General features: G+C 45.1%; 1 protein-coding gene across 2 annotated transcripts; it reads left to right on the top strand.

Annotated features, from left to right (window-relative positions):
* Positions 1-25,131: 25,131 nt before the first annotated feature.
* On the top strand, positions 25,132-41,784 carry LOC104676074 (CEA cell adhesion molecule 6). Of its 2 annotated transcripts, XM_010380782.2 has the most exons (6): positions 25,132-25,413; positions 26,302-26,661; positions 30,953-31,231; positions 31,673-31,927; positions 35,903-36,019; positions 40,336-41,784. In XM_010380782.2, the coding sequence occupies exons 1-5, from the start codon at positions 25,350-25,352 to the stop codon at positions 35,977-35,979; spliced, it is 1,035 nt and encodes a 344-aa protein (XP_010379084.2). In that variant the 5' UTR covers positions 25,132-25,349; the 3' UTR covers positions 35,980-36,019; positions 40,336-41,784. The 2 variants fall into 2 exon arrangements, with proteins under 2 accessions (XP_010379084.2, XP_010379085.2); XM_010380783.2 differs by lacking the exon at positions 35,903-36,019.
* Positions 41,785-61,695: the final 19,911 nt, after the last annotated feature.

Genomic DNA, 61,695 nt, shown 5'->3' with positions numbered 1-61,695 from the left:
GAGATGTCTGGTTAAAACAAGTCCTTTTTATGTTCATGCAAAACCTATACATGTTTCCTCTTAATTTACACATACCAGTCCCAATTCTGCCCTGTTAATTTATACATGCACTTTCTTATTTCACTCTTCTTCAGTCTTTCTTTTAACACCTTATACATTTAGATAGTATAAAAATAACGAGCTGGTCCAAAAGAGGGGATTCCTTTAGCAAGATGAATGTTTTCCTTTAAAAAGATGAATGCTTTCTTTTGGCATAAAGAATGCTTATTTGCAGGGCACTCCTGAAACCTGTTTCTAGGTCTGGCTTTTGGAAAAATCATTTGAGCCTACAATGCATTTTTAGATGCTCCCCAACCAGGAGATAATAATTACCGCAGAAGCCACATTCACTCCGTGTATTCCTGCTGTTGGATAAATGTATTTTCACAGAATGTTGAGCATGAGTTACTCCTCCCCAGTCTTTCCCGAAAGTTAAACTTCCTCCTTAACCATCTTTGTCTCCAGGTGGACTGCCAGGACTCTGGCTGGAAAATACCTCCCACGCTGGATGGCTAGGGTGGCACCTTTGCCTATTCCCATAATTATAATAGCTCAGACTGATGCAGCACTCACTATGCACCAGGCACTATCCTAAGAGCTTTCCAGCTAGCTACAGTCCTCACAAAACATCCTGAGTGCCACCATCCCCATTTTTACAGATTTTTTAAACAGGCAGAGAAGTGAAGTAGAGTACCCATTGTCACCCAGCCCCATAATTTAACCTCATTCCCCTCCCCATCTGGGCAGAGGACACCCTAAGATTCCCAAGGTTTCCTGAATGACATCCACCTTCCAGAATGATTTTTGCCCCCTCTACTCTCAGGATTTGACAAACAGCCAGCATTTTGTTTTCTGTCTCACCCTTCACTTGTGCACCTGTTCCCTAACGCCACACTCACAACTGCGCAGTCCTGAATAAGAATTAGCTTTTATGAACCTCAGTTTCTTTGCAGAAAAAATAGGTCCAGGTTCCCAGTCATCATAAAGTCATTTTTACTCCACTGTCAACTATTTGCCCAGCCATTCCTGGCCATAAATGAGGTGTACTAGGAACAGTAAGTGTGATGAGAAGGAAGTAGGAAAAGCATAAGTCACTGGAATGGTCACAAAGAGGAGATTTCAAATCCAGAAACAGTCATAAAACACACCCAGAGTGTGAGGTCTTTAAGCAGTGACAGCCCCACCTGCCTCTTTCCATGGCTAGTGGCCTCTGACTTCCTTCTCAACCCGCCCCACCCAGCCTTGCTTTATTAAGTCAATACTATCAGCTTGGAAATGGGGCCAGATCAGTGCACACAACACTGAGTGGTGGGGTGGAGGAGTTGAAAAGGGAGAAGCGTGTTTGACTTACGGAGACCTGAGTCACCTTGGTACACGTCACCAGGGCAGGGAATGGTTTTTTGAAGGGCTGTGCAGAACTCATGGTGGTTATCCAAATTAAGTGACTGAGGCAAGCGTCTAAATGAATTGTTTACCGAGCCAGACCTTGAGGGTACGCCCTAGGAAAACACAAGTCACAGAAAACCTCTGTGGCTTGTGTTCTCTCTGAAGAGGTTTTCAGGAAGCCTTAAAGTGGGGAAGGCAGGTAGGAAGAGGTGGGTAGGTGGAAGAATGATTGTTCTTGTCTTTGCTCTGTGCCTAGAAAGATAAGCATTATCAGCCTGAAATCCTAAGGACTAAGACCGAAGCCTCAGGAACCAGACTTAGATTTCAGAACTGAAGATACAATCGACATGTCCTTGTTATATGGGAGGATATACATCTTGAAAGTTTTAAGGCCAGCAAAGAGCAATTTGTGGGGGCGGTCATCCAGAAATACCTAAGGCCTTTTGCCTTCCTATGGAGGTCTGGCTAATGCACAACATTTTTACAAAAGGTTTTGTAGTAACAGCGATCCATCTGGGGAAATGATGATGGTGTTTCACGACTCAGTCTCAAAGCTTAACTTTCCCTGTGACCTGAAGAGGGTCCTGAAGTTTTTCTTTTCCTTTACATTTACCCGCTACCTGATCTGCTATTCTCTTTTTTTTTTTTTTTTTTTGTTGAGACAGGGTCTCACTCTGTCACCCAGGCCAAAGTGCAGTGGTGCAATCATGGCTCACTGCAACCTCCACTTCCCAGGCTCAAGCAATCCTCCTACCTCAGCCTCCCAAGTAGAAACTGGGACTACAGGCCCATGCCACCACACCCAACTTATCTATCTACTTATTTCTTTATTTTATTTTATTTTATTTTATTTTATTTTATTTTATTTTATTTTATTTTGTAGAGACAGGGTTTCACCATGTTGCCCAGGCTGGTCTTGAACTCCTGAGCTCAAGTGATCCACCCACTGCAGCCTCCCAAAGTGCTAGGATTACAGGTGTGAGCCACTGCACCTGGCCAACCCCTCTTCCTCAAAATCTTTCAGAGAATGCATTATGGAAAATATGAGTTTGTGGTTGTATGTTTCATCTGATCCCACATCACTAGGAAGGCTCATTCCTAGGAAGTTGTGTCTCATGGAGAAGGGAGTGAAGTCGCCTCAGAAAAGGACCAAAGCCAAGTTACAGGAACAAAGGGAAAGTAATTGTGGAGCCCTATTAGGGCTACACAGCTGCCTCTTCGATTAAAGTAATTCTTTGAGCAATCATCACCCTAACCGTTTCAGTTGTATGTTGGCTCAATTGTAATATCTGGAGCAGTCTACAGACTAGTTTTTCTAGAGCCTCTGAAGTACCTTCAGATTGCAGTGGCAGGTTGCTCTGGATTGTAGTCTGAATGAGATGTCAAGTGAACCTTTTGAGTAATCCATATATCAGCAGGTACGAGGGTTCTTGCTATGTAAGTTGTAATTTCTCCTGAAATTCACTTAAGTTGTCTAGCTTCAGGTTGTATGGCTTTAGGAAAAAGCACAGTTTTAATTTCTAATGATTCCAAGTCAGAAAAATGGAAGAAAAATTTGAAAATGTTAGTTTCGGCCAGGCGTGGTGGCTCACGCATGTAATCCCAGCACTTTGGGAGGCCGAGGCGGGCGGGTCACAGGTCAGGAGATCGAGACCCTCCTGGCTAACACGGTGAAATCCCGTCTCTACTAAAAATACAAAAAATTAGCCGGGCGTGGTGGCGGGCGCCTGTAGTCCCAGCTACTCGGGAGGCTGAGGCAGGAGAATGGCGTGAACCCAGGAGGCGGAGCTTGCAGTGAGCCGAGATCATGCCGCTGCACTCCAGCCCGGGCGACAGAGCGAGACTCCGGCTCAAGAAAAAAAAAAAAAGAAAAAGGAAAAGAAAAAAGAAAATGTTAGTTTCAAGACTTGTAGCCAGGAAAGAACTCAGGATTCAGTACAAATTTTGAGGAAATAACAAAACTCAAAAACAATGAACAACACCAGAATTTAATAACAGCTGTACTGTAGTTTCTTCTGAAACATGTTTTCTCTCGCCAGTTCCCCATTTGTACCAAAGGCAAATTGTAGTAGGACCCAAATTATTTGCAAAATAAGTTTTAGTCTTATACTTGGCCTGAAATTTTGATTTTGGAAAGTTTGTCAAATATCAAAGGTTTAAGACACCTGTTCAAAATTGGTCATAGGTCACTGTAAAATAATAGTTATTAATTTAGCCAAAGTGATAGTTCAAAAATTTTAAGAGGGAAAAATCTTTATTTTATTTATTTATTTATTTATGTTTATTTTTTGAGACAGGGTCTCGCTCTGTCACCCAGGCTGGAGTGCAGTGGCACCATCGTACCTCACTGCAGCCTTGACCTTCAGGGCTTACGCAGTTCTCCCAACCCAGACACCTGAGTAGATAAGAATACAGGTGCATGCTACCACACCTTGCTAATTTTGTTATTGTTGTTGCTTTTTCTAGAGACAGAGTCTCTATTTGCGGCCCAGGCTGATCTTAAACTCCTGCACTCCAACCATCTCCTTGCCTTGGCCTCTCAAAGTCCTAGGGTTATAAGCATGAACCACCATGCCTGACCAGCAAAAACTTTCATTCTTTGAGGAAAATGTACTCTGACAGGAGATTTTATTTCCCAAATAATCATAAGGCTTAATAAAGACATCATAAGGCAAACTGAATCTGTCTCTGCCCCCACTTTTTTCTCAAAAGGTAAACAAAAAGAATTTACTATCTCCTATTAATGCTACATGAGAACCTTGTTCAAAAGAAAAAAACAAGTGTTACCTTTGTTTTAATGCATCATTAATGCTGAAGCTAATTTTTTTTTTTTTTTTTTTTTTTGAGACGGAGTCTCGCTCTGCCGCCCAGGCTGGAGTGCAATGGCCGGATCTCAGCTCACTGCAAGCTCTGCCTCCTGGGTTTACGCCATTCTCCTGCCTCAGCCTCCCGAGTAGCTGGGACTATAGGTGTCCGCCACCGTGCCTGGCTAATTTTTGTATTTTTAGTAGAGACGGGGTTTCACCGTGTTAGCCAGGATGGTCTCGATCTCCTGACCTCGTGATCCGCCCGTCTCGGCCTCCCAAAGTGCTGGGATTACAGGCTTGAGCCACCGTGCCCGGCCTGAAGCTAATTTTAATAAAACCTTATAAACAAGTCTATTTAATTTGTATCAGTTTTGACTACAATGTAAGATTTCCATAAGACATTTTATAACCTTTTATAATTTTGTTCATTCTCTTTCTTTCTCCAACTTTCTGACTCCATTCAGTATTACCCACCATTCTTTTTATTGCTTCAATTTAAAGTAATCCTTAAAAAGCTCTAAACTAGACAAAATTACTCTTCCTTTAACAAATATTATATTTTTATCACTTCTTGTACATTTTATTTGACCAAAAACACATCCTAACTTTCCTTATACACTGCTATAGAATTGTTTCTCTTATATCTAGCAGTCTTAAATACCTACATTACATTGTTAACTCTTAGACACCCTTATTTTCAGTGAAAAACATAGGAAGTAAGCAATCTTAATCATGTACCAGATGTAGAATGAATGCAGGGCAAACGTCAGAGCTGTGATGATCATGCCTGGAGGGTCTAATTTCTCTCAGCATGGGCAAGAGACACAGCTGGGAGACAGGCCCGGTATTGCCCGCAGGCCTCATCATGGTCCTTTGTATCTGAAGACATAAACTCACAGATAAATTAAGCAATTTATTATATAAATATGTAATATATATAACTGTTGCTTAATTTATATATAATTGTTGTTTTACATATATTTTGCTTTATGTATATAAGTATATAAACAGAAGCAACAATTTTATGACTTTAAAACATCTGTTAGAGAGAGTATAAGCCTGTCTGTCCAATAGACCCAGGCAAAAGTGTCTACATTAAATTCTGAAGACATTTCTACTTTCTTTTTACCAACAATCCTGAAAGAATTCTTGTTTACCAAAGATTGCTAAAATCGCATGAACTTGAAAAGCATTTGGTCTTGTTTAATTTATGAGTACTTATTTATCTTTCTATTAATTTGATACCATGTGTAGACAATGTATAAACGTATGTACAGACATATGCATATCTTGACACAACATTTAACATACACATACACACATAAAGATAGAGACAGACACAAAGACTTCAGAGTTTTGATTTTCTTTAGCCATGGGACCAGTAGAACTCACTAGTTCAAAAGAGCAGTGGAATTCAAATTGTACCTTTGGAAATGGAAATGGTTAACATTTATCTGGAGAAGTCCTCACCAAATTTTAAGATAAAATGGGTAACAAATGTACACCTCAAAGCACTGAGAGAGAATTTAAGCCTTTTCAAGGAATTAAGGTGTGTTAAAGGAACATTAAAAATAGATGCCACCTGTGTTAATTAGCTTAGGAAAAAATAGACACCAAGGTAATGCAAAATGATAGATATTTACCTTAGGATTTTAGGAGGAGATTTATTTTCTTTAGATAGGTGTGTGTTTTCCAGCTGGACCACTGAGCTCAGGATGGAGCCCATTAAGGGGCAGGGCCAAAAAAGTACTTGCAGTTTGTGGGGCCTAATAATTTAAATGTGGGAAAAGTGGGCACAGTTGGAAAGCAGAGCATTTAGATCTTTAAACATTAAGGATTCCACTGAATCCCAGGTCCCCCCAAAAAAAGTAAAATGCAAAAACGACCATGCTGTACAACGCTTCCACAGTGTACTTTGCTGCAAAGGCATTTTTCTAATTGTTTAAACCGTGTCTTTCTTATCTAAACATGCAAAGAAATGAGTAGCCCTCTGAAGTAATCGTATTTATTGTAACCACGGTCAGTCATCTCCAAAACTGTAGCTCTCACCCCTGACCCAGCAACCATCATACACACAAGGTCAAGTATTTTTACAGTATGAAGTAATCTCTGATGCCTCCAGAAGACAAAAAACATCAGATAACACAACAGAAAAGAGTAGAGTGTGAGATCTAACAGAAATCTATTTATTTAAAATTCCTGAGGCTCCATGAGGGAAAACAGAGGTTTCTCCCAAAACTAGGAGCCTGTGGCATCTTTCTGTTTTCCCTAAGGGGTCTCGGGTTGTTAGAAATTGTTTAGGTCCACTCATGTGGCATCCAGGGTAGCAACAAGAAGGAGGGGGACATAGAAATCAATGGAAGAACAATTTTTAAGAAAGGAAGCACAAAGAAAGATAAAACACATAATTCAAAATATTTCAGTCAACTGGAGACAGAATTTTTTAAAAGGACACAAAAAAGAAAAAGTGGGAAGGTCTTGAGTGTTGGTTTTTGATTAAGCTGACTTTTAACCATAGATCTCTCTTTTAAAAAAATTCCTTTAGGTTCCTTGTTATCAGATTTTAGCTGGGACAAACAACTGATATTTCTGAGTTTTTGAATTTTGTTTCACCAAAGCCACACTCCCAATTAAAACTAATAAGCCTGGCCGGGCGCGGTGGCTCAAGCCTGTAATCCCAGCACTTTGGGAGGCCGAGACGGGCGGATCACGAGGTCAGGAGATCGAGACCATCCTGGCTAACACGGTGAAACTCCGTCTCTACTAAAAAATACAAAAAAAATAGCCGGGCGAGGTGGTGGGCGCCTGTAGTCCCAGCTACTCGGGAGGCTGAGGCAGGAGAATAGCGTGAACCCGGGAGGCGGAGCTTGCAGTGAGCTGAGATCCGGCCACTGCACTCCAGTCTGGGCGACAGAGCGAGACTCCGTCTCAAAAAAAAAAAAAAAAAAAAAAAAAAAAACTAATAAGCCTTAGCCAGGGTTGTAACTTAACCACAGATGTACAAGGGATATCCAAAGAGATGAATGAGTACCCCCCAAAAAAAGTCAAAAATCACACAAATATAAAACCAAAAGGGACTAGTTTCCTGACCTAGAATTAAACCCAGGCTGCTGTAGTTAAATCATAGATTTTTAACTATTAGAAGAGAACGTGGAGTGGCTTTTATTCATATTCTCTCAGAAGATCTATAGCAAGCAGTTTGACCTCACAAAGGATTTTAACTTTGTTTTAGGTCAAATTTTTGTAATGTACTCAAGAGAATTTTTAAAGCTAGCCATAACACTATGATGTGTCTTTTTCTTTTAATTTTATCTTTCCATCACTTATTTGAAATAAAAGATCTCCAAAATCTTTTTTTAATGTAAGAGTCCAATTTAAAGGATCCTTCGTCTGGCCATTAGCAATTAGAATTTCCAGTGGTGTACTGATCCCAATCATGACTCAATCCAGCAGTTTCTTCAGTGATGAAGCAATCCCAAAGATCTGCCCCCCAACAGAATAAAATATTCACTCTCAGGAATAGAACAGGACAGCAAAAGACTCTTGTTTCTATAGCACTAACCAGGCAACAAGGGTTGGGACAACAAAAACCCCTTATAGATGGGACTTCTTATAACAAATCCTCCTGGGAGCTCAACTTATTTGGAACAAACAAAGCAAAACAAAAAACTCTCAGGTCCCAGTCATTTTCAGGCTGATCACCTGAATGTGACTCGAAAATCACACCTCCCAGCCGGGCACGGTGGCTCAAGCCTGTAATCCCAGCACTTGGGAGGCCGAGACGGGCGGATCACAAGGTCAGGAGATCGAGACCATCCTGGCTAACCCGGTGAAACCCCGTCTCTACTAAAAAATACAAAAAAAGAAAAACTAGCCGGGCGAGGTGGCGGGCGCCTATAGTCCCAGCTACTCAGGAGACTGAGGCAGGAGAATGGCGTGAACCCGAAAGGCGGAGCTTGCAGTGAGCTGAGATCCGGCCACTGCACTCCAGTTTGGGCGACAGAGCTAGACTCCGTCTCAAAAAAAAAAAAAAAAAAAAGAAAGAAAATCACACCTCCCAGATGGTGGGGACCAAGAGCAAGTGCTCCCACTTGGCCACTTGGTCACAAATCAAACCCTCAATGACATAAAACAAGATGAGAGGGAATTTTATTTGGTACCCTTCTTTGTGAACAACACAGAAGGAAAGAGATAGAGGAAAAGACTATTTCTGGAAGGAAAGGGATTCAGCAATATAAATATTCCTATGGAAAAATGCACCTAATACTATGTCAGAATCACTACACCCAGGCTAGTCATACACAAATCTTCTCCCATTAACCAAAATTTTGCAGAGAAAACTGATTTTTCCTGTCTGCTTGACCAAACTGCACAGGGGGAGAGAAGCCAGGAGCCTCATTGATATAAAGTCTTACCCTTTTGGTGGTTGATTTCCTGGATTCCTGCATGGCCAAAAACATGCTGGTGGTATGGCGGTAAATCAGGTTTAAGTAGCAAGACAGGTTATGGGAGGGAGAAAGGAGGAAGTTTGGCTAACAAAGATGGTCTTGTTATATAGATGAAACCTCACAGGTAGCAGCCCTCAGAGAGAATAGATGGTAAATATTTCATTCAGGTCTTTAAGGTCTCAGGCTCCATTCATTTTTCCCAGATCCAGACAAGAGAAAGCCTGCCTGTATTAATAGGTATTCTCTAGAGATGCCAATTTTCCCATGAAAGACAGCTTTGCAGGGCCACTTCTGCTTGCTGGCCCTCCGACAGACATCGCAAAATATGTCAAAGAAATATATTTTTGGGTGGCCAGGCGCGGTGGCTCTAGCCTGTAATCCCAGCACTTTGGGAGGCCGAGATGGGCGGATCACGAGGTCAGGAGATCGAGACCATCCTGGCTAACACGGTGAAACCCCATCTCTACTAAAAAAATAAAAAAAAAAACCTAGCTGGGCGAGGTGGCGGGCGCCTATAGTCCCAGCTACCCGGGAGGCTGAGGCAGGAGAATGGCGTGAACCCGGGAGGCGGAGCTTGCAGTGAGCTGAGATCCGGCCACTGCACTCCAGCCTGGGCAACAGAGCAAGACTCCGTCTCAAAAAAAAAAAAAAAAAGAAATATATTCTTTTTCTTGCTCTGTCGGGCTCAGGCTGGAGTGCAGTGGCCGGATCTCAGCTCACTGCAAGCTCCGCCTCCTGGGTTCACGCCATTCTCCTGCCTCAGCCTCCCGGGTAGCTGGGACTATAGGCGCCCGCCACCTCGCCCAGCTAGGTTTTTTTTTTATTTTTTAGTGGAGACGGGGTTTCACTGTGTTAGCCAGGATGGTCTCGATCTCCTGACCTCGTGATCCGCCCGTCTCGGCCTCCCAAAGTGCTGGGATTACAGGCTTGAGCCACCGCGCCCGGCCGGGTAAAATATTCTTATTTCCTTCAACTGACAGGTGATTCCTAGAGGTTGAACTTGATGTTCTGCAGTTGCAGGGGTGTTAGCCAATTTTGAGGCCCGCTCACCATAATGTAGAGCTCCTGCTGGATTTGACCAAGTTGGAAGGTGTTTTGGACACTAGACAGGGCCAAGAGTTGGTCAAACTCAAAGGAGGAATGACAAAATCCAAAAACACAAAAAGCAATTGCACTTTACATATTACATCCTGTTGAACACTGTAAGCACGAGGAGAGGTTAAAGCCAACTAGCCATAAACTTTAACCTGCAGCTACCACATTTTAAAACCCCAACCCAGCTCTTTATCTGAGAGGGGACCAAGCTAAAGGCTGCTCTCCATTGTCACAGGAGAAGGAAATTTACCTTCCTTATAGGAAGTGAGCAGAGCTCCATGAGTAGGGGAATTCCATGGCAAAACAAAACTCAGATCTCACACAAAAAATTGGGGGGAGCAGGAACCTCAAGAGGGAGTAGGATCCAGTCCTTGGAAAGTCACATATTTGGTCAGAGCTAAAGCTCAATAGTTGATACTGAGCGTAAACAGGAGAATCACTGCAAGCCTCAGGGGTTAAGCTGCATTCAGAGGGTCCCTTCATGGTCACCAAAATGTTAACCAAAATGAGTGACTGAGGCAAGCAAGTGTCTTAGTCCATTGAGGTTTACTGAGCCAGAACTTGAGGGTGCATCCTGGAAAAACATAAGTCATAGAAACCATCTGTGGCTTGTGTTGTCTTTGAAGAGGTTTTCAGGAGGCCTGGTATTTATATACATCTCCTTAAAGGGGGAAGGCAGGTAGGAAGATACAAGTAGAGAAAAGAATGATTGGTCTCATCTTGTCTTTCTTCTTGGATAGATAAGCATTATCAGTGTGAAATCTTAGACTGCAAACCTAAAGTTACAATTGACATGTCCTTGTTTTGTGGAAGGATATACATCTTGAAAGGTTTCAAGCCCAGCAAAGAACAATTTGTGAAGGCAGTCATCTAGAGATGCCTGAGGCCTTTTCACCTTCTTGTGGGGGTCTGGTTAATGTTCAATGCTTTGACACAAGGTCGTGTAGTAGCAATTGTTCTTCTGGAAAAAAAGATGGTGCCATTATGTGACTCAACCTCCAGATTGAACTATCCCTTTGGTGTAATGAGTGTGACACTCCCGAGATTTTTATTTTCCCTTACATAATTTTAGGAGTTGTACTTCCTCGATGCTGTCTGACTGAGTTCAAAGGGATGGGTGTGGAAGGCATCGCAGCTTTCTCCCATTTAGAAACCCATTGTCTCTTCCTTCTCCCCTATTGGGTTACATTCCTCTGTCCACAGTTCACTTATTTACCGAGTTGTTTTCCAGGGGAAAAAGAAAATCTCAATTGAACTCTTTAAAGCCCCAGGCATTCAGTCCAGTTCAAGGGTGTCTCTCATTTTAATGATGACCAGGCACAGATATTTTTTAAAGGCTTTCCAGAAAATGTTGATAAGAGCCTCTGCACAACCCACAGTAGCTCTGGGGAGCACTGAGCTACAAAAGTGTTGGGGAAGGAACCTGCAACGTGCTGGGACCTTTATATTTCCACCTCATCTAATGTCCCCAATGACACTTTAAGTAGGCACTATTATGCCTCTATCCCAAGACATCAATTAACTGGTCCTTTACCTCAGAATTGGTCAAAGGTGGAACCAGGATTCTGACTCACATATTTCTGAATCTAAAGGTCATGTTTCACTGCAGAGTGATTGAGCCTACATGAATTCAAAGAAAGACAGGATGACTGCTTCTAACAGAAATAACCACACAGGCTTCAATGAAGAGTCAGGGTCTGAAACGGGCCTTAGACAAAGAACAGCTCAGGAGGCTGAGAAGACAGTTGAAGGTATTGTGGGAAGGAGTGAAAGAATTAGAATAAGTTCAGACATGAAAACATAAAATGTGGGTCAAGTCTTTCTACACAGACCAAGGGAGTAGACTGAGGCTGTGTTATGGGGGCTTTGAATGGCAGCCTAAGGAACTGGAACTTCATCCTATGGATGATAGGAGTCACTGGAAAGCTTTGAGAAGCTCAGAAACATGACAAAGAGCATTTCCAGGAAGATTACTCTGACAGTGTAACCAAAAACAGATTAGTTGCAGGCTGCATGTAGAGTCCCATTAACAAAAGCAAGGTCTGGGCCGAGCACGGTGGCTCACGCCTGTAATCGCAGCACTTTGGGAGGCCGAGGCAGGCAGATCATGAGGTCAGGAGATTGAGACCATCCTGGCTAACACAGTGAAATCCCGTCTCTACTAAAAATACAAAAAATTAGCTGGGCGTGGTGGCGGGCGCCTGTAGTCCCAGCTACTCGGTAGGCTGACGCAGGAGAATGGAGTGAACCTGGGAGGCAGAGCTCGCAGTGAGCCAAGATCATGCCTCTGCACTCCAGCCTGGGTGACAGAGCAAGACTCTGTCTCAAAAAAAAAAAAAAAAAAAAAAAAAAAAAAAAAAGCAGGGTCTGATACAAAAAAAGTAACTTTATTCCAAAGCTAGCTTGGAGGAAGGGACACACAGCATTCTGCCTTTAAATGTGCTGCTTCACCTTTGGAGCAAAAAGCAGGTATTTTTACAAGGTAAGAGAGGAAATGAGCAAGAATGACCAACAAATGAGGAAGAGAGGAAATGAGAAGTAGATAACTGTCTGGTCCTCCTGCTACCAGGCAGTTATCTCCTGGGCAGCTGAGTTGGCACTTTCCTGGACAGAAGTAAGTTATAAAAATGGTCAACTGGATATGCTTCCGACATGCCCTCTGAAAGCGTCGGAGTTCCAAGGCGGCCCAGGATGGAAGTTCTGAGGCAATTCTCTAAAGATGAAAGGTCCATGGCAGGTATGCTATGGTCTGCTGATCAACTGTCAACTCTTGAGGACAGACCCGTCATGAAGCACCTATGTAGAAGAACTTGCCCCTTAGGGAGTGTCTGGTGATGGGGAAGGTTGTATATATACACTTCTGAAGGGTTAAATAGGAAACGGGATGCTGGAAAAATGAGAAAAGAGACAGAGGGAAATAATTAAACCATCTCTAGAAAAATGGGGGTACTCAGTTACAATTTTCCACTGCCAAGTTTTATTTTATATTTATGGGATATGGGTGCCTCATATGTTCTGCCTACTTTTTGCTGAAAGGGGTCATAGTCATTGGACAGCAGAATGGAACCAATTTATTTGGAGTTAAAAATATTTATGAATACCCAGGCTTATAGATGATACAGTTTGGAGCATTATGATATGAGGTCTAGAAGATCTCTGGGAAAGCCTGCCTTGTATTTTCATATAGAGGATGTAAAAGCAGGAAGCTCCAAAACAGAGGTATATTCCTATCCCTCAAGCGGGGCCAATGTTACAAGCAGTTTTTGCCACCAGGATGGTTCTAACCCAAATCTGGACACTACCCATTGGTCTAGCAACAATGTGGGGCTATGAGAAATAAAATAATTGTTTCTGTTAAAGTAATTTTAAAAATTAGGCCACCTCTAGAAAAATAGGGGTACTCGGTTACAATGGTCATAGGCAAGAAAACTTAAAGAAGTGGTTCTGAACTCTGGCAACTTAATAGAATTATCTGGAAGCTTTCATCTTTTCTTTTCTTTTTTTTAAACTTCTTATTTTGAAATAATTTCAGACTTTCGAAAGTTTTCCAAAAATAGAGTCCCCATATACTTTTCACTCAACTTCCCCAAATATTGTTTTAGATAACCACAGTGCAAACATTAAAATCAATAAATGATCACTGACATTGTATAGTAAATAAATTGCAGACCTTATTCAAATCCCTTCTATCTTCCCAGTGATGTCCTCTTTCTAGACCAGGATCCAATCGAGGATCACACATTGCATCTCATTGTTCTGTCCTCTCAGTCTCCCTTAATCTGGAACAGTTCCTCAGAATTTCTTTTGCCTTCATGATCTTCACATTTATGGAGAGTACTGGAGTTATTTCGTAGCATGACCCTCAGTTTGGGCTTTTCTAATATTTTCTCCTGATTAAACTCAGATGATGCACTTTAGACAAGAATAGCATAGATGTGATGCTGCGCCTTCTCCATGCATCATATTAAGATGCCCTAAGAGGTCGATATCTCTGATTACTGGAGATATTAACTTTGAGCACTGGGCTAAAGTTCCTCCACTGTAAAATGGCTATTTTCTTTGGAAGCATTTTTAAGTGACCAATACTCCGGGCCACACTATGGACCAATCAAATCAGACACTCCTGGGAAAAGGCACAGGTATTGGTAGGTTTTAAATGCCCTACAGGTGACTAACCAGCATCCAGGATTGGAAACCCACAGCTTAGACAGTGAAGATTAGAATCCTGGAAATCAGTCAGGAAGCCATTCCTTGGGCCTAATATCCAGTTCCAGGCACAACATTTGGCATGGGCCCATGGTAGGGGAATGGAAGGCCAGAAATCTCCTGATTGGAAAATGATGGGTGAGTAGACTGTTGTCCAATAAAAAGGGAAGGCAGCGCCAGGTGCTCACAACTGCAATCCCAGCACTTTGAGAGATCAAGGCAGCCAGATAACTTGAACTCAGGTGTTCAAGACCAGCCTGGGCAACATAGTGAAACCTCATTTCTACAAAAACAAAACAAAACAAAACAAAACAAAAATAGCCAGGCATGTGTAGTACGTGCCTGTACTCCTAGTTACTTGGGAGGCTGGGGTGGGAAGACTGCTTGGGTCCAGGAGGTTGAGGCTGCAGTAAGCCAAGATTGCACCACTGTGCTCCAGCCTGGGCAACAGAGCAAGACCCTGTCTCAACAAGAGAAAGAGAGAGAGAGAGAGAGAGAGAGAGAGAGAGAGAGAGAGAGAGAGAGAGAGAGAGAGAAAGGCAAAATGCTGAGTAAGGTGTCCAGCTCTTCTGGAGTATTTTCTCTCCAGACCTCAGAGAAACCTGTATTGTAGAGAAAGCACACACCCATATAATTTTACTATCATAAGCCTGATGTAAACTCCTAATTGTCACTGAGAAGAAGGAAATTATAAATCATGTGATAGAAATATATGACCACATGTGCAGAGATGTACACTTCCAGGTACAGTTGAATGAAAAATTCACGGAATACTTGTCAGAGGTACATGACCTCCCCTAAACCACCCTGCCCTCCCCACGTAGTCCTCTGTCCTTAATCTCTTCTGAAGTAAGAGGATAAAGACTGTTGTAAATTTTACAAACTAGGAATGTGTACAAATCTCCTGTCACCTGGCTGTTTAAGCAAGAGGATAGTGTGCTCAACCTCCCTAGTTATTATCTTGGGTTCTCCATAAAGGAATATCATAAATCCCCTCCTACGAGGGACCATCTAATAACATGCAAAAGGAAATGCCAATTTCACCAAAACCCAGAGGCAGGAAGGACCCTGACAAGAGCAATCTCTAAAGCTTTCACATGCCTGCCAGGGTCTGGTGCTGCTGGTGCAGGAGGAACTGCTGTTGGCACTAGCTGAAAAAAAAAAAGAGACGGCAGCTCTAACACTCAGGGGGTAGTAAGAAAAGAATTCACTCCATTCACCTTCAATTCTCATACAGCCAACAGCCTTCCAGCCTCCCTGTAGGGCCTCACTGGGAGCACTGGCACATAAGTAAATGCCAATACATGAGTAAAACAATTTACAGAAGGGTGGGATCAACTGGGTCAGAAATGGTTGAAGATTTCACAAAATGGGAAGGATCTGGTTTAGGCCCCGAAAGCCTCAGCCTTAGGAAAGCAGAGACAAAGAGAAACAGAAGCCTAAGAAAAGCATCCAACCCTCCTGGTGGATTTTCTATTCAGACTTCAGAGAGACCTTTATCGTAGTGAAAACAAATGTCATATAATTTTACTATCCTAAGCCTGAGATGAGCTCCTCATTGCCACTGATGGGAAGGAAATGATGAATCGTGTGATAGAAATACACAACGCATGCAAAGATGCACACTTTGCACCACTCTAGATGCACAAAGATGCACACAGGCCCCACCGGAGATGTCAGTTTTGAAGAGGGTCCCCGGAATAAGAGTGGGTTTGCAGACGTTATTTTATTTATTCTTCTCAAACATCATATGGGGATATTTCACAGGAGGATGCTCATCCTCAGAAAGGGGAAGTAATTTGCCATAGTTGTTAGTGGATGTGGGATTAGAACCTCAGTGAGTGTAACACCGGAGCCCATGCCACCACCACTACCACCAAGAGACCTGAACAGGGTATGTGTAGGGAATAGGTAGGAGTGGAGAGAGCTAAAGCAGAAAGAACCCATTTTAAAACAGGGAAGTTAGGTAAACTTGCTAAAGGGGGATCATATGTTGCAGAGGCATGAACACCAGACAGATGTGCAAACTTGATCTTCTGATTACAGAAAAGCCACTGAAGGTTTTGAGTAAAGGCAAAACCAGTCAAAGTGAAACCTTGAGCCAAGACAAAAGAGGGTGTGAAAATGGGGTTCTGGGTTCCTAAGCTAAAGAGATGCCACCAACAACAGTGAAGGAGCCATGAGATGGGTGGAGAAAGAACTGGATGGAGAAGCTGAAGCCCTGGGTTTACATGGAAAAAGTCATAAAGTAAGGGCATGGCTATGGAGGGCAAGTTACATTCTCTCTCTGCGGTTTGGTCTCTCTTCCTCCATAAATTACATGGAGTGAGAATTAATCTCTAAATGACCCTCAAGCCTTGCTACTCAAAGTGTGGCCCACCAACCAGCAGCAACAACATGTCCAAAAGCTCCTTCGAAATGCAGAATCTCAGACGCCACCAGAAGGATCACAATCTGTATTTTAACAAGAACCTGGGGGGGCCTGTGAGCACGTTAAAGATTGTGAAGCAGTTCTCTGAAATGTCTTCCAGTTCTAAAATGCAATGATTTCACTCTCATCTGAACTTTGTTACCTCACAGGAGAAAGAAGGAAAATAGCATTTACATTTTACGTCATTCCTGACTTTCTCTTAATCCTAACAGCCTCTTAGACTCGCCCACATCCGGGTAGAGGCTTCAGAAAAAGCCAGAAAGGCAGTACTGCCACCTTGTGACCATCATCAGAAAATGCACCTAACTCTTAACCGGTCTCACCAGGCAAGGACGGGATGGGGCTGGAGCAGGGAGGGTGTAGGGGATGAACTCCAAGTCACAGATGAGATGAGAGAGTTATAACCACTCACAAAAACCGGAAGTAACTGTCAGAGGGGATTCAGCCTGCATCATAAAGAAATGTCCCATTGCAAAGGACAGTTTTTATAATACTTACTATGTGATATCAGTAGGAAATGGTTCCCGGCCAAGCTCTGCCCTTCAACATCAGCCTCAGCCTGAACTCCGCCAGTAAACTTGTAATTTTCCAAGGAAACTTACTCTACTGTGACAGTTCTTTTTCATCCTGAGACAAAATGTGTCTGATTCACAGTCACCGAACCTCATCCTACTCTCTGTAGGCTGAATAAGTCTAACAGCTTTTCATACAACCGATCTTCAAATATTGGTTAAAATAAATAAATAAATAAAAAACCATGTGCCGCCCATACCACCATTCCTCGGCCGTTTCCCATGTGGGGTCACCTGAAGCCCCACACCCTCTGATCACGTTCCCATGGGCAAGTGAAGTGCAGTAACAACAACAGACACTCTGAATCCTAGGAGTGTTCCCCAGAGCAGCAGAGCCACAGGACCCCCGTCCCTGTTCTGGTGCCTCACCCCCACCTAGAAGCAAAATGCCACATCAGCTGATCCTGGGGACGCTGACTTTTCCTGCTTAAGCCACTGCTCAGTCATCCCACACTTGTGCATGTGTCTACTTTTTATTCCGTTTTATTTGTGAGAACTATTTATTGGAGGCTTGGCACTGTGGCTCACACCTGTAGTCCCAGCACTTTGGGAGGCTGAGGCGGGTGGATCACAAGGTCAAGAGATCGAGACTATCCTGGCCAACATGGTGAAACCCCATCTTTACTAAAAATACAAAAATTAGCTGGGCATGGTGGCACACGCAGGAGAATCACTTGGACCCAGCAGGCAGGGTTCACTTGAATCCTGAACCCAGGTTGCAATGAGCCAAGATCGCGCCACTGCACTCCAGCCAGGTGACAGAACAAGACTCCATCAAAAAAGAAAGAAGAAAGAAAAAAAGGAAGGAAGGAAGGAAGGAAGGAAGGAAGGAAGGAAGGAAGGAAGGAAGGAAGGAAGGAAGGAAGGAAGGAAGGAAGGAAGGAATATTTATCAGAGCCTGCCATGTACTGTCACTGGAGAGACAAAGGTGAATCACACCTGGTCCCTGCCTCACAGAGCTCCAGGCTGTGGACAGAACCCACTCAAAGTCAGACCATTACCATTCAGTGAGAAACACCATGACAGACATCAGCACAGGCTTCTCTGAGGCGTCTCACCAATGCCCTGTGAAAAATCTGCTGTTGGTTTTCAGGGATCAGTTTTCCTCATTTCAAGCTCAGAGTGAAAAAGAGAATGCAAATGTCCCTGATGGTCCTTTATGCAGTCACAGCGGGACCCCACATGTCCTCCTGACTAATTCAGGGTGCTCAGGGCTCCCACTTCACTCTGAACGTCCTCTCTTGTATCAGAGCTCACCACATCTGCACCTGCAGCAGCCAGGTGGCTGTACACTAACAGAAAATCCAGCAAGTCAGAAAACTTACTTTACTCCTGTAACTTTGAGGCTAGTGACCTTGTGACATTGAACTAATCCCATAACTTCCCTGCACTTTAATTTCCACGTCTGTAAAGCAGGGCAGGTGGATTTGGTCACCCTAGGTGCAGCTGTATAGTGAGAGCTCCTCAGAGACAGCAGCACACCTGATCTCAGCATCCACCGTCTAGCAAATACCAGGCACACACTAGGCACTCAAAGCCTCACTGAATGTATGTGTGAATAAATGACTATATGAGAGCCATGCGGATCACGGACAAAGTCAACAAATATATTTGAATGTCTATCAAGTACACAATAGAATAGGGAAATAAGTAACCCAGGCAGGGTGGTGTTTTCTCCCAACTTCCCCTTACCTCCTTCCTGGGCGAGGGAGGGCCTCTGTACATCAGAGAGACTCTTGACACAAATAATGTTCTTAAGATGCATTATAAGAAGTTATCATATTAACAAGAGGAAATTCCATTTGCGTTGGGGATGTTCTAGTCAATGGATCTGAAGGACCTGAAGCCCCCTCTGATGACACACAGGGTGCAACACCCACCCCAAGTGCATGGAGGGGAAACCAGATGGAGTGAACTGACAGGGAGCAGGACCTGGGAGAACAGAGGGGTAAAGAGACTGAGACACCCGAAGGAAGGTCTGAGGAGGAGCTCCCAGCCCCTGCGGTGGCCTCGGTGTGGACTGATGAGAACTCAGCAGCACAAGTAAAGTGGCCGCACTAGGCTCTATGCATACATGGGATCATTTTTTCAGTAACATTTTCTTTCTGCTAATGGGCTGCATTTTCACACACTTTCTAATACATCAGGCCCAGTTAATGGGCTACTATCATTCCATTCAACAGTCATTTATAGAATACTCCCAAAATGCCAGACCCTGTGTAAGTTCAGGGAATACAAAAATGAACACAAACAGCTTCTGTCCTCTAAGATCCCCATCCACTGAGCTCCAGGGGGCACCTCTCCTACAACACACCCCTGCTCTGCACAGCCCTCCTCTCTGCCCTCCACCAACCCAAATCCTCCCCCATCTCCAGCTCAAGTTCCACCCGACCAAGTCCCTCTCAGTCCCCCTGCATTCCTGCCACTTTGAGAGATGACTGCACTCATATCTCTAGGCTTTATGAAATGGATGTCATCTCCCTGCTTAGACTTGAGCCTCCTGAAGGCAGATACAATTTTTAGAGTTTTCCAGAATTAAGCCACATCAGTGATTTGCATCAGAACAAGCTTAGGCCCAGCCTGAGTCTTCAGCTTGGACACAGGCTCAGTTCTAGCACAGTCCCTGGCCCCTGCAGTGCTTTATAAACCCTGCAGTAGCAAAGTCCATAATCAACTCTCATCAGTCAACAGGCTGGGATAAGTTGAAAACAGAGAGAGAAGAACAGTCTAACAAAAAGCAAAGGGCTTTGACTCATGCCTTTCCTCTTTCCTCCTCTCAGGGAAATAAAGTCACACCCCCTGCTCTCACTCCTGCCTGGAGGCTTCCAGGGAGGGCTCCCTTGTTAGCCTTCCCTTCAGCCCCTAGGAATATCACCCAGCATTCAAGCTCAGCCTCTCCTCTCCCTTTGCGCACATTTCCGAAAGTCTCAAATAAATATCAAGTTTAGTGAGTGCTGATATTCTATGCCCCTAATGTTTACTTTGAGTATTATTACCTTTCTTCTTTTGCCCGGGGCCATTTCCAAACAAGGGCTGGAGCCAGGCGCCCCAGCAGCTGGGCAAACACACTTCAGGGCTCCTTCCCTTCTGTGGCTCCTGTTTCTCAAACCCTCTGGGACCTGCAGCTCTGGGGGTCTCTTCCCCCAACCCAGTTCCCTCTCCTTTGGACCAGAACAACTAAGCCATGGCCTCCTTCCCGATGGACACACAAGGAGGCCTGGTGTCACCCACGGCTCCAGGGCGGTGTTCTGGGCAAGGGAGCTGCCTCTTGTCCCGGATCCTGCTCTGCTGCTACCTCATGTGGCTACAGAATTGGAGGGAATTGTGAACAGAGAGAGGACAGGGCAACGTCCCAGGCCACAACACTACTATTGCTGATATTTTGCCAAGGATGGGAGCAGGAGGGGAAAGAGACCTTGTCAATGTCTCCTCCACCAACACGTAACACCCACTTTCCTGCCAAATACTCAGATAGAGAAGGTCAGTGAAAGGTACAAGAAAATTTAAATGAGAAAAAAGACTTGAGGAAGAAACTATGAGGCACCAGGGTGTGGGGAGCTGGAAAGGAGTACAAGAGAGAACTGGCACGGCTGCCAAGTTGTCAGTCACCTTCTCATGTTCTTAAGAATGCTGCATTTCTTTTGTTTGACCAGTTTCACTTCCCAGATTCCCGTAAAGCACATGTTCTAATCTGTTACCTAACAGCAGGAAAGCATGATCTCACCTGTTCTTGCCCTCGAATAGGAACACTGCCCTGGGACTATACCGCAGACCACCAGGATGAGCCATACCCGGAGATCAGGAGCTTCCAACCGGGAACCTTTCATACACGCTTCAAGCAACACACAGCTCCACCAACAGTCACAATAAAAATTCTAATCTCTTCCCTCCTCCTGTTGCTGCCACTAATGCTGATGTCCAAATCCAGGTCTCTAGCAGCCCAAATCCAGGTAAATAAGACTGTCTATGAAGGGGAAAACGTGGGGAGGAAATGGAGCCAAACAGGCCACAGGTGCATCAAAATGTAGCCCTTTCAGCTACTGGACTGGGAGCAATTGAGCCTTTCTCAGTGCCAGTTTCCTCATTTACTGAAAGGAGTAAACTGTACTTACATCCAGTGTTGTGAGGGTTAAATGAAATATTGGACGTGAAAATGTCTGCAACTACAGCTGGCAGATATATACATACGTACATATTGGTTCAACTAATATTTGCTCCCATGCCTTTGCCTCCAAGCCTTTTCCAGAAGAGTAATGCATTTCCCCAGGGTCAAACTTGGTGGCAGTAGTGGGAGGGTATTGAAGGCAACTATATATTCATAAAAGATAAGGAACTCTTTGCTTATATTCTTTTTTTGTTTGTTTGTTTGTTTTAAGACAGGCTCTTACTCTGTCACCCAAGCTTGGAGTACAATGGTGCAATCATAGCTCATTACAGCTCAAACTCCTGGGCTCAAGCAGTCTTCCTGCCTCAGTCTTCCAAGCAAGTAGGGCTAGAAGTGCGCACCACTCTGCCTGCCTGCCTAGTTTTTCTTTTTTACTTTTTCTTTTTTTTTTTTTTAGAGTCAAAGTCTCACTATGTTGCTCAGTCAGATCTTAAACTTTGCTTGTATTCTTTACATTCTTTAGAGTGCACCAAGCATGCACATATTTTAATGCTATTTAATGGTAGCTAATAAATGGAAGAAAATCCTGTCACCAGGTAGTGTCCATATTTGAAGCTTTAGCCACACCAAGCCCCGCTACAACAGTGCACCATTTGGGTAGCAGACCTTTGGCTAAGGCTTTCTAATCTGCTCCAGTTTTCACTACAACCAAAGTGGCCAAGCCCTTTGCAAAGAAACCAAGCAGAAGAGAGCTTAGCCCCATGTATATTCCCACCCGGGAGCATCATCTCCCCAAGGGCCACATTGAGGCGAAACAGCTTTGTTACATACTTAGCGTCTCCTAAAATCAGGAGATGTTCACCCTTCTCCACTCCAATTTCCACCCGTCTCCACTCCAAGTTCCTAGCTTTGTAGAGAGAGCGCTCTAGAAGCTGCTGAGCCCCATAGCCCTGGGGCCTAAATCACCATTCAGGAAGGGAAGGTTTTTCCATCGCTGTGACAGACACCCAGGCTAGAGTCCTCAGCCTGGACTCAAAGCTCTAGCCCCAACTTCCGTTTCCACTGCAACCCCCTCCACTCACTAAAAATTACTCTCTCTTCACCCAAACTAGACTGTTTGCCCTTCCCTGAACAGAATTTGTGTTTTCCCACCAGTTCAACTTTGCTGATACACTCAACTCAAAAACCATCTTCCCACAGGCCAGACAAGTGCTCAGCTCCTCCCGCACCCAATCACTCTCCCTCCTGAGAGCCGGCTTAGCCCTACTGGACACTCTCTTCTTGCACTTATCATCTGCTGCCTTATACTGAAGACCTTCCTATGTCTCTCCTGCCTCCACCCACTGCCCTTCGAGGCTGCAGCTTCCTTGGCCGCACAGACTGGTGCACTGTTGCCATATCCCGCACGCTATCCAGCTCAGCACTCAGCAAACATTAGCTAATCGCAAGAATGCACCCTCAGGTTTCTAAATCAAACCAGGGCTTCAGAGCAGCTCTACTGACATCCGGGCTGAACGATTCCTTGTGGTGAGGGCTGTTCTGTGCATTGTGAGATGTTCAGCAGCATCCGCGCGGCCTCTCTCCACTACATGCCAATAGTAGCTTCCTCCTCCCCCAAGCACCCTCTTCCTTTGTGAAAGCAAAAAATATTTCTAGATATTGCCAAATGTCTCCATGGGGGAAACCACCCCCAGTCGACAATCGTTGCTCTATACCGATAGTTCGCCACCTGGCCATACATTTACACTCATCTAGGCATTTACCCTCAGGCTGGAAGTCGCGGGGGCCTAGATCCAAATCCTGGTTCTGTCACTCCCTTTGCAACCCTGGACAAGTCGCTTCACTTGTTTTAGCCTTTTTATCGTCTTAAGATGAATAAATACCACTGCTCACAATGACTTGCTGTGAAGATTAGATGAACCGCAGCGTGACCTAGAAAGGGTTCAATAAATGGACTGAGTGGAATTTCTAAAGTCGCTCCTAAAGCACTAGGGTGAGGAACTGGGGAAAGCTCGCTGCGCCGCCAGGGGGCGCCATCACAAACCACGTTGGTGGGTGGCGCCGGGCTGGAGTCTTGCTTCCCAGCCAAGCAAAGTTTGTAATGCGGGCCTGAGTCTGAGCTACTTAGTGGCTGGAAGAAATAATAGCTCCTCCATTCCCAAAATAAATCTCAAAGTAAAATCTAATCTTATTTTATATCTCTCTCTTTTTTTTTTTTTTTGAGATGGAGTCTTGCTCTGTTGCCCAGACTGGAGTGCAGTGGCACTATCTCGGCTCCCTGCAACCTCCGCCTCCTAGATTCAAGCGACTGTCCTGCTTTAGCCTCCCTAGTAGCTGGGACTACTGGTCCCCGCCACCACACCCAGCTAGTTTTCTTGTTTTTAGTAGAGACGTGGTTTCGCTGTGTTGGCCAGGCTGGTCTTGAACTCCTGACCTCAAGTGATCCGCCCACCTCCGCCTGCCAAAGTGCCAAAGCATAAACCACTGCCCCCAGTGGCTGGCGTTATTTATTATGTCGCTGATATTGTCCACAATTTGGCCATTGGGAGCTCCTTCTAGTTGGTTTCTGTGACTTTTGACACAACCCCATCATTTTTCAAGCAGTTCCTTACTTCTGGCCCCTCAAGGCTCCTCTTGTGCTTTCTTGCCCAGCCCTGGATCAGCTATTTCTCCAGGGACCCCTGGTTCCTTTCATGGGAAAAAGATGTTTGCAGACCATGGTCACCAATATGCCCACTGCTAGTAAGTGCCGGTGCTTCTATGCCCTCTAGTGGTCGGAGCTGGGAAATAACACACACGCACACTAGTTTACTGTTACCCACATTTCACAAATTACGTAAATGAGGCACAGAAAAGTTAGGCAACTTGACCAATATCACAGAGAAAATAGGTAGTACAACTGGGAAATAAAAATAATGACAGATGCACCACAAGTCCTAACAAGTAAAAGTAACTTCTTCACACATGCACATTAACAGAAAGCCACATCCCAATATTCCAGCATAGATACTGTCTTTGGAAAACAACCAGAATTCTACAGCAATAATCGCAAGGATAACCATCATGTACTCAACACCTGCCTGGGCACTGGGCTCCCACAGCAGCTCACTTATTCCCAACAACTCTGGAGGGTGGATTTTACAAATCGGGGTTTCAAGAATCAAAGAAGCCAAGTGACTTGCTCAAGTAAACGTAGTTAAGTGACAGAGCCAGTAGCTGAGCCCAAGTCTATCTGGATATAAATTCCATGCTTATGTCACTATATAAGCATTTCCCAAAACTGATTCTAGGTGAAACATAAACTTTGTTTAACTGTGTTTATTTTAATACATGATAGGAAAAAAAATAAGCACACATCAAATCTCTAATTTCATGGACAGTATTGTGTAAGATAAAAATACTTTGTCTTCAGCTCCTGGCCTCAGGTCATCCTCTCATCTCAACCTCTTGAGTAGCTGGGATCACAGGTGTGAGCCACTGAGCCCTGCTAAGACAAGGATGTTTTGTAAACTAAATTTAATTACAAAAAATGTATGAAGTAAATAATAATAAAGGTGGTAACACTATAGAGAAAATCATAAAGTTGGTCTAGAAACGTCTGGGGTCTGGATGACATAATACTACAGCACTGTGCAGCTTCATTCGCAGTTACTTCCAGAAAATTAGGGTCACATAGCGCTGCAGAAAGAACAAGTAAGAATCTGAGACCTGGGCTTTAGCCCTAGATGTGTCCACTTCTAGGACCCCAAACATCCCTGTGACCTCCTTGCTGGGAGTAAATCCAACCTTCCCAGACGTGTGAGAACACTAGCAACATCCCGCACACATAGAGGGGTTTCTCTGTCACAGAGAAAATAACACCAGGTTTGGGGACCCCGGGGACTCTCTGTGTGGTGCTGACAGACCCAAGGCCCAGACACAGCAGAGGTCTGCGCTGGGGAGGGCGGGTCGTCGTGTTATGGAACAGGGGTCCAAACATGCTTGCTTCTCAGAGCGTCTTCTGGAGAACTGAATACAAACAGAAGGGGAAGAGGAGGAGGGGAAAAAGAGGCAGAAATGAGAGGGGAGGGGATAGAGGATTCCTGAACAGAGACCGCACCCATGACCCACGTGACCCTGGGAAACCCTCCTCCCCTGAGTGGAGGCTCAGCACAGAAGGAGGAAGCACAGCAGAGCCAACAGTCACAGCAGCCCTGACTAGAGCATTCCTGAAGTTCAAGTTCCTCTACACAGAGGAGGACAGAGACGACAGCAGAGACCATGGGGCCCCCCTCAGCCCCTCCCTGCAGAATGTGTGTCCCCTGGAAGGAGGTCGTGCTCACAGGTGAGGGGAGGACTCCCTGGGAGTGGATGGGAGGAGGGGGCACAGAGACTGGCTGGGGTCTCCTGGGGAGGACAGGGCTCTGAGAGGGAACAGAGGGCTTCTGTTGAAGCCTGAGAAAACAGAACACCAGAGAGATACAGGGGTCACAACAGGAAAGTCACACTAAACTGAGATTGATAAAAAAGGAGGAAAATCAATTGATCATGTTTTCCAAGTTAATCATCATTGGTCACTACAATTTGAAAAATGATAGAAATCAGAACTGCATCAGGGTTACACTCCAAATAAAAATATAACCAGGGCAGTAAACACTGCCCTTACTCACCAATCAGAGGTTGAAAAATAACCACCAGGTACACTCATTAACTCATCCACAAGTATTTGCAATCAATTTTAGTCAATGGCATACAACAAGCATCAGACAAGTTTCAGTCATCACAGAGCTCATGCTGTCATGAAGAGGAAAAATCACAGGCAAAGAGATCTAGAATGTGAGGTCAGGTGTTGACAAGAGCCCTGGTGGGAACAGAGCAGGGAAAGGTCAGAAAGAAAAGACCCAGGGTCTCTAGAGGAGGTGTCAGGGGAGGGGTCTACCTAAGATGCCCTGATGTGAGCAGGACCTGAAGCCAGTGGGGAGGGAGCCGTGCAGATCCCTGGGGAAGAGGATTCCACACAGGAGAATGCCAAGGTCAGAGGTGCTGAAGGAATGGGTGGGGGTCACACTGCTGACTTTGACCCAGTGGGACAGACACACACACACACACACACACACACACACACATGCTCCAAGGTGGAGGGGTGAAGAGAGCTGCTCAGGACTCAGGGCCCCGTTTTTCCACCCTAATGCATAGGTCCAAATACTGACCGATGCTCTCTCCTCTCTCCTAGCCTCTCTTCTAACCTTCTGGAACCCGCCCACCACTGCCCAGCTCACTATTGAATCCAGGCCGTTCAATGTCGCAGAGGGGAAGGAGGTTCTTCTACTTGCCCACAATCTGCCCCAGAATACTTTAGGCTTCAGCTGGTACAGAGGGGAAAGAGTAGATGCCAAACGTCTAATTGTAGCATATGTAATGCGAACGCAACAAACTACCCCAGGGCCCGCACACAGCGGTCGAGAGACAATATACTCCAATGCATCCCTGCTGATCCAGAACGTCACCCAGAATGACACAGGATCCTACACCCTACAAGCCATAAAGGAAGATCTTGTGAATGAAGAAGCAACTGGCCGGTTCTGGGTATATCGTGAGTGATTCCCCATGACCTCTGGGTGTTGGGGTCAGTTCTACTTCTCACATACGGGATTGTCAGGCCTGGGCTGTGCCTGTGTCCCTGTCTGCATTACATCCTATATTAGGGTTTGGACATTTAGTGCAGGACACACATGGGGGAGACAAACTTCCACAGATCAGAATTCTTTTCCTGCATCCAGACCCTGCAGACACTCACTGCAGAGGAAGGACAGTCTGATGGGGGGACTCAGCAGGGGGAGGTCAGTGTCAGCCAAGCACCCCATGGTCTCCCCATGGACCTGACCCTGAGAAAGACTCTGGAGAACTGGGTCAGGACCTGGCCTGAGGGGGGCCCCCTGGGATCCTCATGAGAAGCTCAACTCTTCCCAGAACTGAGCCCCTGTACAAAGCCCTGTCCCTGGTTCCTGATTCCAGGTAATCCTAGGGAGTCTGTGCTAGGGCTGTGTGGTGGCCTCTTGGGCAGGGCTGGCTGGGAGCAAGGATGTGAGCTATCCAAGGGCCATGACTCCTGGAGTTGGTCACCAGCCAGGGTCGAGCACCCCAGAGCCTCATCTAGCCAAGGATAGGGCCTCCTCCTTCACTTGAGGCTCAGCATGGAAAGGACAGATGGAAAAAATTACTAGGGCATGAGCCTACTGCCCTAGGGGACATAGGTTACTCCCTGGGAAGTTCAGAGTCCCCAAGGGGAGGAACAGAGAAGAGAGGATGCTCCCAGCAGCTCCATGTCCACCACGGATCAGGCCCAGGGCCCTCTCTCTTGGAAGCAAATAATCATAGATGCTGTTCACTTGGGCAGCTCCTCTGTGCAGAGCTGAGATCAAGTGATTGTAAATATTTTGAGGTTAACTCACAACCTCACAGCCAAATAGCACTTATCCTACTTATTGAAAGGAAATTGAGGCACAGGGAGACAGTCACTAACAAGGGTCACACAGGCCATAGGCAGCAGATGAGAGACATATGAGGTCTGTCTGCAGCCAGAGCCCCCTCCTCTCCTCAACCGGGGGTGGGTGGGGCTGTTTGTTGTTAGGCATTTGCAGACCTGAGACCAGTCATGGGTTCACTTCCTTTTGTCTTGTGCATCCACAGCTCAGAAGTGGAGATTCTGGTCTGGAAAGTAAGAAGCAAACAGAGAATTAATCAGTTTTACTCTAGAACTAAATCACCTGCCTCAAATAACAGAGTCAGTGCTGGGATTGTCCAGGTCTCTCCCTCCGATCCACAGTCCCCTCACTGCACCTGAAATCCTGTGTTTCCCAACGTGTTGGTGTCGTTCACATGGGAGGATAAAGGAGAGGACTTTGCCTTCTCTCCCCACTCACACCCTACACCAGCACAGCCCCAAAGTGAGACACACGCTCACTCAGGAGTTCTCTCATGAAGAAGGGAAGAAAGGAAGAAGGAATGAAAAAAGGATTCATAACCTCTTTAGAGACCAGTTCCTGGATGCAGAATCCTATGAGGTTCTGGCCATACCTGTTTCTTGTCCCTCAGGGGCTGAAACCCATATTCCATCCCTCTGAACCCCTGTCCCTAAACCTACCCCATCTCATGTGACTCTGGGGTTCCTTGGTCATTAGAGGATTTTCAGGTCTCTCTGGTCCTGGCCTGGGGCAGCCAAGAGGCTCCTGGTCCCTGGGGTCTCTGAGGTTACTGTAGCCCCCACTGCTCACTGCCATAGGTATCTCTGGCTCTTTCTGCTCCTCTGTGTCCCTCATTTTCCCCCCACCCCTTTCATTCTAGCTGGGATGCCCTGCCCTGCACAGCTTCCTCCACCCTTAGGCCTTCTCCAGAAAGCCCCTCTAACAAGGCTGACTGTCCTGTTCCCTTCCTGCTCACACTGTGTCCTGGCCCACCTCCCAGGCAACAGGGAAGGTACAGAAATCAGCTGGAGCAGCCACCTCTGCCAGGTCCCTCACAAGCCACTGTCCGCAGGTCACCAGGGGAACGAGCTTCCACTGTGTCCCCATAACAGGGCTCTTTCCCTTGGTGAGGCTGACATGTGGAACAGGCCGTGGGACAGGGATGAGTGACTCAGCGACTCCTCCATACAGTCTCTACTGACTCACTAGGGGGTCAGAGGCAGGATGACAGGTCTGCTTTCCCCAAGGCCCAGAGGCTAATTTCACCCATTGACTCCCAGACTCATCTTGATGTGAGGCTCACATCCTCCAGTCATTCCCCAGGACCTTCCCCAGGTGAAGCCGGCCAGGCAGGTGCTGTCTGATGGGTTTGCTGCCCATTCCACATACACCTGTGTCCTTGTGATGATGCCATTGTCATAAGGTGGGATCCCTTGGACTGAGAAGTGCACCAGTCACTGGAGTCTCACATAGACTCTGCCCAGTTTAGATGAACTTAAACTCTCATTGTGTTTTCTGAAGTTAACAGGAGATGAAGAAAGCATTTCACATGCCTGTTTTGGGCTCCTTCCCTGTTTGCCTAACTCTGCACAGGAATTAGGGGCAGGGAGCTCTTTCTGAATTTACTAACATAACACATGTTGCTTCTAATTTGGCATCGTTCCTTCCTTTATGTAACTGACACACCTAAGACTTCCTATCTGACTGTTTCTATCCTCCTAAGAGGACTCATGTGCCTCTCTCTACTCAGGGAGTTGCTCATTTCAAATCAACTTCAGCATCTTCATTTGAGGACAATGTGATCCTACTGGAATTTACAGCACACCTAACCCTTAGTATGTTATCAAGAAAAATACTACTTCTAGCAATTGATCTTCCATCTTTAGGCCATTAGTAACAATCTCCACTTATGGAAAAAATTAAATGTTTCCCCCAAATTTCTTTCATTTTTTACTGTATTCAGAACATAACATGAGGTCTAAACTCCTGACAAATTTGTCAAAGCAAATTACGGTACTACAGGTCAAGCTTCCCAAATCTAATCATCCAAAATCTGAAATCTCCCAAATCCAACACTTTTTGACCACTAAAGTGATGCTGAAAAGAAATGCTCACTGGAGCATTTTGGATTCTGGGTTTTCAGATGTAGAATGCTAAATGGGTAAGTCTACTGCAAATATTCAAAAATCCAAAAACAGTCAGAAATCCAAAACACTTTTGGTCCTAAGCCTTATCCATAAGTGATACTCAGTCTGTACAAACTATAGGTACCAAGCTGAATAGCAAATCTCTAGAACCTCATCCTGTGTAACTGAAAGTTCACATCCATTGACCAACTCCCCATTCTGCCTCTCCCAACCCCTGGCAATCACCATTCTACTCTGATTCCATGAGTGTGACTACTCTAGGGACCTCATATAAGTGGAATCCTGAAGTATCTGTCCTGTGAGTGACTTATTTCATTTAACATAATGTCCAATGGGAGAAAATATTTGCAAAACTTCTTCCCAAATTTTTGTCTCATATCTGTCAAACACACATGGTCCTTGAGGGTCAGATTTGCAGCAGTTCATGCTCCCCCTTTCCACCACTCAGCTCTGCATTTGCAAACATCCACATGTATTTATGGAGAGATCCACAGGGTCCTCACCTGCCCTCCGCAGAGGGAGAAGAAATATTAAAGGTCAAAAAAAAGGAACATGGTTCTGCTATTAAATTCAGGCAGCTCCTACCTGTCCCCCTCACTGTCTTCTAGATCATTCTCTGAATTCTGCTCTATCTTTAGGGGTCACAGGCTCAAGTCAGTCATTATTAAACACCTAGGAAACACTGCCCCACCTTGTGGTTCCACTGCCTGATGACTGAACTGACCTCCAGGCTTGCCCCTGGTGTCCCCTGTGTTAATTCTGCTGAAACATCCAATCCCAGGCCAGGCTGAACAGTATCCTTGGGGTTTAAGAACAGTAAGAAGTCCCATCGTCACCCATCTCTAGAATGTCCTTAGAAAAGGAAGCCACACAGAAAATACAGCCGGGGGGGGCAAAGTAGGACTAAAGCTTGAAAAGACCCAGCACCTGAATGTTTCAGGTGAAAATCCCAAGTGAAGCCAGGTAGGCAGTTGGTCAGGGAGAAACCAGAAGAAGCACAAGGGGCTGTGACCCCAGGTCCTGTGTCTGTCCATGACCCAGTGCTGCTGCTCAATTCACACTTGAGAAAGACTGTGCTTCTCCCACACAGAGCAGGTGGTCTCACACAATCTCAGCCCTCAGATCATCATGCATCTGTGGTGTGACACATACACCTGCCATGGGCTTTTAAGGACTCAAGGGGGCTGAGAGATGAGAGATGCCAACTCTGATTGAAAGATGTCTGTGGAGGAATCACAGGTGCCACACAGGGCAATCTCTGTTCTCTGCACAGCGGAGCTGCCCAAGCCCTACATCACCAGCAACAACTCCAACCCCGTGGAGGACAAGGATGCTGTAGACTTCACCTGTGAACCTGACATTCATAGCACTACCTACCTGTGGTGGCTAAACGGTCAGAGCCTCCCGGTCAGTCCCAGGCTGCAGCTGTCCAAAGGTAACAGGACCCTCACTCTACTCAGCGTCAAAAGGAATGATGCAGGAGCCTACGAATGTGAAATACAGAACCCAGTGAGTGCCAACTTCAGTGACCCAGTCATCCTGAATGTCCTCTGTGAGTATCTTCTGTTACTCTGTGGCCCGGGCCCCCAGCCCAAATCCACACAGTCAGAGTCCAGGCCTCTCGGTCCCTCTCAGGTCTAAGCACTCAGACCCTCACCCAGGCTTGCCATGACTTCCTGCCCTGAGTAAACCTGGGCAGACCAGGCCTTGACCAAGAATAGGAGGTGAGGGGCTGTCTCCTCTGCTACTTCTACTCAAACACCCATTCCCATCATCACTCATCTCCATGATGTCCTTAAGGCTCAGGGTTCACATTTTCTGATGGGAGAAACAGGTGAATGTCTCAGACGTTGGCTCAGGGGACATAGAGGGGGTTTGGTTGAGACTTCAGGGTTGTGACATGGCTCAGGGGGACACTGTGGCCCTTCCACAGACCAGGAACTTATGCTTCCCTCTGACGACATCATCTGTGGCTTTATTCTTTTTCCTCCAGATGGCCCAGATGTCCCCACCATTTCCCCCTCAAACTCCAATTACCATCCAGGGGAAAATCTGAACCTCTCCTGCCACGCAGCCTCTAATCCACCTGCACAGTACTCTTGGTTTGTCAATGGGACGTTCCAGCAATCCACACAAGAGCTCTTTATCGCCAACATCACTGAGAATAATAGCGGATGCTATATGTGCCAAGCCCATAACTCAGCCACTGGCCTCAATAGGACCACAGTCATGATGATCACAGTCTCTGGTAAGTAGATCCACGAAGCACTGGCATCACATTTTCAGGTGGAGTGTGGCTCTCAGAGAAGAGCCAGGAAGAAATTTTCTTTCCCAACCTGTGTCCAAGAGGCACAAGCAAATCCCAAATTCTCCCCTGAACCCTCCCAGTTCACCTCTGCAGACTCTCTTCCCCTTGTTTTTTTTTTTTTTGTTTTTTTTTTTTGTTTTTTTTTTTTTTTTGTTTTTTTGTTTGTTTTTTGTTGTTTTTGTTTTCTGGTTTCTCATGTCTGACTTTGGGTCCATCCTGCAATGAAAGGAGGGGGCTCCCTCAGCCCTGAGTCCTGTTTAGTAAAAGGGGCTTCACAGAGGAAAAAGGAGGAAGAGTCCTCAGGGTCAAGTTGCTGCTCTCTGTCACCAACAATTCCCTTTCTGTCACTTCTTTGTGTTCTTTTACCTACTCCGTAAGCTACAAGGGACAAGGAGGCTTTGCAATGAGCTCACACTTTTTCCTCAAATGAGAAGAGGAAGCCCCTTGGATGATGGAGGAAAAGCTCAAACTCTGGCCCCCAGTGACTGACTGACCCTGCCCTGAAGCCACCTAAGGTGGAACCAGGGCATATGGAGAAGGTGCCCAGCTGTCTGTCCTGAATCAGGCTAAATAAAGCTGCTAATCAACACCAAAGCCTCCCCTGGATCAGGCTGCAGGCAAATCGGAAGACATGGAGCCTCAGGGCAGACTACTGAGCTGTGTCCTGGCTCTGAAGTCACTGGCTGTATAAGGCTGTGGGCACAGCACATGGGACACAGCACAGAGGACAGCAAGTGATGCACACTTGGAGACATAGGGAGATTCAGCCTTGGGGACTCTGCATGGCAGGGAAGGGGCAGTGCCAAAAAGTGTGTATTTATAGAGAGGGTAAGACTACCAGCCCCTATATATCTAACATAGGACTTACCATTTTAACCCTTCCACAAGTGCAGGTCCGTAGTATTAAGCACATTCCCATTGTTCTGCTACCATCACCACCATCCACCCACAGAACTCTTTTCTTCCTCCCAAAATGAAACTCTGTTCCCATCAATCTCCTGGGCAGAGCTGCCCCACCTGTGACCCACAGCCTGACACCTGAACTCACCTCTAGACTTGCTTCTGGTCTCCTGCTCAAACGCCCCTCCCCATCATCACTCATCTCCAGGATGTCCTTAAATAGCAAAGCCTCAGAAAAAACACATCTTGGCTGGGTGGTGTGGGACTGTGCAGCTGAAAGAAACAGCACCTGCATGTTCCAGGTAGCACCCCAAAAGACCAGGCAGTCAGCCAGTCAGGGAGGAAACAGGAGAGGTGCCAGAGGCTGTGGCTCTCAGTCCTGTGTCTGCCCATGACTCAATGCTTCTGCTGTATTCACAGTTGAGAAAGTCTGTGCTTCTCCCACACAAAGCAGGTGGCCTCATGATCTCTGAGCCCTCAGATCGTCATGCATCCATCTTCTGACACACACACCTGCCCTGGGCTCTTAAGGACTCGGGTGGGCTGAGGGGTGGGAGATGCCAACTCTGATTGAAAGATGCCTGCAGAGGAATCACAGGTGCCACACAGGGCAATCTTCTCTGTGTTGTCTGCACAGCGGAGCTGCCCAAGCCCTACATCACCAGCATCAACTCCAACCCTGTAGAGTTTTCTACATATAAGTTTAAGTTATCTGTGAACAGAGATAATTTTACTTCTTTCCGATTTGGATGCTTGTTTGTTTGTTTGTTTGTTTTTTGCCTAGTTTCTCCAGCTAGGACTTTAAATACTACGTTGAAGAGAAGTGGTGAAAGCAGGCATCCTTGTCTTGTTCCTGGTCTTACAGGGAAAGCTTTCAGTCTTTCTCCATTGAGTATGCCTCTATTATGTTGAGGTGGTTTCCTTCCATTCACAGAGTGTTTTTATTTATAAAAGAATGTTGAATTTTGTCAAATGCTTTTACTGGCTAAATCTTATTACTAATTATATGTCTATTCAGATTTTTTTGTGTGTTCCCAGGAATTTGCCCATTTCATCTAGGTTATCCAATTTGTTGGCATACAATTATTTACCGCACTCTTTTAATCTTTATTATTTCTGTAGAATTGGTAGCAATGTCATCAATTTTTTTGAGAGTAGGTCTCATTCTGTAACCCAACCCAGGCTGGAGTGCAGTGGCTTGATGATAGCTTACTTGCAGGCTCAACCCCCTGGGCTCAAGTGATCCTCCTACTTCAGCCTCCTGAGTAGCTGGGACTACAGGCGTGTGGTATCATGCCTGGCTAGTTTTAAAAAAAAATTGTAGAGACTGTGTCACCCTATGTTGCATAGGCTGGTCATGACCTTCTGACCTCAAGCAACCCTCTTCCTTTGACCTACCAGGGTGCTGGAATTAAAGGTGTGAGCCACCATGCCCCCATTTTCATTTCTGATTTTAGTAATTCTTTCTTAATCAACCTAGTAAATGATTGTCAATTTTGTTGATCTGTTTTGAAGAACCAACTTTTGGTTTCATTGACTTTCTTTATTGTTTTTCTAGCCTCCGTTTTATTTATTTCAATTCTAATTCTTATTGTTTCCTTCATTAACTATCTTTGGGTCGATTTTGTTCTTTTTCTATATCCTGAATTTGTAAAGTTAGGTTGTTGATCTGAGGTCTCTCTTAATGTAGGTATTTACCACTATCAGTTTCTTGTACAAGATTCTTAACTTCTCTGAGCCTTCAATTCTTTAACTGAAAATTACAATAATTCTCATCACTAGGAAATGGATGGAAAAAATGAAAATTGAAATAACAGTGCCTGTTTCATAGTATTGTTTTGAAGATTTAATGTAATATTTGATTAAGCCTTCAGCAAAATGCCACACACAAAGAACAGCTTCATAAATATTAGCTATTATTATTACTACTGTTACCATTAACCTTGAAGTCAGGTAGTCCTAGAGTCAAATTCTAAATCCATTTGTCACTAACTGTGTGACTTTGGATAAGTTTTCTCATCACTCTAAGCCTCTGTCTTTTCATCTGTAAAATGGAAATAATGTCTACCCAAGAGGGTTATTGTATAAATCAAATGAGATACAGGTTAAGTATTTAGCACAGGGCCTGGCACCTAGGACGTGCCCCTCAACAGCGGCTAACATAGCATTAATCATCACCTTTACTGACTGTTGAGGGCTAAGCACCAAATGGAAACCCACTAGGACATGGTTACTGGCTAAACATGGGAGAGAGCAAAAACCCTGCAAAGAATCAAGCCTGGTATGTTAGCTTTCATCCACTGAGATTCAGCCAAGATGGGATTAGAGGTGCAAGATAATTCACCAGGGAAAACAGCCATGAGGGAAAGTGGAGCAGCAGTGAGAGCAGAGCCTAAGAGAGCCCTTAGACCACGATGCAGATCTGATTCCTGAGAAGGAGAAAGAGAAGGAGGGAAGTTTCAGATAGCGGTGCAGTTCTGAGTTTCCCCAAGACCGCTGGGGAGTCCTTGAACCCCTCACCCATGAGAGTGAAGCAGGGTCTCACAGACCTGGGCTTGCCTGCTTTCTCCTGGTGGGAGCCCATGAGAAGTGAGTTGTTTGTGCAAAGAACATGGTAAATTCAGAATGCACTAGCCTGGGCCTTCTGTCAATCAAATCCCTGCCATGGAGATCCAACAGACTCTTATTCATGGCTGCCACAACTGAGACACTGATAAAAAGATGCAACCATAAAAATATAGAAAGTTCTAATGATATGCAAAAGAAGCAATCAGACTTTCTCAAATTTTAAAAGCCTTCAAAAATGTCTGAGTGCAGAAAGACCAGGCTGAAATTAATAGAAGACTGATCACCAACCTAGAAACATGGTGAGAGAGAAAAAATTGCAACCTTCCCACAAAACTAGTGTATTCATTGAAGAAACAAGTCGAGACTACTTCATGTTGACAGCTGGTTCTTGGGGCACCCCACTGTAGAATAACATCACCTTCATTCCTTCTCTTTTCTTCCCACAAGGAAGTGCTCCTGGCCTCTCAGCTGTGGCCACTGTCAGCATCATGATTGGAGTGCTGGCCAGGGTGGCTCTGATATAGCAGCTCTGGTGTATTTTCGGTGTTTTAGGAAGACTGGCAGGTATGATGGCCTTTCCTCTTGTCATGTTTCCTGCAGGGCTGACCACCATACTTGGGAAAGGGAAGAAACTTCTTCACTTATATCTGGGACTGGATCTCCTCCTTCTACCCCTAAATTTCTGCTTCTCCCACTAATTCCTGCCGGTCTCTTTTTTCCTGGTCTGCATGCTCCCTGGACCCCACTGTCTCTTAGACATAATTATCCCCAGCCTCTGTTCATTTGCTTCCTAGAGTCAATATATTGTCAAAGCCTCGTCGTCATTTTTTAACATCGCTCATTTGTGTCGTTCTCTCCATTCCCATAAACCCCAATAACTGTTCAACATCCTGCTTGACCCCTTGTTGTAAGGTTGGAATCTTTCTGGCATATGACTGCCTCATTACCTTCCTAAAATCTAGTTCACTCACCTACTTAATAAGCCAAAGGGGGCCGGGCGCAGTGGCTCACGCCTGTAATCCCAGCACTTTGGGAGGCCGAGGCAGGTGGATCACGAGGTCAGGAGAACGAGACCATCCTGGCTAACATGGTGAAACCCTGTCTCTACTAAAATAAACAAATATATATATATATATACATATATATATATACACACACACACACACACAAATTAGCCGGGCATGGTGGCGGGCACCTGTAGTCCCAGCTACCCGGGACGCTGAGGCAGGAGAATGGTGTGAACCTGGGATGCAGAGCTTGCAGTGAGCCGAGATCACGCCACTGCACAGAGTGTGACTCTGTCTCAAAAAAAAAAAAAAAAAAAGAAGAAGAAGAAGAAGCAGCCAAAGGGGCCTGCTCTGGCCTGCTAGATAAGTTCAAATTTCTTCTCTTTACCTCTACTTCCCAGTATAATTCCTCCATCTTAACTAGAATCTGACTCTCTACACATCCCTGCCCCTTTACCCCGGATGCACATAGAATTCTTAGTTTCAGTGTTACACCTAAAAACAGGGTGATCTCCCCTCCACCACCCGCACTGTGGACTTACCCACACCCTTCATCACAAGCAACCTCTTATTTCATGGAAAACAAACACTGTGTAGTATTAACATGTGAACTTCAGACACATCCTGCATGTGACTGAGAACCTTTTCCTGACGATCAAATCATGTGTTCATAACAGATACAGAAATGAAGAAGGCAAGGTCCCTATCCCCAGGGAACATAAAGCCCAAGACACGAGATAAGACCTGAAAAAGAGTCATGACACCAAAGTAGAAAGGAGTGAATGCCACAAGAAATCAGAGAAATCTGATGGGAAATATAGCTACACACTGGAATCAGTTAGAAACATTTTTAAAAATGGATGCTCAAGCCCCAACCATCAATTCTGATCTACTGGTCTGGAGTGGGACCCAGGCATTGGTAATTTTTAAGCCTCTCCAGATGCTACTAATGTGTAGCCAGGATGGAGGACCCCTGTTCTAATAGGTAGGACTTGGGGCTAAACTCATGGTTTTCAGCTAGGAAGATTAGAATTGCCTCTGGAGCTTTTTCAACATACATAGGCTTGTACTTTGTTAGCCTTATCTATTAATGGGCTCCACCAAGAATTCAGTAATCTAATTGAGAAACAGAAACTAAATGGAAAAGCCGGCTTATTTGATATGTTTCATTATATGGGAAGCACTGTCAAATGATAAGTGATGTTAAACCTTCTCTAAGTTATATTTATGGATATGTTATTGATGTGAGTTGTTCCAAAAATTATAAGAAATTCCCAGAAATCTAATAGGTTATAAGCCGTAACGTCATATGCCACAGAAGTAAGTGTCTATGGGAGAGGCATTCTTATCATAATGAACTCTCATCAGCATCAGATGTTCAACCATACTCATTTTCAATCTTTGTCATTCACAACAATTGTTTTTTGTTTTGTTTTGTTTGGGGGGGTTGTTTTTGTTTTTGTTTTGAGATGGAGTTTCACTCTTGTTGCCCAGGCTGAAATGCAATGGCATGATTTCGGCTCACCACAACCTCTGCCTCCTGTGTTCAAGCGATTCTCCTGCCTCAACCTCCCGAGTAGCTGGGATTACAGGCATGTGCCACCATACCTGGCTAATTTTCTATTTTTAGTAGAGATGAGGTTTCTCCATGGTGATAAGGCTGGTCTCAAACTCCCAACCTCAGGTGATCCGCCCGCCTCAGCCTCCCAAAGTGCTGGGATTACAGGCGTGAACCACCGCGCCCGGCCCCAACAATTGTTTTGATTCTTCCTTAAAACATTTGCAATCAGCTACCATCCAAAATTTCTTCTTCATTTAGGATATTTACAGAAAACACTCTGACATGTAGTCTTGAACACAAGTTTCTGATAACATTAAAATCATACCATTGGACTATTTAAGAATTTCCAAAATTTTAACAAACTGAGAGCTTCATGAAACTGACAGCCAAGAGCAAGCAGAGAAAATAATTAATTTCATAGGACTAAATGATAGCAATGAAAATAATATTTTCATGATTTTTTATTTGAAATTTTGTGGATTCTTTAAGTGTTTTGTTGCCCAGATTTCAGGAAACATTTTTTCTTTTAAGCTATTTACAGTTTTCAGCAATTTGGTAAAGTAGACTTTTGTGAACAAAAATTGAAACATCTACATTTTCTCCCTACCTGACTGTTCCAGAATGTGGAAATTATTCATGAACATTTATATTTTTATAATAATATCTTTATTTGCACAATAAATATAGTTATTAATATTAATTGCTATAAAATAATTGTTATTAATTAATATTTATTTAATGGTTATTATTTAATGATTGCTTAATTAATTTTATTAATAATTAATGATTATTTAATGATTAATTATAATTGTTAATTAATATTTATATTAAATAAATATAATAATATCGTTATTTGCTCAACAAAAATCTGCTCCTTTTATAACAGGCTACATTTGAAATCACTGGTTATATTACCCAGGCTTTGATTGGTATGTTATATTTGGGAATGTACATAAATGAACCCATAGGCACTGCTGGCAAAGTCTGAAGTCAGCCTTGGTTTGGCTTCCTCGTGTCAAGAGATTTCTAAAAGTTTAACCTGAGATTCCTTATAAAAACTTCCAGTATGGCCGGGCGCGGTGGCTCAAGCCTGTAATCCCAGCACTTTGGGAGGCCGAGACGGGCGGATCATGAGGTCAGCAGATCGAGACCATCCTGGCTAACACGGTGAAACCCCGTCTCTACTAAAAAATACAAAAAACTAGCCGGGCGAGGTGGTGGCGCCTGTAGTCCCAGCTACTCGGGAGGCTGAGGCAGGAGAATGGCGGGAACCCGGGAGGCGGAGCTGAGATCCGGCCACTGCACTCCAGCCTGGGTGACAGAGCAAGACTCCGTCTCAAAAAAAAAAAAAAAAAAAAAAAAACTTCCAGTAAAGCAAACTTAAAAAGACTCCAGGCTGGGCACAGGAGCTCACACCTGTAATCCCAGCGCTTTGGAAGGCCAAGGTGGGTGAATCATGAGATCAGGAGTTCAAGACCAGCCTGGCCAACATGGTGAAATCTCGTCTCTACTAAAAATACATAAAAAAAAGAAAAGAAAAAAAGCTGGGCGTGGTGGCGGGCGCCTGTAATCCCAGCTACTCAGGAGACTGAGATAGGAGAATTGCTTGAATCCGGGAGGTGGAGGTTGCAGTGAGCTGCACTCCAGCCTGGAAGTGCATACATGGGCCTGTACTATTCACGTGCGTAAATAGGCCCATACATAGGCCTATACTCCTATTCAAGGAGAATTGCTTGAACCTGGGAGGCAGAGGTTGCAGTAAGCTGCACTCCAACCTGGGCAACAGGGTGAGACTCCATCTCAAAAAAAAAAAGACGATGTAGTCAACTGCTACTCTTGCTGCACTTATATAAAGAATGAGGTGGCCGGGCGCGGTGGCTCAGGCCTGTAATCCCAGCACTTTGGGAGACCGAGGTCAGGAGATCGAGACCATCCTGGCTAACACGGTGAAACCCCGTCTCTACTAAAAAATACAAAAAACTAGCCAGGCGAAGTGGCGGGCACCTGTAGTCCCAGCTACTCAGGAGGCTGAGGCAGGAGAATGGCGTAAACCCGGGAGGTGGAGCTTGCAGTGAGCCGAGATCTGGCCATTGCACTCCAGCCTGGGTGACAGAACGAGACTCCGTCTCAAAAAAAAAAAAAAAAAAAAGAATGAGGCCAAGTTTGATTAGACTAAACTTACTTGGAAAACAAATATGTCTTACTGGGATTATCTTTGGTAGAAATAGAGATGCCTATGAAGAGAAAAAATATGTTGAAAAAAACTATAGGACATCTGTTACGACATCACAGCTCTGCTTATTGTTTTTTAGTTTTCATTATCCTGTAGATTGGACTGGACCCTGAATTCTTCCAGCTCCTCCAATCCCATTTTATCCCATGGAACCACTAAGAACAAGGTCTGCTCTGTTCCTGAAGCCCTATATGCTGGAGATGGACAACCCAATGGAAATTTAAAGGGAAAACCTTCATGCCTGAGGTGTGGGCCACTCAGAGACTTCATGTAACTAGAGACACTCAAACTGCAAACCACGACAAGAAATTGACAACTTCACGCTGTGGACAGCTTTTCCCAAGATGTCAAACAAGACTCCCCATCATGATAAGGCTCTTACCCCTTTTATCCTTGCTTATGCCTGCCTCTTTTGCTTGGCAGAATAATGCTGTCATTAGTAATCACAAGAAGTAGCTTCAGAGGGTGACTTAACAAAGTGTCAAATCTATCTTGTCAATCCCAGCGTTTTACATAAAAGATCCTTTAGTCCACCCAATGGCTGACATTAGCAGCATCTTTAACACAACTGTTTGTTCAAATGTACAGTGGGGTCCTTTTCAGAGTTGGACTTCTAGACTCACCTGTTCTCACTCCCTGTTTTAGTCTAACCCAGCCATGCAGTGCCAAATAATGGAATTGCTCCCTACCAACTGAACAGGGAGGAGTCTGTGCAGTTTCTGACACTTCTTGTTGAACATGGCTAAATACAATGGGTATCACTGAGACTAAGTTGTAGAAATTAACAAATGTGCTGCTGGGTTAAAATGGCTAGACTCGTCGGGCTCGTTCTTTATTCTATTTTAGTTGGTTTGCATCTTGCCTATCCAACTCTTGGTATTACCCTCCTAATAGTCATACTAGTAGTCATACTCCCTGGTATAGTGTAATCTGTAAAAGCTTTAAATGTTTGCATGCAGCCAGCCATCGAATAGTGAATGGTCTCTCTTTGGCTGGAATTATAAAACTCAAAGAAATGCGTCATCAGGAGAACATCCTAACCTATGAAGGTACCCTAGAACTTAAAGTATAGCAATAATAAAAAAAAAACCTATGAAGGATAAAAGCCCCAAATGGTGGTAACTTATAATAGCACTAATGCTTTAAAGTTTGGTCACACTGTCACCTAGGTGAGCTCATAGAGCCAGTCATGCTAAATGCTACATACTCCAACTGAAATTTTAAGGAAGCAGATAGATCCAAAACAGACCAATTAAAAAAAAAAAAACAAAAAACCAGGAGATTCCAGTTTACTTGAGTTAGCATACTACGGGGGTCCCCTCTACTTTAACTTTTACAAAAAAGTAATGTGAAGTAATGTGATGTTAACCAATGTACTTATTTCTGTGGTTCTGTTTCCTTGTTCTGATTTGAAAAAATCCACTGTTCTTTTATTGTATTGCCCAGGGGGAGCTATTACTGTACTTGTAGAGTGGAGCTGCCTTAATTCATAAGTCACAAATAAAAGCCAATTAGATCTATAACTAAATTTGTTGTAATTATGTCTCCTGACGTGGGTTCACACCCAGCGATGGCCAGTGGAGTCTCTCTGGCTGCATCATTCTCTCCCTGACCCTCCTGCCTTCCTCTTTCCCTTACAAGGGCCCTTCTGATTACACTGAGCCCGCCCAGATTATCCAGAATAACCTCCCATCTCAAGATCCTTAACTTTATCTTATCTGCAAAGTCTTTTTGCCAAATAAAGTAACATGCACATGTTCCAGGGATTAGGATGTGGACAGTTTTAGGAGATCATTATTCTGCCTAACACAAGTAACTTTCATAAACATCACCCACAACAAAAATGTGCTTTGCTTGCCTTCTACGTCTCACTTTGCTGTCTGAATCACAGGCCAGAGCACAAACTGCAAGGTGAAACACACCAGCTCTGCTGTGAACTTCCTGGATGATCCTGGACCACTCACTTCACCTCCCACAGCCCCTTCTCATTTGCAGCACAAGGATGATTCTTACTGTATCAGTAAATGACAGTGCAAAAGTAAATTAAGATGTGTAAGGTATTAGTCACACAGCCTGTACCTGATGAGCCCTCGGTAAACATTCCTTTCAGTCCCTTCCTTTTAACATCCCGTTTCTTTCATCCTCACCCATCTGCTCCTTCATCTTCTTTCTCTTCAGCGACTTACACAGTCTACCCTACCAGTTAGCAAAGAAGCCAACTACCCATTTTCTCATGATTCTGCTGGAATGGTCTTGTGATGGAGTCTGCTATCCACTCAAGAAAGCCCACATTATTTATATGGGGAGGTCTGTTTAGAACAAGAGGTCCTTGGCCGGGCGCAGTGGCTCACGCCTGTAATCCCAGCACTTTGGGAGGCTGAGGCGGGTGGATCACGAGGTCAGGAGATCGAGACCATCCTGGCTAACACAATGAAACCCCGTCTCTACTAAAAATACAAAAAATTAGCCGGGCGTGGTGGCGGGCGCCTATAGTCCCAGCTACACGGGAGGCTGAGGCAAGAGAATGGCGTGAACCCAGGAGGCGAGGAGGCGGAGCTTGCAGTGAGCCCAGATCGCGCCACTGCACTCCAGCCTGGGCGACAGAGCGAGACTCCATCTCAAAAAAAAAAAAAAGAACAAGAGGTCCTTTTCACGTTCACATAAAATGTATACATATGGCCGGGCGCAATGGCTCATGCCTGTAATCCCAGCACTTTGGGAGGCTGAGGTGGGTGGATCACCTGAGGTCAGGAGTTTGAGAACAGCCTGGTCAACATGGTAAAACCCCATCTCTACTAAAAATAAAAAAATTAGCTGGGCGTGGTGGCAGGTGTCCATAATCCCAGCTACTCGGGAGGCTGAGACAGGAGAATTGCTTGGGCCCAGGAGGCAGAGGTTGTAGTGAGCCAAGATCACACCACCACGCTCTGGCCTGGGCAACAAAGAGTGAAACTCTGTCTCAAAAAAAAAAAAAAAAAAAAGATTGATACATACTTCCCCTTAACTTACACATAACCGTCCCAGTTCTGCCCTGTTAATTTATATGTGCCCTTCCTTAATCATTCTTCTTTAGTCTTTCTCTTTATACCTTGTAATCTAGGATAGCACAGAGACAAAGCTAATGACCTAGGCCACAAGAGGGGATTCTTTTTAGCAAAATGAATGCTTTCCATTAAAAAAAACTTAATGCTTTTCTTCTGCAAAAGGAATGCTAATTTGCAAGGCACCCCTGAAGGCTGTTTTTAGGTTTGGCTTTTGGAAAAATCATTTGAGCCTACAACGCATTTTTAGATACTCCCCAACCAGGAGATAATAATTACCACAGAAGCCACATTCACTCCATGTACTCCTGCTGTTGGATAAATGTATTTTCACAGAATGTTGAGCATGAGTTACTCCTCCCCAGTCCTTCCTGAAAGTTAAACTTCCTCCTTAACCATCTTCGTCTCCAGGTGGACTGCCAGGACTCTGGCTGGAAAATACCTCCCACACTGGATGGCCATGGTGGCACCTTTGCCTATTCCCATAATTATAATAGCTCAGACTGATGCAGCCCTCACTATGTACCACGCACTATCCTAAGAGCTTTCCAGCTAGCTACAGTCCTCACAAAACATCCTGAGTGCCACCATCCCTATTTTTTACAGATTTTTAAAACTGAGGCAGAGAAGTGAAGTAGTGTACCCATTGTCACCCAGCCCCATAATTTAACCTCATTCCCCTCCCCATCTGGGCAGAGGACACCCTAAGATTCCCAAGGTCTCCTGAATGATGTTCACCTTCCAGAATGATTTTTGCCCCCTCTACTCTCAGGATTTGACAAACAGCCAGCATTTTGTTTTCTGTCTCACCCTTCACTTATGCACCTGTTCCCTAACACCACACTCACAACTGCACAGCCCTGCATAAAAGCTGGCTTTTATGAACTTCAGTCTCTTTTGGAAGAAAACAGGGCCAGGTTCCCAGTCATATAAAAAGTCATTTTTACTCTACTGTCAACTACTTGCACAGCCATTCCTTGGCCACAAATGAGGTACGCTAGGGACAGAAAGTGTAATGAGAGGGAAGTAGGAGGAGGGTGACGTCCTAGAATGGTCCCAAAGAGGAGATTTCAAATCCAGAAGCAGTCAAAAAACACACCCAGAGTATGGCCTTTGAAAAATGACAGCCCCACCTGTCTCTTTCCATGCCTGGCGGCCTCTATCTTCCTTCTCAGTCTGCCCCTCCTGCCCTTGCTTTCTTAAACCAATACTAACCACCTGGGAGCTGGGGCCATACCAGAGCACATAGCACTGAGTGGTCAGGGTGGAGGAGCTGAAAAGGGAGAAGAGTGTTTAACTTATGGGCATCTGACTCACCTAGGTACACATCACCTGGGCAGGAAGTGGATTAGTGAAGACCTGTGCAGGATTCATGGTGATAAATCAAAATGAGTGGCTGAGGCAAGGGTCTGAATCAATTGAGGTTTATTTAGCTGGAGCTTGAGGGCACGCCCTGGGAAAACATGAGTCCTAGAAAACCTCTGTGGCTTGCATTCTCTCTGAAGTGGTTTTTCAAGAGACCAGGCTTTCTTTTTTTTTTTTTTTTTTTTTTTTGAGATGGAGTCTCACTCTGTCTCTTAGGCTGGAGTGCAGTGGCATGATCTCGGCTCACTGAAAGCTTCAACTCCCGGGTTCAAGCAATTCTCCTGCCTCAGCCTCCCAAGTAGCTGGGATTACAGGCACATGCCACAACACCCAGCTAATTTTTGTATTTTTAGTAGAGACAGGGTTTCACCACGTTGGCCAGGCTGGTCTCGAACTCCTCACTTCAAGTGATCCACCCACCTTGGCCTCCCAAAGTGCTGGGATTACAAGCATGAGTCACTGCACCTGGCCAATGCCAGGTGTTTATACATTTCCTTAAAGCAGGGAAGGTAGATAGGAAGAGGTAGGGTAGGCAGAAGAATGATTAATTTTGCCTTTGTTCTGTACCTGGAAAGATAAGCGTTATCAGTCTGAAATATAACAGACTTTATTCTTAGGAACTAGACTTAGATTGCAGAACTAAAGTTACAATTGACATGTTCTTGTTCTACGGGAAAATATACATCTTAAAAGATTTTGAAGCCGGGCGCAGTGGCTCACACCTGTAATCCCAGCACTTTGGGAGGCCGAGGCGTGCGGATCACAAGGTCAGGAGATCAAGACCATCCTTGCTAACACAGTGAAACCCCATCTCTACTAAAAATACAAAAAAAAAAAAAAAAAACAGCCGGGCGTGGTGGCAGGGGCCTGTAGTCCCAGTTACTCAGGAGTCTGAGGCAGGAGAATGGCATGAACCCGGGAGGCGGAGCTTGCAGTGAGCCAAGATCGCACCACTGCACTCCAGGCTGGGCGACAGAGAGAGAGACTCTGTCTCAAAAAAAAAAAAAAGGTTTTGAGATCAGCAAAGAACACTGTGTGAAGGCACTCATCCAGAGATGCCTGAGGCCTTTGCACCTTCCCATGGAGGTCTGGATAACGTACAATGCCTTGTCACAAGGTCTGGTAGTAACAGCTATTCATTTTAGGAAATGATCATGGTGTTGCATGACTCAGTCTCCAGGTTGAACTTCCCTTTGGTATAAAGAGTTTGGGAGTTCTGAGATTTTTCTTCTCTTTACATTTACCACCCCTCCCCCCTCCTTTTTTCTTTTCTATTTTTTTTTTTTTTTTTTCAGACAGAGTCTTGCTCTGTCACCCAGGCAGCTGGAGTTCAGTGGCACAATTTCAGCTCACTGCAAACCCCACTTCCCAAGCAATCCTCCCACCTCAGCCTCCCAAGCAGCTGGGACTCCAGGCACATGCCACCACACCTGTCTACATTTTTTTTATTATTATTTTTTGTGGAGACAAGATTTCACCACATTGCCCAAGCTGGTCTTGAACTCTTGAGCTCAAGTAGTCAACCCGCCTTGGCATCCCAAAGTTCTAGGATTATAGGCATGAGCCACTGCACCTGGCCAGCACCTATTCTTCAAAATCTTTCACAGAAAGCATTGTAGAAAACATGAGTTTGGGGCTGTGTGTTTCGTCTGATCCTACATCACTAGGAAGGTTCATTCTTAGGATATTGTGTTCATGGAGAAGGGCATGAAGTTCATTAGAAAAAGACCAAAGTCAAGTTACAGGAACAAAGGGAAAGTAGTCCTGGAACCCTATTCAGGCTACACAGCTGAATAATTGCTTCTTCAACTAAAGCAATTATTTGGGCAATCATCATTCTAACCCTTTCAGTTATATGTTGGCTCACTTGTAATTTGTGGAGCAGACTATAGGCTAGCTTTTGTATTTTTAGAGTCTCTGAAGCATCTTCAAATCCCAGTGGCAGATTCCTCTGGATTGTAGTCTGAATCAGGTGTACAACTGAACCTTTTCAGTAGTCCACACATCAGTAGGCATGAAGGTTGTTGATATATAATTTGCTGTGTTTTCTCCTGAAGTTTACTTAAATTGTCTAGTTTCAGGTTGCAGGGCTTCAGGAAAAAGCACCATTTTGATTTCTAATGATTCCAAGTCAGAAAAATGGAAGAAAAGTTTGAAAATGTTAGTTTTGATACACAAAAATGTACCAAAAAGTACAACAGAGTCACTACATCAAGACCAGTCACACACAAATCTTCTCTCATTAACCAAAATTTTCCAGAGGAAATGGTGATTTTTATTGTCTGCTTGACTAGATTGCACAGAGAAAGAGAAGCCAGGAGCCTCACTGGAAATAAATTCTTACCCTGTTGCTAAATGATCATCTTCCTGGATTCCGTCATGGCCCAAAACAGGTTATGGTTGTACATCGGGTTTTAGTAGCAAGATAGGTTATGGGAGGGAGAAAGGAGGAGGCCTGGCTAACAAAGATGGTCTTGTTATGTAGTTGAAACTTCACAGGTAGCAGCTCTCAGAGAGAGTAGATGGTAAATATTTATTTCAGATTTTTAAGGTATCAGGCTCAGTTAGTTTTTCCTGGATCCAGACAAGAGAAAGCCTGCCTGTATTAACGGGGATTCTCTACAGATGCCAATTTTCTCATGAAAGACAGCTTTGCAGGGCCACTTCTGCTCGCTGGCTCTCCAACAGACATCTCAAAATATGTCAAAAAATATATTTTGGGTTAAACATCTTATTTCCTTCAACTGACACATGTTTCTAGAGGTTGAACTTGGTGTTCTGCAGTTGCTGGAGTTTTGGTCAATTTTAAGGATGCTTCACCATAATGTAGAGCTCCTGCTGGATTTGACCAAGTTGGAAGGTGTTTTGGACACTATGCAGCATCAAGAGTTGGTCAAACCCAAAGGAAGAATGACAAAATCAAAAACACAACAAGTGATTGCACAAATGATGTACTGTTGAACACTCTAAGCATAAAGAGAGGTTAGAGCCAGCCGGGCGCGGTGGTTCACGCCTGTAATCCCAGCACTTTGGGAGGCCGAGGCTGGCAGATCATGAGGTCAGGAGATCAAGACCATCCTGGCTAACATAGTGAAACTCCGTCTCTACTAAAAATACAAAAAATTAGCCAGGCGTGGTGGCAGGCGCCTGTAGTCCCAGCTACTCGGGAGGCTGAGGGCTGAGGCAGGAGAATGGCGTGAGCCCGGGAGGCGGAGGTTGCAATGAGCCAAGATTGCACCACTGCACTCCAGCCTGGGCCACAGAGTGAAACTCCATCTCAAAAAAGAGAGAGAGAGAGAGGTTAGAGCCAACTAGCAATAAACCTTAACCTGCAGCTATCAAATTCTAAAACAAAACCCCAACCCAGCTCCTTACCTGGGAGGGGACCAAGCTGAAGGCTGCTCTCCATTGGCACAGGAGAAGAAAACTCACCTTCCTTATAGGACTTGAGCAAAACTCCAAGAGTAAAGGAGTTTCACGGCAAAACAAAACTGAGATCTCAAATAATCAATTGGGGAGAGCAGGGACCTCAAGACAGAGTAGCATCTGATCCTCAGAAAGTCAGAAAATCAGTCAAAGCTAAAGCTCATTAGTTGGTACCGAGCATAAACAGGAAAATCGTTGCAGGCCTAAAGGGCTAAGCTCCACTCAGAGGGTTCCTTCATGGTCACCAAAATGTTAACCAAAATGAGTGACTGGGGCAAGTGACTGAGTCTATTGAGGTTTATTAAGCCAAAGCTTGAGGACACGCCCTGGAAATACATAAGTCATAGAAATCCTCCATAGCTTGTCTCATTTTTGAAGAGGTTTTCAGGAGGCCTGATACTTATACATCTGCTTAAAGTGGAGAAGGGAGATAGGAAGAGACAAATAGAGGGAAGAATAATTGGTCTCATCTAGTCTTTCTTCTGTACTTGGAAATACAAGCATTATCATTGTGAAATCTAACAGGCTTTAGTTTTAGAAGCTAGATTTAGCTTGCACACCTATAGTTACAATTGCTTTCTCCTTGTTTTATGGGAGGATATACATCTTGAAAAGTTCCTGGCCGGGCGCGGTGGCTCAAGCCTGTGGTCCCAGCACTTTGGGAGGCCGGGACGGGCGGATCACGAGGTCAGGAGATCGAGACCATCCTGGTTAACATGGTGAAACCCCGTCTCTACTAAAAAATACAAAAACCTAGCCAGGCGAGGTGGCGGGCGCCTGTAGTCCCAGCTACTCGGGAGGCTGAGGCAGGAGAATGGCGTAAACCCGGGAGGCGGAGCTTGCAGTGAGCTGAGATCTGGCCACTGCACTCCAGCCTGGGCAACAGAGCGAGACTCCGTCTCAAAAAACAAAAAAAAGAAAGAAAAGTTCCAAGGCCAGCAAAGAACAATTTGTGAGAGTAGTCATCCACAGATGTCAGAGGTCTTTTCACCTTCCTGTGGGGGTCTGGCTAATGTACAATGCTTTAACACAGGTTGTGTAATAACCATTGTTCATCTGGGGAAAAGATGGTGGAGTCACGTGACTCAGTCTCCAGCCTGAACTATCCCTTTGGTGTAATGAGTTTGACGGTCCTGAGATTTTTACTTTCCTTTACATAATTTTAAGAGTCAAGGGGCCAGGTGCGGTGGCTCACGCCTGTAATCCCAACACTTTGGGAGGCCGAGGCGGGCGGATCACGAGGTCAGGAGATCAAGACCATCCTGGCTAACACGAGGAAACCCGGTCTTTACTAAAAATACAGAAAATTAGCCGGGTGTGGTGGCAGGTGCCTGTAGTCCCAGCTACTCAACAGGCTGAGGTAGGAGAATGGCATGAACCCGGGAGGTGGAATTTGCATGAGCCGAGATCACGCCACAGCACTCCAGCCTGGGCGTCAGAGCGAGACTCCATCTCAAAAAAAAAAGAGCTATACTTCCTCGATGCTGTTCAACTGAGGTCAAAGGGATGGGTGTGGAAGGCATCACAGCTTTTTCCTATTTAGAAACCCATTGACCCTTCCTTCTCCCCCTATTGAGTTACGTTCCTCTGTCCATAGATCATGTATTTATTGAGTTGTTTTCCAGGGGAAAAAAAAAAATCTCAGTTGAACTCCTTAAAGCCCCAAGCATTCAATGCAGTTTAAGAGTGTCTCTCATTTTAATGATAACCAGGCACAAATATTTTTTAAAGGCTCTCCAGAAAATTTTGATAAGAGCCTCTGCACAACCCACAGTAGCTTTGGGGAGCATGGAGCTACAAAAATGTTGGGGAAGGAACCTGCTATGTGCTAGGGACCTTTATATTTCTGCCTTATCTAATGCCCCCAATGACACTTTAAGTAGGCACTATTATCTCCCTATCCCAAGACATCAATTCACTGGTCCTTTATCTCAGAATTGGTCAAAGGTGGAACCAGGATTCCGACTCACATATTTCTGAATCTAAAGGTCATGTTTCACTGCAGAGTGATTGAGCCTACATGAATTCAAAGAAAGACAGGATGACTGCTTCTAACAGAAATAAACACACAGGCTTCAATGAAGAGTCAGGGTCTGAAATGAGCCTTAGACAAAGAACAGCTCAGGAGGCTGAGAAGACAGTTGAAGGTATTGTGGGAAGGAGTGAAAGAATTAGAATAAGTTCAGACATGAAAACATAAAATGTGGGTCAAGTCTTTCTATACAGACCAAGGAACTAGACTGGGGCTGTGTTATGGGTGCTTTAAATGGTAGCCTAAGGAATTGGAATTTCATCCTATGGATGATAGGAGTCACTGGAAAGCTTTGAGAAGCTCAGTAACATAACAAACAGCATTTTCAGGAAGATTACTCTGACAGTGTAACCAAAAACCTGTGTAATGAAAACCAGGTTAGTCGCATGCTGCATGTAGAGTCCCATTAACATGAGCGAGGTCCGATACAAAACAAAGTGAACTTATTCTAAAGCTAGCTTGGAGGAGGGGGCACAAAGCATTCTGCCTTTAAATGTGCTACTTCACCTTTGGAGCAGAAAGCAGGCATTTTTTAATAAGGTAAAGGAGAAAATGAGCAAGAACAAGGGTCCTCCCACTACTGGGCAGTTGAGATGGTGCCTTCCTGGACAGAAGTAAGTTGTAAAAATGGCCAAGTGGGCATGCTTCTGACATGTCCCCCTAGTGGGTGTAAGTTCTGAGGTGACCCAGGTTGGAAGCTCTGAGGCAACCCTCTGGAGGTGAAAGTTCCATGGCAAGTATTCTTTGCTCCACTAATGAACTGTCAACTCTTGAGAGATTAATCATGGAGCATATAGCAAGAGGAACTTCCCCTGTAGGGAATGTCTGGTGATGGGGGAGGTGGAAGGTTATATATGCATTTCTGAAGGACTAAGTAGGAAAGTGGTAGCCAGGGAAATTAGAAAAGAGATAGAGGGAGGAAAAAAATAATTAAACCACCTCTAGAAAAATGGGGGTACTCAGTTACCATTTTCCACTGCCAAGCTTTATTGTTATCTTTGCGGGATCTGGCTGCCATATTTGTTCTGAGTACTTTTTGCTGAGAGGGGGCATAGTCATTGAGTATCAGAATGAAACTGGTCTACCTGGAGTTGGAAATATTTATGAGTACCCAGACTTATAGATTATATTGGTTGGAGCATTATGGTGTGAGGTCTAGAAGGTCTCCGGGAAAGCGTGCCTTGTATTTTTATACACAGGTTGTAATGTCAGGAAGCTCCACACCAGACGGATATGCCTATCCTTGCAAGCAGGGCCAATGTTACAAGCAGCTTTTGCTCCTAGGATGGTCCTGACCCAAATCAGGATGCTAACCATTGGTCAGCAATCATGTGGGGTTATGAGAAATGAAATAATTATTTCTGTTAAAACAATAAAAAATTTAAGCCACCTCTAGAAAAACAGGGGTACTTGGTTACAACAGTGTCAGGCAAGATAACTTAGAGAAGTGGTTCTGAACTCTGGCAACTTAGTAGAATTATCTGGAATCGTTTTTCTTTTTCTAAACTTTTCATTTTGAAACAATTTCACACTTTCAAAAATGTTCCAAAAATAGTCAGAGTTCCCATATACTTTTCACTCAATTTCCCAAAATATTGTTTTAGATCATCACAGTGTAATCATTAAAATCAATACAAGGGCCAGGTGCGGTGGCTCATGTCTGTAATCCCAGTACCTTGGGAGGCCAAGGTGGGAGGATCACTTGAGGTCGGGAGTTTGAGACCAACCTGACCAACATGGAGAAACCCATGTCTACTAAAAATACAAAATTAGCCAGGTGTGGTGGTGCATGCCTGTAATCCCAGCTACTTGGGAGGTTGAGGCAGGAGAATCACTTGAACCTGGGAGGTGGAGGTTGTGTTGAGCTGAGATCATGCCATTGCACTCCAGCCTGGGCAACAAGAGCAACACTCTGTCTCAAAAAATAAATTAAATTAAATTAAAATTAAAAAAAAATAAATACACTAATCACTGACATTGTACAATGAATGAATCTGCAGACCTTATTAAATCTCCTTTATCTCCCCACTAATGTCCTCTTTCTAGACCAGAATCCAATCCAAGATCACACATTGCATCTCATTTTTTGTCCTCTCAGTCTCCTTTAAACTGGGAGAGTTCCTCAGAATTTCTTTTGCCTTTGTGACCTTAACATTTTTGAAGGGTATTGGAGTCATTTTGTAGAACAACCCTCAGTTTGGGCATCTATTTTTTTTCTCATGATTAAACTTAGGTTGTACACATTAGACAAGAATACCACAGAGGTGATGCTGCACCTTCTCCATCCATCATATTTCCTAAGATGTCGATATCTCTGATTACTGGAGATGTTAACTTTGAGCACTGGGCTAAAGTTCCTCCACTGTAAAATGGCGAAAGCATTTGTAAGTGACCAGTACTCAGGCCACATGATGAACCAATCAGATCAGACTCTCTTGGGGGAAGACACAGGCACTGGTAAGTTTTAAATGCTCTACAGGTGACTCTAACCAGCTTCCAGGGTAGGAAACCTACAGCTTACAGCGTGAAGATTAGAATCCTGGAAATCAGTCAGGAAGCCATTCCTTGGGCCCAGCATCCAGTTCCAGACACAATATTTGGCATGGACCCATGGTAGGGGAATGGAAGGCCAGAAATCTCCTAAATGGGAAAATGATGGGTGAGTAGACTGCTACCCAATAAAAAGAGAAGGCAGCATCAGGTGTGGCGGCTCATGCCTGTAATCCCAACACTTTGGGAGGTCAAGGCAGGTAAATAACTGAGCTCAGACGTTCAAGACCAGCCTGGGCAACATAGTGAAACCCCATCTTTACAAAAAAAAAAAAAAAAAAATGACCAAGCATGGTAGTACATGCCTGTAGTCCCAGTTACTTGGGAGGCTGGGGTGGGGGGATCACTCAAACCCAGGAGGTTGAGGCTGCAGTGAGCCATGACTGTGCCACTGTGCTCCAGCCTCGGTGACAGAGAAAGACCCTGTCTCAAAAAACAAAAGAAAAATGAAAGAGAGAGAAGCAGGATACCAAGTAAAGTGTCCAGCCCTTCTGGACTATTTTCTCTCCAGACCTCAGAGAAACATGTATTGTAATGAAAGCACACACTATATAATTTTTTTTTTTTTTTTTTTGAGATAGAGTCTCACTGTGTCGCCCAGGCTGCACTGTAGTGGCACGATCTTGGCTCACTGCAAGCTCCTACTACAGGCTCCAGCCTCCATGCCCAGCCAATTTTTTTGTATTTTTAGTAGAGATGGGGTTTCACCGTGTTAGCCAGGATGGTCTCAGTCTCCTGACCTCATGATCCGCCCACCTCAGCCTCCCAAAGTGCTAGGATTACAGGCACGAGCCATGGCGCCTGGCCCACACCATATAATTTTACTATCACAAGCCTGACATGAGCTCCTGATTGCCACTGACAGGAAGGGAATTATGAATTGTGTCATGGAAATATATGACCACATGTGCCAAGATGCACACTTCCAGGTATAATTGAAGGAAAAATTCACAAACCTCCCCTAAACAACCCTGTCCTCCCCACTTGGTCCTTTGTCCTTAATCTCTTTTGAAGTAAGAGAATAAAGACTGTTATAAATTTCACAAAATAGGAAAATGTACACATCTCCTGTTTACCAGCTGTTTAAGCAAGAGGATAACTGTGCTCAACTTCCCTAGAGTTATTACCCTGAGGTTTTTATAAAAAGATATCATCAGTCCCCTCATCAGAGGGGCCATCTGATAACATGCAAAAAAAAACCCAGAGGCAGGAAGGACCCTGACAAGACCAATCCCTAAGGTATTCACATGCCTGCCAGGGTCTGGTACTGTTGGTGCAGGAGGAACTACTGCTGGCAATAGCTGGAAAAAAAGAGAAGGCAAGGTCAGGCGCAGTGGCTCACGCCTGTAATCCCAGCACTTTGGGAGGCTGAGGCAGAAAGATCATCTGAGGTCAGGAGTTCAAGACCAGCCTGGCCCACATGGTGAAACCCCGTCTCTACTAAAAATACAAAAATTAGCCTAGCGTGATGGCAGGTGCCTGTAATCCCAGCTACTTGGGAGGCTGAGGCAAGAGAATCACTTGAACCCTGGAGGTGGAGTTTGTAGTGAGCCAAGATCATGCCACTGCATTCCAGCCTGGGCGATAGAGTGAGACTCTGTCTCAAAAAAAAAATAGAAGGCAGTTCTAACACTCAGGGCGTAGTAAGAAAAGAACTCACTCAACCTTCAATTCTCACACAGCCAGTACCCTTCCAGCCTCTCTATGGAGGTCTCACTGGGAGGGCTGGCACATAATTAAATGCCAGTACATGGATGAAATAAGTTACAGAAGGGTGGGATCAACTGGATCAAAAATGGTTGAAAATTTCATAAAACAGGAAGGATTTGGGTTAGGCCCTGAAAGACTCGGGCTTAGGAAAGCAGACACAAAGAGAAACAGAAGCCAAGGGAACCTAAGTAAAGCAACCAACCCTCCTGGCCGATTTCCTCCTCAGATCTCAGAGAGACCTTTATTGTAGTGAAAACACATGCCATATAATTTTACTATCCTAAGCCTGAGATGAGCTCCTAATTGCCACTGATGGGAAGGAAATGATGAATCGTGTGATAGAAATACACAACGCATGCAAATATGCACACTTTGCACCACTCTAGATGCACAAAGATGCACACAGGTCCCACTGAAGATGCTAGTTTTGAAGAGGGTCCCAGGAATAAGAGTGTGTTTGCAGATGTTATTTTATTTACTCTTCTCACACACGAAATGGGGATATTTCACAAGAAGGATACCGATCCTCAGAAAGGGGAAGTAACTTGCCAAGGCTGTTGGTGGATGTGGGATTAGAACCTCAGTGAGTCTAGCACCAGAGCCCATGCCACCACCACTACCACCGAGAGACCTGAACAGGGTATGTGTAGGGAATAGGAAGGAGCAGGGAGAGCTGAAGCAGAAAGAACCCCTTTTAAAACAGGGAATTTGGCCGGGCGCGGTGGCTCAAGCCTGTAATCCCAGCACTTTGGGAGGCCAAGGCGGGCGGATCACGAGGTCAGGAGTTCAAGACCATCCTGGCTACCACGGTGAAACCCCATCGCGTAAACCCAGGAGGCGGAGCTTACAGTGAGCTGAGATCCTCCGGCCACTGCACTCCAGCCCGGGAGACAGAGCGAGACTCCATCTCAAAAAAAAAAAAAAAAAAAAGGAATTAGGTAAGCTTGCTAAAGGGGGATAATATGCTGCAGAGAAATGAACACTAGACAGATGTTCAAACTTGATCTGATTACAGAAAAACCACTGAAGGTTTTGAGGGCAGAACCAGCCAAAGTGAAACCTTGAGCCAAGACCAAAGAAGGTGGTGAAAAGGGGATTCTGGATTCCTAAGCTAGAGAGATGCCGCCAACAACAGTGACAGGACCACATGACGTATGGAGTAAGAACTAGTCGGAGAGGGCTAAAGCTGTGGGTTTAAATACAAAAAGTCATGCGGTAAGGGCATGGCAGGGTGGGGCAAGTTATATTCTTTCTCTGCAGTTCGGTCTCTCTTCATCTATAATCAGGTGCAGTAAGAATTAATGTCTAAATGACCCTCAACCTTTGCTACTCAAAGTGTGACCCACCAACCAACAGCAACGACATGTCCAAAAGCTCCTTAGAAATGTAGACTCTCAGACCCCACCAGAAGGATCAGAATTTGTATTTAAACAAGATCTTTGGGGGATCTGTGAGCACAGTTTACTGAAGTGTCTTCCAGTTCTAAAATGCAATGATTTCATAGTCATCTGAACTCCATCACCTTACAGGAGAAAGAAGGAAAATAACATTGACCTTCGTCTCATTCGTGACCTTTTCTTAAAACAGCCTCCTAGACTCGCCCACACCCAGGTAGAGGATTTAGAAAACACCCGAAAGTCTGTGCTACCACCTTGTGACCATCATCAGCAAATGCACTTAACTCTTACCGGTCTCACCAGTCGTGGAGGGGATGGGGCTGGAGCGGGCAGGGTGTAGGAGATGAAGTCCAAGTCACAGATGAGGTAAGAGAATCATAACCGGCTACAAAGACTGGAAGTAACTGTCAGAGAGAGCTCAGCCTGCATCACAGAGCAATAACCCATTGCAAAAAACAGTTTTTATAACAATATGTGATCAGCGAGAAACGGTTCCAAGCCAAGTTCTGCCCTTGTAACCTTAAAAATCATTGTAATGGGTCTTTCTGTCGCCCGGGCTGGAGTGCAGTGGCCAGATCTCAGCTCACTGCAAGCTCCGCCTCCCGGGTTTACGCCATTCTCCTGCCTCAGCCTCCGAGTAGCTGGGACTACAGGCGCCCGCCACCTCGCCCGGCTAGTTTTTTGTATTTTTAGTAGAGACGGAGTTTCACCGTGTTAGCCAGGATGGTCTCGATCTGTTGACCTCATGATCCGCCTGTCTCGGCCTCCCAAAGTGCTGGGATTACAGGCTTGAGCCACCGCGCCCGGACTTCTTTTCTCTTTTCTTCTCTTCTCTTCTCTTCTCTTCTCTTCTCTTCTCTTCTCTTCTCTTCTCTTCTCTTCTCTTCTCTTCTCTTCTCTTCTTTTCTTTTCTTTCTTTTTTCTGGAGACGGAATCTCATTCTGTCGCCCAGGCGGGAGTGCAGTGGCGCGATCTTGGCGCGATCTTGGCGCGATCTCGGCTCACTGCAACTTCCGCCTCCTGGGTTTAAGCGATTCTCCTGCCACAGCCATCCGAGTAGCTTGGATTACAGGCGCGCTCCACCATGCCTGGCTAATTTTTGTAATTTTAGTAGAGACAGGGTTTCACCATGTTGGTCAGGCTGGACTTGAACTCCTGACCTCAAGTGATCTGCCCACCTCAGCCTTCCAAAATACTGGGATTACAGGCATGAGCCACCACTCCCAGCCACCGTAATGGGTATTTTCAACATCAGCCTCAGCCTAAATTCCACCAGTAAACAGGTAATTCCCCAAGGAAACTTACTTTACTGTGACAGTTCTTTTTCATCCTCAGCCAAAATATGTCTGATTCACACTCACCAATCCTTGTCCTATGTCCTCCATAGGCTGAAATAAGTCTAACACTTCTTTGCACAACCCACCTTCAAATATTGGGTTAAAAAAAATGTGCCTCTCATCCCAAATTCCCTTGGTGGTTTCCCACGTGGGGTCACCTGAAGCCCCACACCCTCCAGTCCCTTTCCCACAGGCGAGTGAAGTGCAGCAACCACAGCAGACACTCCGAATCACAGGCGTGTTCCCCAGAGCAGTAGAGCCACAGGACTCCTATCCCCGTCCTGGCACCTCACCCCTATTTAGAAGCCGAACCCCGTATCAGCTGATCTGGGGACACTGATTTTTCCTGCTTCTGCTGCTGCTCAATCATCCCACACCTGTGCAGGTGTCTACTTTTTATTCAGTTTTATTTTGTAAGAAATATTTATCGGAGCCTGCTGTGTACTGTCACTGGAGAGACAAAAGTGAATCACACCTGGTCCCTGCCTCACAGAGCTCCAGGCTATGGACTGAATCCACTCAAAGCAGGACCATTACCATTCAGTGAGAAACACCGTGACAGACATCAGCACAGGCTTCTCTGACCCATCTCACCAATGCCCTGTGAAAAATCTCCCACTCTTAGTTTTCTCACCAGGTTCCATGCATACATAGGATCATTTCTGAGCTGAGATTTCATCATTTCAAGCTCAAAATGAAAAAGAGAATGCAAATGTCCCCGATGGTCCTTTGTGCAGTCACAGCTGAACCCGGCATGTCCTCCTGGCTAATCCAGGGCGCTCAGGGCTCCCACTTCCCTCTGAACATCCTCTCTCCTATCGGAGCTCACCACGTCTGCACCTGCAGCAACCAGGTAGCTGCACACTACCAGAAAATCCAGCAAGTCAAGAAACTTGCTTTACTCCTGTAACTTTGAGGCTGGTGACCTTGTGACATTGAACTAATCCCATAACTTCCCTGCACTTTAATTTCCGTGTCTGTAAAGCAGGGCAGGTGGATTCAGTCACCCTAGGTGCAGCTGTATAGTGAGAGCTCCACAGAGACAGCAGCACACCTGATCTCAGCATCCACTGTCTAGCAAATACCAGGCACACACTAGGCGCTCAAAGCCTCACTGAATGTATGTGTGAATAAATGACTATATGAGAGCCATGCGGATCATGGACAAAGTCAGCAAATATTTTTGAACGTCTACCAAGTACACAGTAGAATAGGGAAATAAGTAACCCAGGTAGGGCAGTGTTTTCTCCCAACTTCCCCTCACCTCCTTCCTGGGGAAGGGAGGGCCTCTGTACATCAGAGAGACTCTTGACACAAATAATGTTCTCAAGATGCATTATAAGTAGTCACGTTAACAAGAGGAAAGTCCACTTGTCTTGGGGATGTTTTAATCAATGGACCTGCGGACCCGAAGCCCCCTCGCCTCGATGAGACACAGGATGTGACACCCACCCCAAGTACATGGAGGGGAAACTAGATGGAGTGAACTGACAGGGAGCAGGACTTGGGAGAACAGAGGGGTAAAGAGACTGAGGCACCAGGAGGAAGGTCTGAGGAGGAGCTCCCGGCCCCCATGGTGGCCTCGGTGTGGACTCATGAGAACTCAGCAGCATAAGTAAAGTGGCCGCACCAGGGTCTATGCATACATGGGATCATTTTTCAGTAAGATTTTATTTCTGCTAATGGGCTGCGCTTTTGCACACTTTCTAACACATAAGGACAAGTTAACAGGTTACAAACCATCATTCCATTCAACAGTCATTTACAGAATACTCCCAAAGTGCCAGGCCCTGTGTGAGTTCAGGGAATACAAAAATGAACACAAACAGCTCCTGTCCTCTAAGATCCCCATCCCCTGAGCTCCAGGGGGCACCTCTCCTATAACATGCCCCTGCTCTGCACAGCCCTCCTCTCTGCCCTCCACCAACCCAAATCCTCCCCCATCTCCAGCTCAAGTTCCACCCGACCAAGTCCCCCTCAGTCCCCCTGCACTCCTGCCACTTTGAGAGATGACTGCACTCATGTTTCTAGGCTTTATGAAGTGGATGTCATCTCCCTGGTTAGACATAAGCCTCCTGAAGGCAGAGACCATTTTTAGAATTTTCCAGAAAAAAAGCCACATCAGTAATTTGCATCAGAAAAAGCTTAGACTCTGCTTGAGCCTTCAACTTAGACAGAGGCTCCACTGCCTAGCACAGTCCCTGGCCCCTGCAGTGTTTTATAAACCCTGCAGTAGCAAAGTCCACAATCAACTCTGTGTCAGTCAACAGGCCAGGATAAGTTGAAAACACAGAGAGAGAAGAACAGTCAAACAAAAATCAAAGGGCTTTGACTCATGCCTTGCCTCTTCCCTTTCCTCAGGGAAACAGTCATGTCACCTGCTCTCACTCCTGCCTGGAGGCTTCCAAAAAAGGGTTCCCTTGTTTGCCTTCCCTTCAGCACCCACGAATATCACCCAGCATTCGAGCCCAGCGTCTCCTCTCCCTTATGCGCACATTTCCTGAAGTCGCAAATAAATGTCGTTTAGTGAGTGCTGGTATTCTATGCCCCTACTGTTTACTTAAAGTATTATTACCTTTCTTCTTTTGCCCGGGGCCATTTCCAAACAAGGGCTGGAGCCAGGCGCCCCAGCAGCTGGGCAAGCACACTTCAGGGCTCCTTCCCTCCTGTCGTTCCTCTTTCTCAGACCCTCTGGAACCTGCAGCTCTGGGTCTCTTCCCCAAACTCAGTTCCCTCTCCTTTAGACGAGAACGACTAAGCCAGATAACGGAAAGGAATTGTGAACAAAGCCGAAACAAGGCAACTTTCCAGGCAACAACACTACTATTGCCAATATTTTGCCAAAGATGGGAGCAGGAGCATAGAGGGGAAACAGACCTTGTCAATGTCTCTTCTACCAATACATAGCATCCACTTTCCTGCCAAATACTCAGCTAGAAAGGGTCATTGAAAGGTATAAGGTGGGACTGGGCACAGGGGCTCATGCCTGTACCCAGCACTTTGAGAGGCCAAGGTGGGCGGATCACGAGGTCAGGAGTTCAAGAGCAGCCTGGCCAATATGGTGAAACCCTGTGTCTACTAAAAATACAAAAATTAGCCAGGCGTGGGGGCCTGTACCTGTAATCCCAGCTACTCGGGAGGCCAAGGTAGGAGAATTGCTTAAACCCAGGAGGAGGAGGTTGCAGTGAGCCAAGATGGCACCATGGCACTCCAGCCTGGGCGACAGAGCAAGACTCTGTCTCCGAAAGAAAGAAAGAAAGAACGAGAGAGAGAGAGAGAGAGAGAGAGAGAGAGAGAGAGAGAGAGAGAGAAGAAGAAAAAAGAAAGAAGAAGAAAGAAAGAAAGAACGAAGAAGAAAGAAAGAAAGAAAGACAGAAAGAAAAAGAAAGAAAAGAAGAAACAGAAAGAAAGAAGGAAAGAAGGGAAAGAAGGAAGGAAGGAAGAGAGAGGGAGGGAGGGAAGGGAAGAAGGAAGGAAGGAAGGAAGGAAGGAAGGAAGGAAGGAAGGAAGGAAGGAAGGAAGGAAGGAAGGAAGGAGAAAGAAAGAAAGGAGGAAGGGAGGAAAGGAGGAAAGAAGGATATCCAAATGAGAAAAAAGACTTGAGGAAGAAATCATGAGGCACCAGGGTGAGGGGAGGTGGGAAGGAGTACAGGGAGGAAACTGGCACGGCTGCCAAGTTAGTCACCTTATTTCTTAAGAATGCTTCATTTCTTTTGTTTAACAAGTTTCACCTCCCAGATTTTCATAAAGTACACAGTCTAATCTGTTACCTAACAGCAAGACAGCGTCACTTCACCACTTTTGCCCTTACATGAAAACAGTGTTGTGGGACTCAAGCACAGACTACCAGGCCATGTACACTGGCTTCAGCCATCCCCAGAGATCAGGAGCCTCCAACTGGGCAGCTTCCATACAATCTCCAAGCGACGTACAGCTGCACCAACAGTCACAATTAAAGTTCTAATCTTGGCCAGGCATGGTGGCTTACACCTATAATATCAGCACTTTGGGAGGCTGAGGTGGGCAGATCATGAGGTCAGGAGTTCGAGACCAGCCTGACCAAAGTGGTGAAACCTCATCTCTACTGAAAATACAAAAATTAGCCGGGCATGGTGGCACGTGCCTGTAATCCCAGCTACTCAGGGGCTAAGGCAGGAGAATCGCTTGAACCCAGGAGGCGGAGGATGCCGAGATCGCACCACTGCACTCCAGCCTGGGCAACAGAGTGAGACTCTGTCTCAAAAAAAGTAAAATAAAAATAAAAAAATAAAGTTCTAATCTCTTCCCTCCTTCTGTTGCTGCTACTAATGCTGATGTCCATGGTCTCTAGCAGCCTGAATCCAGGGAAATAAGACTGTCTGTGAAGGGGAAACTGGGGGAGAAAATGGGGCAAAACAGGCCACATGTGCACCAAAATGTAGCCCTTTCAGCTACAGGGATCTGGAGCAAGTGAGCCTCTCTCAGTGCCAGTTTCCTCATTTACTAAAAGAAGCAAACTGTACTTACATCCAGGGTTGCGAGGGTTGAATGAGATATTGTATGTGACAGTGTCTGCAACTACAGCTGGCAAATATATATATG

Source organism: Rhinopithecus roxellana, chromosome 12 (assembly GCF_007565055.1).
Source record: "Rhinopithecus roxellana isolate Shanxi Qingling chromosome 12, ASM756505v1, whole genome shotgun sequence".
In the NCBI taxonomy this organism is placed as follows: domain Eukaryota; kingdom Metazoa; phylum Chordata; class Mammalia; order Primates; family Cercopithecidae; genus Rhinopithecus; species Rhinopithecus roxellana.
This window is presented reverse-complemented; position numbering and strand designations above follow the sequence as displayed.

Coding starts and splice junctions, on each gene's coding strand:
- LOC104676074 (XM_010380782.2), top strand. CDS start 25,350: ATGGGGCCCCCCTCAGCCCCTCCCTGCAGAATGTGTGTCCCCTGGAAG. Junction 25,414..26,301: donor GAAGGAGGTCGTGCTCACAG/GTGAGGGGAGGA, acceptor CCTCTCTCCTAG/CCTCTCTTCTAACCTTCTGG. Junction 31,928..35,902: donor CATGATGATCACAGTCTCTG/GTAAGTAGATCC, acceptor TCTTCCCACAAG/GAAGTGCTCCTGGCCTCTCA.